Source organism: Gigantopelta aegis, chromosome 14, assembly GCF_016097555.1.
Source record: "Gigantopelta aegis isolate Gae_Host chromosome 14, Gae_host_genome, whole genome shotgun sequence".
NCBI lineage: Eukaryota > Metazoa > Mollusca > Gastropoda > Neomphalida > Peltospiridae > Gigantopelta > Gigantopelta aegis.
This window is the reverse complement of record NC_054712.1, coordinates 47709982-47770929: the sequence shown is the minus strand read 5'-3', so window position 1 is coordinate 47770929 and position 60948 is coordinate 47709982. Positions and strand designations below refer to the sequence as shown.

Here is a 60948-nt window from a genome sequence, read left to right as displayed (position 1 = left end):
ATATTATGGTGAAGGATGTTATTCACAGTTTGTCCGTGATGAAAATTTATGTACAAAACAAATTGTTTATTATTCGAAATAAGTATGTTTTGCTACATTGGATTTTGTGTTATTTTTATACCGCACTCATTAATACTAGCATACTATGTCAGTATGTGTTTTGTAGAAATCAAGGGAGGGAGGGAGGGGACGGCGAAAGTGAGTGGGAGAGAAATATGTTCTCGCACCGATTTACAGTGCACAATACCACAGAGGCGTATCAAGGATTTTGTAAAGAAGGGGAATTTGTTGGGGGGTTTTTTTTTTTTTGGGGGGGGGGGGGGGGGGGGGGGGTCACAAAATACTAAAAGGCCAAGTTTGAGTTTGCCGTATGCAAATTAGCCAAGATACCAAAGGAGCGAGATTTGTAGGAGTGGTTTTCTGGGGTATGCTTCCCGGAACATTTTAAAATAAAGATGCTCAGAGACACCTTTTCAGGGCAGTTTAATGTTAATAATTATGAATTTACGAGAGGAAAAAAGATCATTAAAAAGGTCGATTCAAACAGCCAGTTTCTTGTGTGTGTGTGTGTGTGTGTGTGTGTGTGTGTGAGAGAGAGAGAGAGAGAGAGAGAGAGAGAGACAGACAGAGAGAGAGAGAGAGAGAGACACACGCACACGCAGAGAGAGAGACGCGTACAGTACCCACCCATTTCTAGACAATAGAATAATTGGTGCCAATATTCACTAAAATGCTGGGTATGAAACGGGACAAAGAAACAAACTTCATTTGTGAAACTAATAAACTACTTTATTACATGTGGATTAAAAAGAAAGGGACGTACAAAGAAAATCTAATATCGAAAAAAATAATATATTGCATAGAGTACTTAACGTAAATACATGATAAATATTTACATGTACATGCAATAATATGTAAAAAAAAAAAAACGATCATGAAACGTACATGAGCATGCAGTGAATAGGTAGCTACCTGAAATGATAAACATGAAGGAAGAAAACTACATTTATATAATACTGTTAAAGGAATACAAATTTATTGCATATAGTATTATACGGTATTTAGTCCACATGAAACGGCTAAAACAGAGTTTGTTAAGCACCATGATTTTGTTTTTAAACATTGATTTAAATTCACTCGTGACTAAATGGGTTTTTTTCATTTAAAAATTAACAAACGTTAAAGAAACAAACAAATGTTTAACTTACTTCTGATTTGATAGGCCTATTCTTTTTTGACGTGGCGCTGGTATGGCTACCAAAGACGGCGCCGCGCATCGGCCTATTTATTGACACTTTTATTGATAAACACAATCGAGTTTATGAAGCATCCGTTTTTCGCGCACATTGAAAACTAAATATAAATTATATATATAAACTAGTGTCCAAAAGAAAGTATACACACTAAAAATATTAATAAGTTTCATCGAAATGAGCAATATTTGATAAAACAATACTTAAACATGTACAAACACATCATTTCCGAGAACCAAACGCGAAACAAATTGACACTGTACGCAAATACCGCATTAAATGGAAAAACGACTTTGGGTGATGTAGCACGAAATCCACGTGCAGACTGCTGGTATAAAACAGCTTGTCCGACAGGTCACGAGCACAGCAATCAAAAGCACACCAAAGTTATGCCACGATTAAGCAGTATTGAGATGGAGAGAGCTATTGGAATGGCCCAGCAAGGAGCCACAAACACCGCCATTGCAAGAACGCTCGGCTGCACCCGCGTCACGGTCAGCAGACTGATGCAACGTCTACTACAAACCGGCCACGCGGTAGACAACGAGTCACCACGCCAGGTGAGGATCGTCACATCCGGACCATTCATCTGAGGGACCGCTTCATGACGGCGACGTCAACGGCAGCGACGGCACTGGGACATCGGATCTGTCGACAGACAGTGTATCGCCGATTAAGAAACTTCGGTATTCGAGCACGTCGAGCCTACCGCGGAGTTCACATGACACCTCAACACCGACGTAACCGACTGATATGGGCCAGGCGATATCGACGTTGGCAAGTGCGTAACTGGCGACGCGTGATGTTCACGGATGAGAGTAGGTTCTGCCTGTTCAGGAATGATGGTAGGGCACGAGTATACAGACGATTAGGTGAACGTGTGGCGCCAAATTGTGTTCAACAAGTTCACCCATTTGGAGGCGGTAGCGTCATGGTTTGGGGAGGGATCTGCGGTGATCTGAAAATGAGGCTCGTTATTATTCACGGCAACCTGAATGCTCAAAGATATCATGATGAAATTTTGCGACCCGTTGTGCAGCCATTTATGCAGCAACAACCACATGGCATTGTCTACCAGCACGACAATGCGAGACCTCGTACGGCAAGGCTCACCATCGACTTTCTTAATAACGCCAACATCAATGTTTTACCGTGGCCAGCATGTTCTCCAGACATGAATCCCATTGAGCACTTATGGGACTACCTGGATCGGCAAGTTAGAGGACGGCCAGTGGCACCAATCACCACTCAACTGGAACAATGTCTCCTTCAGGAATGGCAACGCATCACGCCTAACGTCATTCGTCGTCTTACGTCATCAGTGCGTCGACGTGTTATGGCGTGTATTAATGCGCATGGTGGGCATGCACACTATTAATTCGACATTTGATGACATTTTGCTGAAAATTGAATGACATTTTACAGATCATGAAGACTTTTTGAACAATTATCGTACTGTGCATTTTCACAACCTGACCCCCCCCCCCCCCCCCCCCCCCCCCCCGTGTTTGTGGGTCTCAGTCAGGCGCTATTTCCATGTTTGAATGATCTGACATTGTTCACACTAGATGGCAAGAGTCTCATCTAATGAAATATATACACATTGATTTTCTACATGCTTTTGTTTTCATTCCATGGTTTTCCCAAACACAGTGTATACTTTTTTTTGGACATTAGTTTAATATATATATATATATATATATATATATATATATATATATATATATATAATACATACATACATACATACATACACTAGCATTTCTGCATAATTGTAATAAAAAAAGAGTGCGCCATAGCTCTGTTTCAGATCATTTAGCTGCATAATTTAAAATACTTTATTTTTATAGGCCCTTAAAATTATATTTTCAGTCGATCTGTTCATTATCGTTAAAATTGACACCAAAATAACTTTTTGTTTTGGAATCTCGTCATTAATTAATTCACTAATTAATTAATGACGATATCCCAAAAGATTTAATTAATTAATTAATCAATCAATCATTCGTGTATACATTCAGCCAACGCACTCGAGCAATAAAAAAAATACTTGTACACGAATTCCTAAATGCCGATAAACAAACGCGCAAACACGCAATTTGTAATCTTCATACAGGTGAGCCTTTATCTACTAGATTATTAATTAATATAACATGCCCGGTAATGAGTTACAGATGAGCGCATTATTACATAATTACACCCTGTACACAGTGGCAAATAATCAAACGAGTGAACGGAACCACACGTATAATATATGACGTGGAACCTTGGCAGTGAAAAGACATTTTCATGTCACAAATGTTAAACAGAGTTATCGTTCGTTTTGAAACATTTTCAAAGAATCCCATGAACATTTTTAAGTCGGATTTTGACACGGTGAGGGCGAGGCACGAGAAAAATAGGCGCGCTGCTTTTTACGTAAATGCAGCTATCAATAACAATAGATTAGATAAATGCATCAGGTTTCCGCACTACACGCCCAAATCTCGCACATGGTTTACGACCGTTGTTATCTGCCAGTCTCGGAGAAAGTAATTTGGCTTTTGAAATATGCATACGCACTCAGTGATAGGTGTCAGTGAGCAAAGTGTGTTTAACAACTGCAACCAGGTGCCCGGTTCTTTCTTGTCCGGGAGCATCGCTCAGCCTCGGTAAAATTTCAAAAATAAAGTACTGAGAAGCAATTTCTTTCAGTAGATTTCACTTTGGAAATTATGCCCCAAACAATAATTTGGTAACTACGAGTGGCAGGTTTTCTCTGATCTTAACACAATTTAGAAATGCAAACCATTTTGTTATCAGTAGTAAACACGATTACTCGAGTTCTTGCTATTGTTACCCCCCCCCCCCCCCCCCCTCATATTTTAACAATTTACTCCTTTATATAAACCTTTTTTTTTTTCTTTTTTTTTTTTTTTACATATCTGAGCAATGCAGCTTACAAATAGATATCTTTTTGTTTTTCCAATATCATAATACAGTTTACAAATACATAACATCATGTTTTCCCCTTATCTTAACATAATTTACAAATACCATTTTGTTTCATTCAAATCTTAAATGATAAATTTGTATAAACCATTTCGTTTCCACATTTCTCAACACAGTTTACAAATAGATACCTTTTTGTTTTTCCAATACCGTAATACAGCTTACAAATACATAATATCATGTTTTCCCCTTATCTTAACACAATTTACAAATACCATTTTGTTTCATTCAAATCTTAAACAATAATTTAATTAAATTTGTATAAAACGTTTCGTTTTCCACATAGCTCATGAAACGCAGTTTACAAATATATACCTTTTTGTTTTTCCAATACCATAATACAGTTTACAAATACTTTATATGATGTTTCCCCTTATCTTAACACAATTTATAAATATACCATTCTTGTTCTTATCTCGGTTAGAGAGACACTTTAAGATTAACCTTGACACGTAGAACTGGATATTCAAAGGTGATAAATATGAGGTGCCAGAATGTGTAGAAAATAATGGGCTTGAATGGGGCAAAGGGACAACAGTAATCATGTACAACCATGTAACACCAATTTTGTTTCTTCACAATAACACTCTGGTAATTTGAGTGAGACTATTCCAAAAGAGTATACTTTTTCTTTACTTTTCATCTGTTTTCATGGATGTTCATTAGCTTATGTCTTCTGGAACTACAAGCAAACTTTAGGCTTCGGAGCAACTAGACAGAGTAATTTGAGTGAAACTTCCATAAGTTTAGACTTTTTCTTTACTTTTCGGCGGTTTTCCTGAGTTTTCAGCAGCTTATGTCTTAAATATACTGGTTCAGTGTTTATAAAATCAAGGTTCGCTCACATAAACAGTTGTAGTGAAGTCTGCAGACGGGTTAAGTTCTGAATCTGGTTAAATAAAGTAAGATTGCTAGTATAAGCCTGTCTTCATGGTGAGGGTCAAAACTATTTAAATGCTTATATCCATTTAAGACTGAAGTTCAAGTTTAAGTTCTTCAGACATACCCATTCCGAACACAACGTGTGACTCCGCCAGGGGCCAGGCTATAGTTATTATATTACATTATTACAAAATAAGAATATTTCAATAAAATATTGGCCCTTCATGGTTTTAGCATGAATATTTACAATTTAGCAAGAACAAATTTGATTAATTTAAACACATTCAAGAGAGAAATAGGCCCCTACATCTTCTATGTAGCCTAGTAACGGATTTCATCATAACTTAAAACCACCCTGCGTCCCCACCCCATCACCACTCACTCCCTGACAATTACCCTCCCCACCCCGCTATCCGTTTCAGTTAAATAAGTTACACCACCAACACAATCTCTCCAATCAGATTTCTTATAATTCCTGGATGGATACAACGAAATCACGCGGGATCTCGTCTGGACGAGACTTTATTCTGCTGTGGGTTCCTCCTCCACGCCAATCTTGCCGTCTTCCGCTTCCTTCAGCTTGATGGTCTCGGGTTCGACCGACTCGTCGATTATCCGGATCTTCACTTTCTGCGCCTCGTACTTCTCTTCGTCATAGTCACTGGAGAGGATGCACGCCTTGGCCTTGATGATCGAAGCATTCGTCGCAAACAGAGTCTCGTAGAGGAGCCCCGCGACCAGCCCGCCGGCGAGTGGTCCAACCCAGTAAACCTGTGTAGAAGAAAATAAGAGTAAAACACACGAAAACGAGCTTCGAGACCCATGCACAGCCACAGACTCGGAGATTTAACGTAGTAGTAAAGCAATCGAATAAGAGTAGGGCCTCCACGAGTCCAAAATATTGGACTCTTTAGTACTCGAGGGTCATACTAGACCCGGATCCGAGTACCCGACACTAGATGATAATGAGACTAAGGAATAAAGTAAAATAGCATTATGGATCTTAATTCTAACACTGAATATGGATGCCAAATGATGCCATGGTATTGCATTCCACACGTTCAACTTTTGTTTTCCCTCCATGTCTCATAACCCTATAATTAATGTAACAGGTGGCAAGCATATGGCAAAGTGACGTAAAAACGATAATTAAATGAGTGTTATTCCTTGCACAAGTACTCGAGTCTTGTGAACGTACTCGAGTCTTGCTAGACTCGGCCCATTCGCGAGTACTCGAGTACTCGTGGAGACCCTAAATAAGAGGTGGTGTGTAGGCCTTTACTGGGTTCTGTGCTATCCTGTCTGTGGGAGGGTGCATATAAAAGTTACCGTGCTACTAATGGAAACATGTAGCAGGTAAAAATTGCCAAAGGTATTTTGTTTGGCCTAAAGAAAGGAAACTAACTTTGTATATTGGATTCGCACCCGATACTGGTTCTAACCCAGAATGGTTGTACGAATTGAATTGGATTGGAAATAACTGAACGTACACGTTCAGAGAAAACTGTTGTACATAGCGCACGCCTGTTTTTTGAAACTGACCATACCAATTCCTTCGTCGAAAACAGAAGAGTTGGAGGGACTCGCACACTGAAACCGGCAGGCGCAAGGGAACACGGGTGACCTGATCTGAAGACCAAAAGAGCACACACAAGGGATTTAGTGGAGCGGAATTTGGAATGGTCCCTTCAGGGAGTTATGCCTGATAAGGAACTATGTGCGCAAGAATTTCATAGGATGATCTGGTGCAAAATTTGGAGTGATTATAAGTCGATGTGGGAGCCTTGAACTGTTCACGGTCAGGTCAGATCATAGGGTTTTACGTGCACATTCAGAACAACCTGTTGTAGCGCACGTCTGTCATGAGCGCAAGTGCCGACCTCGGTCGGCTCCTCCCTCCGGGACAGGACTATTCAAGGCCACTACATCGACTTTTAATCACTTACTGACCAGTAACAACTAGCCATTAACCCCTGTCCTGGACAGCCAGCGCAGATAGCCGAGGTATATGTTTAGGACATCGTTTAGGACATCGTCTTTGTACCTGAATTGGATACATAAACCTGAAAATCAAGGGATCAGCCTCCAGCACATTGGAACACCGTTTTACGAAGCGATCTTTGCTTCTATCGAACTTTGTTACTTTTAAAAGGTTGATTTTACGCTACGTATCTTAAAATTTACAGACGCTCGACGAAGCAATCTTAGTACGATTAAGCATAACAAGATATACATGATATACATGTATATACCCCCCCCCCCCCCTCCATAAATCATATTTCAAACTGTATGTCGATTAGGTACTACACGAGTACAACATATTGGATTCGGGCACTCATGAGTACCCGATATTTAAACTGGTTAATAATGAGACTAAGGAATAAAGTAAAGTAGCATTATTCATCTTAATTCCAGCGCTGAACATGAATAGGCCCTACCAAATCATAGCATTGTGTTTAGTAGAGCCTCCACGAGTACAACATATTGGACTCGAGTCTTCGAGGATCAAACTCGACCCGTACTCGAGTACCCGACACATATACTAGATGATAATGAGACTCGGGAATAAAGTAAAGTAGCATTATTCATCTTAATTCCAGCGCTGAACATGGATGCCAAATCATGCCATTGTATTGCATTCCACACATTCGACTTTTGTTTTCCCTTCATGTCTCATAGACCTATAATGTAACCGGCGATAAGCATATGACAAAATGCCTTTTACAAATGTAATTAAATAAGGGTGCTTTTCCTTGCTCGGGTACTCGAGTCCTGTGAACGGACAGTGGCGTAGCCAGGGGGGGGGGGGGGGGGGGGGGGGGGGTGTGATCAGTGGCGTACTCGATATCATTGTTTACTTGGCTGCCACCCCCCCCCCCCCAATACAAAATCCTGCCTACGCCACTGTGAACGGACTCGAGTATTGCTAGACTCTGCCCGTACTCGAGTACTCGAATACTCGTGGAGACCCTAGTGTTCAGTATTTACAATCAATATAATAGACCTTAAGCCCTGAGCAGGTTTTCGCATATATCCGTAATTCACAAACAGAAATAGTAATTTGTAGGACATTTTCCAGCTAATTACACGCAAGTGACTTCATGTATGCATTGAGATGGCGAGTTAATATATTCACATTATATACCAGCGGTTTTGATTGGTTTGAAAACGTGACATCATTAATGCATTTAGAAACCAGTTGATACATTCAATATTGTGACGGACAGATGGGCAGATTAAAAAGAGAAACCAGCGCATGATCATATAATTATTGTATAACTTGTATCGCTGATTAGTTACTGCTGAAATTAATGCCGTACATTGTCCAATGTATTATAGTTTGAAATTTCGTGCTTTTGCATTGTAGGCTACTTGTGGAACTTCCGGTATAACTGGAAGGAAGGAAATGTTTTATTTAACGACGCACTCGTATATACATGTATGCCATACACACATGCCTGTGCCCAAAACCCCCAAAATGACAGTGTCATAAACTAAAGAAGAATGGAATCTCATTTCAATTAAACTTAAAAATATATCATATCCATCATAGATTACTAAAATTATATTATTGGCATGGGTTTTTGGGTTGTTTTTTTGTTGTTGTCTTTTTGTTTGTTTTGTTTTGTTTTATTTTGGTTTTGTTGTTGTTGTTGTTGTTGTTTTTCTGTTAGACAAATAAAGGTGATGGCAATATACCAGTGGTTGTTAGGCTCTTACGTCAATTATTATGTCATGCAATGCAGTGACGTGTATGATCCGTGGATCCGGTCGAGTACTTCAGTGTTTGATGTGATCCTAGTATAGGACAGTATAGAGTAGGACAAAAAACGTATATTTTTGTTGAGGGGGGGGGGGGGGGGGCACATGTCGCCCTCCCCGACTCCACCGGTTCAGATGGGCATGCAAGGGGAGGGTGATAGGGTGCGCATTTCAATGGTATTCTGACATTTTCCGTAAAGTAACGAAAATGGCCGGAAAGGTTACAATGCTATGGCGTGACGTCGACAATGCTTTGGCGTGACATAACAATGCTTTGAGTCATTAATTAATATGCTTATTGATGCCAAAGCGATATTACGTACATTCTTCTGGGTATAGAAATGTGCGAACAGAATCGCTGTTTGACATTTATAATCATATTTATTTGAAATGTGTATAAATGTAAAATATCTGTGCACAGACCTAATACTACTGGATCTAATGACAACGGCTAACTACTGTGCTGTTTGTTGCAATGTTTTTGCAAATGCCGAGTGTTAAATAGTAGGCCTACACGAATAGTGGTAAGTGGTTAATGATTGTTTGTTTGTTTGTTTGTTTGATTGTTTGTTTACCAGGACCGTATAAGTTGGACCTGGGGGTAGGATTTTATATTGAGGGGGACTGGGGGATGTGACTGAGGAAGACTATGCCCTCCCCCCCCCCCCACCCCCCGTCTACACTAATGCATATTAGTAAAACTGTACAAGAAATGTTCACGAGGTTAATTCAGTTCAGTTCAGTTCAGTTTATTGTATTAATTTATTCGTAGGAACTGCTCTTGGGGGAGTTGGAGGTGCGCACCCCTCCAAAGTTCGAAGATTCTCCAAAAATTCCAGTGTTTAGCATATAAATTTATTGCATTTATTTGTTTTTAAAGTGGTGAACTTGTTTAAAATAGTCAGTCTGATAGTTCTGTGGACGATTGCCATATAGGTAATACATGTTACTGTATTTCTGAATACCGTAAGTAACCCTTTTAAGCGTTGGACTACCTCCCTAGAAAAATCATAGATCCTACCCTGCTTGTTTTGACAATTTAAAATTTTAACATTGCTACCACCCGTCTGGCAGCATCACAGCCTCATTGTGACATCTGTACGATTTCTCGTTGGATCCGCCACCGATGATCCACGGAATCGGCTGAGAATTAATATTGTTTGAATATGCTAACGAACTAATGCGTGAGTCTCCGAAATGTTTCAGGTTAAGTATTTCGTCTTACCCAGTGATTGTTCCATTTCCACATCACCATGGCCGGCCCGAAACTTCTGGCTACGTTCATACTGGACCCAGTGTATGGAACCTGCAAAAGAGGACATTGCATAGCTTTATACACAAATACTTACTAAACATAGTTCTTACACACCCGCTGCTGAGGTATGTGTGATATTATACGGCGACATCCCACATATGCTGGGTATGGATTCAAAGGCATCTGATTAGCTGGTCAATGATGGTAATGAACTACATATAAAAGCCAAACACGTATCCAATAGGGACCATGATGCGCGTTGTTATCGGTATATCGATATATATTATTATGATTAAAGGGTAAATAATACGTATTACAATGCAAAACACTCGGTAATTCCCGTATTTCAAGTTCTTGTTCAGCCTGAAACCCCAATATCTTGCATTCGACTAATTTTTATAGATGTTAAAAAAGGATAGGTCTGACATTATTAAATAAGGGGGGGGGGGGGGGGGGGCAGGGTGTGTGTAGCCCAGTAGTAAAGCGCTCGCTCGATGCGCGGTCGGTCTGGGATCGATTCCCGTCGGTGGACCCATTGGGCTATTTCTCGTTCCAGCCAGTGTGCCACGACTGGCATATCAAAGGCCGTGGTATGTGCTATCCTGTCTGTGGGATGGTGCGTATAAAAGATCCCTTGTTGCTAATCGAAAAGAGTATCCCATGAAGTGGCGACAGCGGGTTTCCTCTCTCAATATTTGTGTGTTCCTTAACCATATGTCTGACGCTATATAACTAAATAAAATGTGTCGAGTGCGTCGTTAAATAAAATATTTCCTTCTTTATTAAATAAGCTTTAGCATGCTGAATTGATACATAATATATTTCATACTTTCAATAATAAACATTCAATTTGCATCATTCATTTTCTTTATTTTGTTAGAAACGCAGTTGTGAAAGAATATAATTATGGTATGTATCGTGATACAGAAAACCTTTATCGCCGTATTATCGCCTTATTATCGCCGTGTTATCGCGATACACACATTTCCGTAATACCCATTCCTAGTAGTCAACTCGCTTAAATTGCTCGTTAGATACGTTTTGAAAGGACTCATTGTAAAATAGCTAACTAAGGCCGAAAAAAAGAAAAAGTCGGGCTGGTCAGACCAAAGTTCCAGAATTGATGCGGGGGTGCGGCTTTTTTTTTTTTAAAGCATAGATTGCACAGAAAAGGTGGGTATATATATATATATATATATATATATATATATATATATATATATATATATATATATATATATACACACACAGTTGAATCTCGTTGGCTCGAACCCCATCGGTGCTCGAGAAAGTGTTCGAGCCATCGGGTAGTTCGACCGAACCATTCGGTCAACATCGGATATTTCCGTAACATCAGTTAGAAAGTTGAATTAGATAGGTGTCAGGACGTTTCGGCCCCAGTACATGTTCGGCCCCAAACCGTTTCGGCCCTTAATGCAATATACGGCGATCTAGTATTCGTGTATACAGATATATGCTGTAATTGGTATAGTAACACTTTAGATGGTCACATACACCGGTAATAATATAAATAAAATACAAACTTGTAACATTAATTTGTCGAATAACATTCATTGCATTCATTCACACACACACACACACACACACACGCACACACGCGCGCGCGCATACATACAATAGGCCTACATACATATTATACACCGGGACACGCACACACATACACACATAAACATGTACGTCATCGCGTTCATGTAGAATATCACTGATAAATGATATGGTGATAAAATAAGGAAGCGAAACTTACGTTTAGTATGTTTAGACTTTCATGTTTGTATATTACATTTTAACATTGTTTTACTAACGATTCAAGCGGAAATATAATTAAGTAGAAGAAACGCAAAACAATTTATTGCAATTTATTAAATTGTATTTACACAAAAAAGAAAATCCGTTCATTTTCATTTTTGGATTATCAAAGCTAAACACAGTTTTGGTTGGTTGGCTCTTATTTATTCTTTATCACTTAGGATATTATGTTCAATTAAAAAAAAAAAAATAATAATCACAAAAAGAGAGAAAGAAAGAAAGAAAGAAAACGAGAGAAAGAAATTACAATACTTACGATAAAATTTAATAACAAAACACATGTGACTGAATAATTTGATTTATAAAACAACAATAACCGGGGCCGAAACGACTAGGGTTATGGGGCTGAAACGTCTGGGGCCGAATGTGTAGCCCTAAAACTATTTCGAACTCTGCGTTGTTTCGCCCTTAGTCCTATTCACCCAGGGTTGGTTCGTCCTAAATCTCATTCGTATCGAGTCGTTTCACCCCACAAAATAAATATATTTATTATAGTTTTGAAGTATTTTTTTCTTCTGTTTATTCATTATCAAATATTAGGTAATTTTCTGTCTTTGAATATTAATGCGAAACCAACATACCGTACTCGGCGTTTTAACCTCAGCTGGGTATGTAGTATATTTAATAAGAAACCCACAGCACATCAGTAGTATGCAGTGTGGCTGTTCATAAATTAATTATTAATGTGAATACATTGTCTGTATATTATCTAAGGCCTGTACGTATTTCATGTATGGCTTGAGTAAATGTTACTGGAAATAAACAAAATTATAATATTATTTTTATCTGTAAATATAAACACGCAATGTGTGACATCTAAAAATCAATGGATATAGGACAAACCAATGAATAAATGTACTTTATTAAAGGGACATTCCTGAGTTTTCTCCATTGTAAGATGTTTCCGACTAATAAAATATTTCTACGATTAAAGTTACATATTAAATATATTTTCTTGTTTAGAATATCAGTGTCTGCATATTCAATGTGTTTCTGGTCGTCTTGATATTTGTAAGAAGCCCAAACTGGATTTTGTCTTCAAATAATTTCGTACGTACGAAAAAATAATATTTTAGGAAATAAAATGAAATTTAACCTACTACAAATATTGGAACGACCAGAAACACGTTTAATATGCAGCCACTAATATTTTATGCAGAAAAATATATTTGATTACAATCGTTAAAAAAGTCTCTGCTAGTCGATAACGTCTTAAAAATTGCAACAAACTCAGGAATGTCCCTTTAACAAAATAAAAATTAGTGCGAATCGAAACATGGGGCGAAACGACTCGGTTAGAAGTACGAATCAACCCTGTTCAAAATGACTCGGGTGAACTAGTAATAAGGGCGAAACGACCTGTTACAATACTATTTTGGTAACTGCAAACTTAAAAATTTCATCAATGTGTTATATAACAAAATATCAGAGTAAAAGGATTTATTAGAAATTACTCAGATTGTGTGATGCAGAAGCCTTTGTCGGTATTAATTCAATGTGTGGTTGCTGAAGTGATGACAGCTGAGTACCTCTCCCCTGTTTTCATTGAAAACTGGTCTGGTAGACGTGTTCAGAGTAACGCTTCCCGCCGAGGCCAATTGTTTGATTGGTATCACGGTTCATCGAAAAGGCACCGTGACACTAGCTGTACTTGAAATACTTTTACCGATAGTTGATGGCTGAACACACAACGTGACAGGTATGGCAAAGAAAGGATTGCTTGGCTATTGTCGCGATTCTCCGATCTCGTTCCGCCTAAATTATTATAATCCAAAGGCAATTGTTGGTCCTTTTCGGTGGTTTTCCATTTGATATTTGATGTATCACCAGTTCGAGGGAAATATAGCTAATAACACAGACGGGACCGATAATTTAGTTCGAGCGAACGCTTATAGTCGACTCTGAACGTATTCGACCCATCGTCAGTTAATATAAGGGCTTACCGAACAAAAAACTCGGGACTTCGTTTTTGGTTCGAGCGTTGCGGTGTGATCGACCCTTCCGAGATCGAGCCAACGAGATTCTGTATATATATTTTACGTCCTCCTCATCTGCCTTGGTCCATCCTCAGTGGCCATGGTGCCCCTCCTTTGTCTTGGTACCCTAAGTATTCCCTAGACAGTAACACGGGGGTTCTGTACAACCCACAGATTACTCCTACAAAAATCGACATCATACCGCGGGAAATAATATATTTAAAAAATGTTGACGCGCGAGGTAAAAAATCTACACTCGCGCTGACCAGAGACCAGAAATTTATTTTGTTGGGCCTAACATAAGTTATTAAACTATCAAACCTAATTACACCAACAACTGATATATTTTTTAAAACAAACACCACTTTTTAAATATATTCTCAACAAAGAATTAAGCAACTTAAAGGGACATTCCTGAGTTTGCTCAATCTAATTAAAATTAGCTCCACTATTACATGTGGATCTAACACCAGCCAGTTGGAGCTCATGTCCACCAATCAAAACCTTACTTGCAGAATCCTGCCAGTGATTTAAAACTAACAACACTGCGTAGTCCCCAATGTCCAGGTAACATTTCGTCTGTAAATAATAATTTAAATATTGACCAATCACACTTCGCCTTTTATAATGTTATTTGGGAGCATACAAATTCTAAAAATATCGGGCGAGGCTATTTTAGTGGCCGCAGTACAGCGAACCATACCAATACGTACGGGGTGGGTTATCAGTCTTCAATTTTACATTAAAAATTATTTATTTATTTATAAAAAAAAAACTAAATCAGTCTTCAGTTTTACATTACAAATTATTTATTTTATAAAATAAAACATGTTTTAAGGCATTCGTAATTCACACGAAACATGTCGTATACCCTCAGGATAATTCGGAATGTTTTCAAATTATTTTTAAATCACTGGCAGGATTCTGCAAGTAAGGTTTTGATTGGTGGACATGAGCTCCAACTGGCTGGTGTTAGATCCACATGTAATAGTGGAGCTAATTTTAATTAAAATGGAGTTTGCTGCAATTTTTAAGATCTTATCAACTAACAGAGACTTTTTAACCATTGTAATTACATATCAAATATATTTTTCTGCATAAAATATTAGTGGCTGTATATTAAACGTGTTTCTGATCGTTCTAATATTTGTTCTAATATAGGTTAAATTTCATTTTATTTCCTAAAATAATTTTTTACAAAATTCAGTTTGGGCTTCTTACAAATATTAAGATGACCAAAAACACATTGAATATACAGACACTGATATTCTAAACAAGAAAATATATTTAATATGTAAATTTAATCGTAGAAATATTTTATTAGTCGGAAACATCTTACAATGCAGCAAACTCAGGAATGTCCCTTTAAGGGTTTTTTTCCCCATACATCATCTTTCCAATTTTATGTCTACTTCGTGTAAAAATATCAATAACATGGGTGTGCCAAAACACCCCAAAATGTATATATATATTCAGCTCACCAAAGAGGCATAAAATTAAAAACATTCACCCACTTTGTTGGATAAAACAATTCACAGTAGGCCTACAGTATGTATGTATAAATTGTAAATATAATAATACGTTTCGCATACATACATGTGTATACATTTCAGTGCAGGCGGTCCCCCTCCAACCCAACCCACCCCTTTCCTGTCCTGGACGGAGGAGCCGGCCGAGGTCGGCACCTGTGCTCAAGACAGGCGTGCGCTACAACAGCTTGCTTTGAATGTGCACGTTAAACACTCTGACCTGACCTGACCTGACCTGACGTAATATAACTATTTTGGGTAAATTCATAATTAACAATTGCTGAACACATTTTAAAGCCAGTGTTTAAACTAGACCTCAGACATTATTAACACTGGCAAATTTGATTTAAAAATATGTAGCCAAATTAATTAATCAATTAAACAAATTAAGATTCTTTAAAATTAATAGAATTCTTTGATTTTTCTAATCAGCTTTTTGGCGATTCACCAAATTCAAGTTAAAGTCAAGTCGATTTAGGTTAAAACCTGAAAGTATACTTTCCCGCCAAAATTCTCCTCACACTTTCTTTTAACTTGGTTTTTTAGATTGATTTTCGTTTTCTTTGTGTTATTGTGAAATGTCAAATGCGACCATGAACTTTTGGCCTAAAATGTTTCTGTTTGCAATTCCTGGGCAAGTGTAATGTTGGTTCCCTTTGATCTAGGCGCAGTGACAGTCCATATTGGCAATGGGGGTATTTGGACAGTTTAAAAATCAACATGACACAAAGTTTCTTGGTTTCGAACCATTTTACCACGATTCCAAACTTAGTGTAAATTCGCATGTATAAAAAGAAGTTGTCATATTCTATGAAAAACAAGTTATAATTAATAATATTATTGTGTATATACTCATGACACCAAATTTGCATTGTAAATTTGTAGAGGGCAATATAAAATGATTATGTGGGAGAAATTGTGTTATAATTCAAATGTTTTCAAATATATATATATATATATATATATATATATATTGGTGTGTTTGGGGGTGGGGGTGGGGAAGGGGTTGAGAATTGGTAGTCGTTTTTTGTTTTTTGATGGAGATATTTTTGCTTGCAAGGCAAGGGTGCAGACAGGTTTGAATTACGATTTCAAATAAATGAGATACAAGCTGTTTTCAAAATGTGTTTACAGAAAGAAACCACAAAACAACTGAGTTAAAATACACATTGCATAATAAATGTTGATTTATGTATTTGTTAATGATGGGCTCACACTGAGGGTATGCGCGACCGGTGTAGGATGCAGAACAACGACAAAAAAAACTATTGTGGGTGTTTTGTTGGGTTTTTTTAATGACGTTTCTTACATAAAAACTAGACAAATTACAACTGTGTTATCATCCCGCTGTCATATATTGCGCGACTTTATGTCGCCTTTGGATATAAAAGCCCTAAAGTATTAATACGCGGTGATTTATCATTGTTAAATTAATTTACAACACCTACCTGTATAAATAAACGAGAGAGAGAGAGAGAGAGAGAGAGAGAGAGAGAGAGAGAGAGAGAGAGAGAGAGAGAGAGAGAGAGAGAGAGAGAGAGGCAAAGAGAGAGACTGAGGCAGAAAGGGGAAAAAGAGAGAGGCAGAAAGAGAGACAGGCAGAAAGGGAGAGAGGCAGAAAGAGAGACAGACAGAAAGGCTGCGATACCCCCTTAAGCATATTATAGCATCATTTTCTAACGTAAAATACAAACACATCTTCAGAATGACTGAACTCGCAGTCTCGCCTCACCATATTATGGCATCATTTATTATTGTGAAAACACAGCAGGTGACGTACAATATTAATAAAACCGTGTGTTATCGCCAATACAACAGGTGTCGTTCACTACCTCCATATAATACGTCGCCATGTTTGTAATACTTTGTGACACAAAACAGTGGAATAGCGACCTGCTTTTGAATGTTGAAATAATAATTTTTAAAACCCCCAGTAAACTAGTACTAGTACTCTACTAGATGAAATCCGTGTTGGATGGGGTATGGTGACTTTACACTGGGCTTCCCCCTCCAAAATACAACCACCGTGTAGATAGCCTGCTCTCATTAGCCAAGGCTATATACACGGCAGGCGTATATATAACCACTTTTGAGTTAATTGCAAGGATGGTGGCGTCCATTGCCGATGTATTTATTGAATTCATATCTGTACGCAAATATTTAGCACGTTGATGTTCGGTAGGCCACGACCTGAGCGCAAAAAGATCTTTGTGAAATGCGGCATCGGGTAAGTACAAAGAAGACTGTCGGCAGTGCAGATGAATAACGGAAAAACGATCAGAACGATCGGAAACTGTTAAAAAGGTGCATATTATAGATATGACAGAAAATTACGGAAGGATATTAAGAGTGGAGTGCTGTACATTCTAAATTGATAAATAGAGACTAATATATGAGTGGCCGTTAGATACCATTTATCTCACAGCGAGTTGTTTTAAAATGTATCTAACGAGCGAAAGCGATTTTGATACGTTTTTAAACAACGAGTTGTTAGATAAATGGTATCTAACGGACACGAATGTATTATTCTATTTCTTAAATATCCTCCAAAAAAACCACCCAGGTTTTAAGCAAATTTTAACAGTTTTTTCGACTAAAAGTTATTTACAGCCGTTACACTTGTAGCAAACTTACGCGTCACAAACACATGAATGTCAGGTAAACTATACGTCACAGTCTAATCGATTTCCATCGCGTAGTTTTTCATTGGTTGTATGGCATTGGTGACCTGGTCATCATCTAGGAACAGCCAGTCGTATGTCTTGAAATTGTTAATACATGTACATGTGTTAACAACCACGTGTAACCAAAAAATAACGCGTGATGTTCTCACCAACGGGTGTGTAAGAAACAATACAAACATACTCGACAATGCAGCCTTGGTTACAACAAGTTACAACTGAGTAAAACATGAGTTTGTGACTTTGAAATGGTGAAATACCCTCTAAAATTCGACTAAAATTGACTCCATAACTGTTCTTCTCAGACGAATGTGCGTTTTTAAAAATATGAGAAATGCATTTTGTGATATTAAAAACACCAGGATGACCAAAAACACTTCGAATGTACGGAAATGGATAATCTAACCAATAAAATCTAAGTAAAATATGATTTCAGTTATCAAAAACTGCTGTAGGTAGTACTATACCAAATAACTTCCGGCTGGGCCAAAGTTCGAGGTGCACCGAACTTTTGATAGAGAAGTGAACACCACAAGTCCTGTGATTGGTTATAAATGTGAGTGTGTTGGTTGTAAAAAATAATAGTTTCATCTGGGTAAAATAAATGTGCAATTTTATTTCATCTAGTACCAATGTGTCAAGTAGCCTTGTGCTTGAAACATGTATGGGGTACCTATAAAAAAAAGTACTCAAATTTTGTGCGAAACTAGGGTAGTCATAGACGCTACCCGTTATCTCAGAAACGAGCAGCTTGACCCCCATTTTTTTCTGATTCACTTTAAGTGTAAGGGGTGGTAGTATTTATATCCGTGGCGTTTATGTCGGTTGATACGTTGCAGGTAGGAGTTTTAGCCGTATATGTTACTATTGTCGTCTATGGGATTTGATTTGGTAGTATGCACCCTGTAATAGTCAAAAATATTCCTTAGTGTTTAAAAACTAGGGTATGTCCCTTTAATACTTAGTTTTCCTACTTCTATCCGATTAAGGTTCAAGCACGCTGTCCTGGGCACATCTCTCAGCTATCTGTCCAGCACATTGGGTTAATGGTTAGTGAGAGTGAAGTACTAGTAAATGTAGTGGTGTAAACTATTCACTGAATCGTTAAACTCACTCTGGGTAGGAGCTAATTCATTAAAATAAACCTCGGCAAATTGTAATTAACTAGGTGGGAGCATGTACCGGGATGCGAACACAGAACCTACCAATCAAAAAAAAAAAAAAAAAAAAAATCCCAGCAGATGGTTTAACCACTACACCCCCAAGGCCAATGTAGTAACATGGACTTTACACGACACATTTATGTACGACTGCGCCTGATGGTTTCTTTCACAAAAAGCCTTCGACTTAGTTAAAGAAATCCTTATTTCTGATTTATACACAGTAACCTCTCCCCATGCCACATACTGGCTTATTCGCCGTGATTCATTAACTAGCCGATAACATAAATATTCCCATTCCACATAAAAGTGGTGTGGCTTACAATAAAGAATTTATGACCAGGTCACGAGTACAAGAGAAAACCGAGTTCCACGCAATAAAAACCGGAGACCTACGAACCCGCATATCAAACTGTGACAAGTCGTAAGTCGTCATAACAGAAAGGCGACATATTTCACTTTGAAAATACACACCTAGTTATAAATACGAATATACAGATAAACAGTCATATGTCGTTAAGTAGTCCAGTGGTCAGAGGATTCATAACATATGTTCACAGGCTAGAATTTTTTTTAATTTAATGTGGGGGGGGGGGGGGGGGGGGCACCCTCACTGGGGGGGGGGTCAACCGCACTGGCTATGAATCGTGTTATTGAGCGACAGGCAAATTTAAAGGATGGTAGAAAACATAAGCGTACGAGACAGGGGGCGGGGTCAACTGGAGAAAAACCTCAATTTCGAGCATAAATGATAGAGATATTCGGGCAAAATGAGCTAACCTGAGACATTTTACCATGTATTTCCATCATTCTACATTAAAAATCAATTCCAAAAATCCAAGTAAAAATTAATGATTTGCAACCCTATATAGTTGTTTGGTAGTAATGCTAATATGAATAAATATTGTTATCCAGATTCGGGCGTTTTCGTTTAATATGGGCAAAACCCAGGCTGCCCCCTACAAAAATGGGACCCTGTACGCCCATGGTTGAACACATTTAAAAGAGAGGTGTGACTGAGAGTCATGACCAGTGAGGCCACTCCTACCTGTAAAGTAGCAAGGGATCTTTTATATGCAGTTTCTCTCAAACATGACAGCACATATCACAGCTTTTGATGTACCGGTCATGGGGCACTGGTTGGAATGGGAATAAGAATTCCTTTAAATTGAATCTGACATTAGTCGCTAGTGTAAGAGGACCAGGTTAATAGCCATAGCTAACTAGTACTCTACAATCCGTCCAACATGGAACGGGGTTTTTTTTTTCATGCTATGGAATTTAATAAAATTATTTATTTCTGAGCCGATTTTATTCAGGGGGTGGGGGGGGGTGGGGTATTTCCAAAACACTTTTACTTTTCTTCTTACGTCAAATCAAACTGAAACTATTACTTTTTTTTTTTTTTTTTTTTTTTGGTAGGAGGATGGGGCGGACTATAGTTGTCTTGTTGAAATAGGTGAATGCAACAACCGATATATAAAATAAGCTATTTTGTTTTGAAGGATTACGGTAATGAACATCACAGGATCACAGGAGGGTATAAGGACCATGAGGAAGTTATCCCCGCTCTCAACTCGTAATTATTATACGGCAGTCAGTAATGACATACACAGCTTTCTGTGGTATAACGAGTATATGAGCCAAGAACCGTGTTATGCTATTCTGTACGAAGACTTCCTGTTTCCATGACAATGACGCCCATAAACAAGTTTTTGTTCTGGCTTGCGATACTGAAATGAAAGCGGTGTTGTGTGTGATGAAGTGCTCCGCTGCTGACGGGGGCGACATACCAACAGTGATCCGGGTTCTCTCTATCTCCCGATCTGTCGAGTCTGGCAAAATGTGCACTCCGCGAACGCTCGTGAATACAACCACCGTAAATAATGATCACGGGAGCAGACACTCAAGTCTCGGGCGAATGTGCAGGGGGAGGGTTTCCTGTTGAAACAAACTTCTTTTTGCAATATATTTTCTGGAGGGGAAGGGGAGCACAGGTATCCCCAAACATTAACGTCAGACATGTTATAGTAACATTATATAATAAAGAGTACTCTTTATATATGTAACTATAGTACTTGTATTAGGGGTTTCTGTTTAGGGGTACCTGTAGAGGGGAGCATGACTCTACCCCCTATAAACTATGTTGGCCACAGTCTATAGTCCGTTACACGGGAACGCCTTTTTTCATGCTATGGAATTTACGACAAGTTATTTATTTCTGAGTCGATTGTTTTCAAAATTGGATACAAAAACAAAACGCTTTTACTTTCCTTCTTACATCAAACAAAACTGAAATTATTTACAGAAAATAGTTTTATAGAATGATGGGACGGACTATAAGCTTAATAGCTCGAGTCACCTCCAGCCCTCCACTTATATTATTGATATTGATATGTAGGGGAAGGTTAGAGGAAACTCTATGTAAAGTTTTACGTATCAATATCAATAAAGGGTGGACTCGAGCTACAGTCTAAAAGTAAGACCCCTTTCTGAAAAACCCGTCAGTGGGCCCATTGGGCTATTGGGCGGGACGTAGTCCATTGGTACATAGCTCGCTCGATGCGCGGTAGGTCTGGGATCGATTCCCGTCGGTGGGCCCATTGGGTTATTTCTCATTCCAGCCAGTGCACCACTACTGGTACATCAAAGGCCGTGGCATGTGTTATCCTGTCTATGGGATAGTGCATATAAAAGATCCCTTGCTGCTAATCGAAAAGAGTAGCCCATGAAGTGACGACAGCGGGTTTCCTCCATCAATATCTGTGTGGTCCTTAACCATAATATGTCAGACGCCATATAACCGTAAATAAAATGTGTTGAGTGCGTCGTTAAATAAAACATTTACTTCCTTCATTTCCTTCCTTTCTGAAAAATTCCTACACACGCGTCGGAGTCTTTTTAAGGGGCCATTGGCGTAGCCACTATTTTGTTATAGGGGGTACCCGCATTGGGGTGGAGTCAAATACATTGTCGGTGTCAATTAGTCGTGTTATGGCACTTATGCAGCGACAGGGAAATATACAAGGTGATAAAAAGAGGTGAGATTGTGTGTGTGTGTGTGTGTGTGTGTGTGTGTGTGTGTGTGTGTGTGTGTGTGTGTGTGTGTATTATGTGATTGTGTGTGTGTATTATGTGTGTGTGTGTGTGTGTGGTGTTTCATGTCCACGGTTTACGCCAGTGTAAGGGATAGAGAGTACAGATGTTTGTTCATCGACATCGTCGCTTATGTGCGTAGCCTAACAAAATGAATACTGTTTGACCCTTTATCTGCGTTATTCATGGAAGAAGCCACATTGTCAAAACACCCTTTTGACTACCTTGTCCTAAGATACGATTTTTAAAATTTCAATGGTTTTGTCGTTCACATTATTATATATATGTGAAAAACTAAATCAAAAGGTTGGGGGGGGGGGGGGGGGGGGTCACCAATGCACCTCCATGGTTAATTTCTTGATTTAAACCGAACCTGTGAAATAAATAAAACTCGTATAGTCTGTTTTCTCATTGACGATAAAGCCTATTCAGGCGCCAATGCAGGAGTGGGTGTAGAGGGGCAATTCCACCATCTGCTCCAGTATTTGCTTTTAAATACATTGTACATTTTCTGGGGAAGCAGGGTAGCATGTCTCTAACCGCCTATAAACGTCATTCGCAACAGTCTAGAACCCCCACTCCAACCCCCCCCCCCCCCGCGCTAAAATCCCTGTACACGCGTAGCACATTTTGTTGTTTAATAGTCTAGTAAATAGTTCTTCATTAAAAAGGAAATAAATGATTGAAATGCCTTTTCCAATCTTCCTTTGATGATTATGTACAAGTAGGTTGACCTCAGAAGTAATTAAATGACTCGTTATATCCACTCGTTGTATTTCAGAATTAATGTATTTATATAATTTAACTATTCATATACTATATTATTTACTATTTAATGTTCTCCTGTAAACCCTGTCCTGTCTTGTCACATATTATATTATGTAATTATTCATTTTCCCCCATATGCCGTTGCCTAACGGCCTGGGTGTAATAAAGTTCTGTTCTGTTCGGCGTGAAGCTACTTGTCATATTTAATCTTAAATGTTAACAACTGTCAGTGTCTCAATAGAAATTGTATTGAAATTTCTGCAGACGTGAATGATGTGAGCAACCTTCAAACACTCGCGCATGAGCGATTTGGAATTTGTAAACTAGTTTGATAACTATTTTAGGCGTGAAAAGGAGCACTACTAATATGATGGTCTATTTTGAATTAGGTAGATCACCTTTGTACATAAGTAGGAACATCCGTATGGTTAAATATTGGATAAATTTGTTGAATACAGATAACTGTATTTTGAAAGAGTGTTATAACACCCTATATGACGAGTGCATAAGAAAACCACGTTCTGTTAACTGGGTTAGTCAAATAAGAGACCTGCTTCTCACTAATGGTTTTGGTCACATGTGGTATAATCAAATGTAGAAAATCGCAATACATTTATATCACTATTCAAACAGAGAATGACTGATCAATTTATCCAATCTATGTATGCTGTATTCAACAATTCTCCAAAATGTCTGTTATACAAATTTTTTCGTTGTTAATAATTATTGCTTACAACCTTATCTTCAGAAACCTATTGCCTTGAAATACAAATATATTTTGAGTAAATATAGATTATCTTCCCATAAGTCTCTTTATAGAAATGGGCAGATACCACACTATTGACAGGAATAATAGAATGTGTCGTCTATGCAATATGAATGTAGTAGAAGACGAATATCACTTTGTTCTAGTGTGTCCTTTCTTCAGTAACATAAGAGATAAATATATTAAACCTTTTTATTACAATAAACCATCAACATTTAAATTAACGCAACTACTGTCCAGCGACAATTCAAAACAGCTAATTAAATTGTGTAAGTATTTGAAAACTGCTACCACGCATAGAACAGACAACATTGATACATGACATATGTTATTATTGTATATTATTGCTATGCATGCATTACCCATTTACTATAGAATTTTATCGATTGTAACCCGATGCTATATACCATTCCCCGCAGTGTGCACATTATATTATTTTATATATAAATATGTATGTATGCCTACAAAATGTATATTTTTTGGCAAAAATAAAATGTGTGTTTATCCCCACAAAACTAGTTATTTCTCTCGCTATCACTAACACAACTGTCGGTCAATCTTATTTCATACCCTTTTTTTTATTACATACCCATCCAATCGTTTATTATGCGCAATAATATACCACTCGAAACCTGTAATATTCTTGCGGACAATAAGCTCGTGCAATAAATAGGAAACAAACAAAACAAAAAACAAACAAAACAAACAAAACAAACCAACAACAAACAATAAACGTATGCATGTATGTACAGTATATATTTACAGTAGGCCTACATTTAATCAGGTAAAAATATCACATCAATACTTTTATTCGTTTCAATGTGTTTTGTTTCTTCGTGTGTTATTTTTAGTTATTTAATTTCTGTTTTGTTTTTAGGCAGGTCGAAATATATAATGTAGATATGGTGCCATTTATATTCACTGTAAAATATATATGTGTACCCCAGAGGTGTGAATCAAAGACGAGGCTACACGTATAGCTCCAGTGGCGGATCCTGAAAATCCATTTAGGGGTCCCCAGTGACATGAGGTGGGAACTTTGGGGGAGGTTTGGAGGGGGATCGCAAAAAAAGAAAGAAAATTAATATATAATAAAATTATAACTATCGCAAAATTTAAGGGGGCCGGATGTCTCTTGGTCTAGAGTTTTAAACAAGAAAGGAAAGGAATGTTTGTTTAACTTTTTTTAAATAATGTTTGTTTAATAAGATGTAATGGTGGTGACACTTGGTCTAGATAGTGGGTGAGAAGAAAGGAAAGGAATGTTTGTTTAATAAGATGTAATGATGGTGACACTTGGTCTAGATAGTGGGTGAGAAGAAAGGAAAGGAATGTTTGTTTAATAAGATGTAATGATGGTGACATTTGATCTAGATAGTGGGTGAGAAGAAAGGAAAGGAATGTTTGTTTAATAATATGTAATGATAGTGACACTTGGTCTAGATAGTGGGTGAGAAGAAAGGAAAGGAATGTTTGTTTAATAAGATGTAATGATAGTGACACTTGGTCTAGATAGTGGGTGAGAAGAAAGGAAAGGAATGTTTGTTTAATAAGATGTAATGATAGTGACACTTGGTCTAGATAGTGGGTGAGAAGAAAGGAAAGGAATGTTTGTTTAATAAGATGTAATGATAGTGACATTTGATCTAGATAGTGGGTGAGAAGAAAGGAAAGGAATGTTTGTTTAATAAGATGTAATGATAGTGACACTTGGTCTAGATAGTGGGAGAGAAGAAAGGAAAGGAATGTTTGTTTAATAAGATGTAATGATGGTGACACTTGATCTAGATAGTGGGTGAGAAGAAAGAAAAGGAATGTTTGTTTAACAACATCTCAATACATTGTATAATTAACAGCTATTTGGTGTTTAACATAATAATTTATTAACTACGATACGTGTTGTAGAATGTGAGAGAGGAAAGGAAAGGAATGTTTGTTTCGCCGTTAAACGACACCTCTGCTCTCTATTTTAACCAGCCTAAATATGATCTACATTACAAACATAATTGGGCAATTGTGAGCCTACTTATCGTAACTTTATACCAGTAACTTTTGTAACAAACAAATATGAAGTTAAAAAGCAAACATTATCTTGTCAAGCGGCAAAAGCTGCTATTGGTAAAGCCCTTGACATATGACATATCGTCGCTATGGCAATTGCTTGTCGGTGCCGTAGTTGCTTTCGAGCCGTTAAGTGAAACAATTGGTTAGAACCAGGGTGCCCAGAATCACACTTACCTGGGGACCCAGATCCCAGGCTATTGTCAGCGCGACCCTCATTTCAAAAGTACTCTAGCCTAAAATAATCGGGGTGTGGGTGGAGGGCATTAAAGAGGTAACTAATCATGACACAGTAAAATAAGGTTTTTGACTCTTTTCTTGACAAAAAGGACACATTTTCATATTTTTCGAGAAAAAAAAGGTAATTGCATCCCTACCCCACCTCCCTCTGCCAAGTACGGCCCTAACTCTGAGATCCTAGTAGCTACGGCTATATCTTGATATTATTGTTGGCGAGCAGGTGGCTGAACCAGACGAGGTTAACGTAGTTGGTAGCACATCGTGTCATCGCCGAGTAGAGAATATCTGCTTGAAGTGGAGCACGAGTCGCCTGCCAACTCATCTTGTGGACGCTATTCGCGTAGCGGCACTTGTGCGTGAGATTAATCCAAGGGCGGGCCCAGGGAATATGTTAGGGAGGGACCCTGAAAAGACACACCAAATAGCTGCTTGGACCCAGGAAAGCGTGCGTTAACCTTAAATGGATGTAAGGACGGAAATATACTGGAGATGGGAACAAGCCACCAGAGATACCCTCCAAGGTCACTCCAAGTCAACTTGCCCAACTGGTCTAATAATTAATGGTTTTACATATGGGCTGTAGGAACTATATGTGAGGAGGAAGGGTGGGGGGCGGGCATGTTATAATGAATGCAATACAAGCATATTTAGTTTTGGGCTTCAAGTGTGCGTAGTGGCACCCCCACCCCACCCCCGGTTCCTACACAGTATACACGTTGTTGCCAGTATAGCATAATGCGTGATAACGAAACAGACTATAAAACGGAGAACCTAAGTGTACGGAAATATGATCCATTAAGCCGGTCCACAAAAATACATCTTGCATATTTCTACTTATGCATGCATAGTTCGTTTCCGTGGCGTAATTACTATAGCAGATCATATCGTTAACATGCTTCTCGTTGAAGACTACCAGTCTATTTTCAGTGAATCACGCATTGCATCGGACTGAGAGATTACCAGCAGTACTAGCCAACTAATACTTAGTGTTCTCATGGTAGCCGCCTAATCCCTCCTGTTATATCGAGAAATAAAGATGTATCATCACCATTTAAGCAAGCAAAACAAAAAGAAAAAAAGAAAAAAAAAGAAAGAAGAAAAAAAGGTGAATGTTTCTTTCGCGTACTGGTTACGCAACTTCGAAATAACACGAAAGAAAGAACTGTTTTATTTAACGACGCACTCAACACATTTTATTTACGGTTATATGGCGTCAAACATATGGTTATAGACCACACAGATAATGGGAGAGGAAACCCGCTGTCGCCACTTCATGGGCTACTCTTTTCGATTAGCAGCAAGGGATCTTTTATATGCACCATGCCACAGACAGGGTAGTACATACCATGGCATTTGATATATACCAGTCGTGATGCACTGGCTGGAACGAGAAATAACCCAATGGGCCCACCGACGGGAATCGATCCCAGACCTACCGCGCATCGAGCGAGCTCTGTACCACTGGATTACGTCCCGCCCACTCCAAATTACAGGAATGATAAAGCAGTCACCAGAAAACAAGAAATATTTTATTTAACGACGCACTCAACAAACTTTAATGACTGTTAAATGGCGTCAAATATAAGGTTACGGACCACACAGATGAGAGAAGAAACCCGCTGCCGCCACTAACAGCAAGGGATCTTTTATATGGACCATCCCACAGATACGATAGTACATACCACGACTGTTTTTTAGACCACTTGTGGTGCACTGGCTGGAACGAGTAATCGCCCAATGGGCTCACCGACGGAGATCGATCGTAAACCGACCGCGCATCAGACGAGCGCTTTACCACTGGGTTAGTCCTGTGGTACTTGTGTTAAAAACTTACAATTTCTAAATAAAATGTTCATTTCCTGATATTCAGTTCTTTGTTGTCCAAATATTCCAAGAAGCTCTATACAGTATTTTGGTGTGACCATTAAAATTTTGGCGAGCGCTGAAATGTTAATGGTCACACAAAAACACTGAATTGAGCTTAATAAACGCGTTACGGTTATTATCACATTTATGACCCAAGTAAAATAATGTTCACTTCTCACGAGTTTTAGCGAGTAATAAATGAAATTATTTCACAAGGGACAAACATTTGATAATAACTAGTACCGAGTTTGTTATTCTATTTATTACCACACCTAGCTTTCTTCTCTCTAAAAAACTTTTTATTTTTAATATACATATATCATATAAGTTTGTATTTTATTCACTTTCACAGATAATGAGTTCTAGCTAATTATTTTGAGTTTAAAAACTCTATAATTAATTGTATTAAAATAATATCTGGTACAAAATTAAGTTCTGAATGCAGAAAGGTGTAGGCCTTTATGCAAACTCCACTACGTGACGTCATAATGATTGTGTTTGCCAAATCGTATTGACTCAAGGTCGTTGGTTTTTAAGAGCCAAACTACCCACTGGCGTAGGAAGGGGGCGGGGGGCATGTGCCCCCCCCCCCCCCCCCCCCCCACACACACACTTTTCAGATATTGTTCTTTATATTTGCTTTATAATAGTATAAAAGTGTGCCCCTGACGTTTTGGCACCTTCCTACGCCACTGCTAGTACCCAATAATATTGTCCCTTACACCAATGCATGATTGTCATTACATATTTTAATGTATTAACCACAGTGCATAAAACAGCATGTTCAGCACACACACACACACGATCTAAATATTAAATGTGACATTAAAAATTCTGCAAACCTGACGAACGATTGATTCAGTGTGCAGTGAAGTATGTCGCAACACTACTGAACCAAATGTCAGACACACTCCACATGTTCAGGCTCGTCATCGTATTTGCATATTATGCAAACAACGTGCGTTGTACACCAGAGTGAGATCATCTGATAAAATATCCCATTGTGACGCAAGGAACCTAGAAATACTGAAAAGGTCTCTCCCCCCCCCCCCATCGCTGTGTGTGTGTGTGTCTGTCTGTCTGTCTGTCTGTCTGTCTGTCTCTCTCTCTCTCTCTCTCTCTCTCTCTGTATCTCTCTGTGTGTGTCTCTCTGTGTCTCCGTATGTCTCTCTCTCTCAGTGTGCGTCTCTGTGTGTGTCTCTCTCTGTATCTGTCTCTCTGTCTGTCTGTCTGTCTCTCTCTCTCTCTCTCTCTCTCTCTCTCTCTCTCTCTCTCTCTCTCTCTCTCTCTCTCTCTCTCTCTCTCTCAGTACGTGTATTTTAAAAATAGCTAGGCCATTCGGTCTGACAGAATTTTCACTGAAAGACGCATCACTATTAACAGTACTATTGAGATATCCCTGGATAGCGATGACGCTAATAAAACTCTTTTATTCTACAATCAATAATCTCTCTCTCTCTCTCTCTCTCTCTCTCTCTCTCTCTCTCTCTCTCTCTCTCTCTCTCTCTCTCTCTCTCTCTCTCTCTCTCTATATATATATATATATATATATATATAAACTGGCAAGGTGTGAAAACTAGATAAATTACTATATACATAGCTTTTTAGGACGGAACTACTTTCATCCTGGTTATGATCAGAAAAAAAGTCGACCTTTAACCCTACAAACGTAAAAATGCGATGCGATGTTAAAATACATGTATAATAACAATTATAAACAACTTTAATAACAAAATATTTAGCATTATAAAATATAATATTTCAATGAGAACTATTTTGTTTTGGTGTACAGATATTCTAGGTGACCAAGTAGTGAATACGCGTGGATCTACAACTCTGTAAACGTGAAATAAAACGGCTCATTTTATTTATTTTTCTTATTAGGTAGTATGGCAGAGTAAATAAAATAACTGGTTACCGTCTTGAGATGTCGGCTTTATCCTGTACAGGTCGGATGGTGAATGAGTAATCGGTTGTTTTATTTATTGTTAGAGCTCGATTCTCGACTTCCTTCTATCTCATACATGTTTAGGCATGGACTCCCATTTTTGTAGGGTGGCAGGCTGGTTTTTACCCGAATTTAACGAAAACACCCGAATCAGGATAACAACGTTTATTCATATTAGAATGCCTAACAGCTATATAGGGTTACAAACGAATCACTACGCATTTTTACATGGATTACAACTAATTTTGAGGGAAGAATGCATCAGATGAACTAATTTTGCCCGAATATCTCCATCATTTTTGTCCGAATTTAAGGATTTGTTCCAGCACTAGGGAGGTGGTTAATCATATTTGCTATGAATTCCAATAGCTAATAGCCTCGGTGGCGTCGTGGTTAGGCCATCGGTCTATAGGCTAGTAGGTACTGGGTTCGGATCCCAGTCGAGGCATGGGATTTTTAATCCAGATACCGACCTCAAACCCTGAGTGAGTGCTCCGCAAGGCTCAATGGGTAGGTGTAAACCACTTGCATCGACCAGTGATCCATAACTGGTTCAACAAAGGCCATGGTTTGTGCTATCCTGCCTGTGGGAAGCTCAAATAAAATATCCCTTGCTGCCTGTCGTAAAAGAGTAGCCTATGTGGCGACTACGGGTTTCCTCTAAAAAGCAGTATCAGAATGACCATATGTTTGACGTCCAATAGCCGATGATAAGATAAAAAATCAATGTGCTCTAGTGGCGTCGTTAAATAAAACAAACTTTACTTTTACTTTTTTATCAGGGTGTGTGATCTAGGCAGTTGCTCAGTAACAAAAGGTAGAGCGCTCGCCTGAGATTCTTAAGTGGAAGGATCGAATCCCCTCATTGAGCCCATTCTTTGATTTAGTTCCCGCCCCAACCAGTGCCCCATGACCGGTACATCAAAAGCTGTGGTATGTACTGTCCTGTCTGAGGAAAAGTCCATGTAAGACATCCCTTGCCACTAGACGAATGTAGCGTGTTTCCGCTGAAAACCTTTGTCAAAATTACCAAGTGTTTGATATCCAAAAGCCGATGTTTATTAAATCATTGTGCACTAGTGTTGTCATTGAACAAACCAAACTTTTAACTTTATATAACTTTTTGTAAGCATATCAAGTTAAACATAGTTTAAAAAAGGAGAAGAAGAAAAGAAAAATAAATCCCCCCAAAAGCACTGAAATAAAATATATACCTTAAATATATAACTCGGTATCATTTTCTTTTGATAAATTCATGAGCAGAAGTATCACAAACGTGTTTCCTAGGATACAGTTGATTATTTTTCGTTTTATAGTCGATTATGTTGGAATGATGACGCGAAATATTTTGTTTTGTTGCAGTAAGCCGCAATATACATAAAAACATTTGTCAGAAATACATTTCCATCCTTTGAAGTTGATATATACCTGTGACTGTGCTGAAAACTGCAGATTACGGGGTGAAGGTTGATTGAATTGCGTACTATAAATATGTCTAGTTACTTCTGAAAAACACGGCAGTGAGTAAGAGTGATGCGTTTCCGATTACGTCTTGTTTACGCATCACTATGGAAACAAACTGTGTACGCATCACCATAGAAACAAAATAACGATGGCTTAGTGTCAGGAATACCTCACAGAGAAGTAACAGTATTATGCTTGATAGTTAGTCTCGGTCGCTATGACTCTTTATTTCCATCAGTGCATGGTTCACCCGAGACTTCAACATGGCGCCCATTGATATACGCCTAGGGTTCCATTTGATGAGTCGACCGAAGTGAACAAGTTCGTTTGTTTGTTTTGTTTCACGACACCACTAGATCACACTGATTAATTAATCATTGGCCATTGGATGTTAAACATTTGGCAATTCTGACCAGTCATCAGAGAAAACCCGCTACATTTTTATTATTGCAGGAAGAGATCTTTTATATGCATTTTCCCACAGATAGGAAAGCACATACCACGGCCTTTAACAAGTCGTGGTACACTAGTTGGAACAAGAAAAAACTGAGGTGGTTCGATCCTGCGATGCAAGCACTTCAAGCGAGCGCTCAACCGACTGAGCTAAATCCTGCCCCACGACCGAAGTGTTCCGAGTGCGGTTCAAGCACGCTGTGCTGACACACAGACATCAGCTGTGTGGACGCCCGAGAAAGTAAAAGATTACTATTTAGCGAACCATACTTAGCCAAATATACGAGGAGAAGCAGTATTAAAAAAAAGAATCCGAGTACAAAAATGTATATATGTTTCCTCCAACTAGAAAAAAACAAAACAAAAACAACCCCCCCCCCTCCACCACCACCACCACACACAACAACAACCAAAAACCCGCAGAAAAAACCCAAACAAACACACACACACACCCAAACCCCCCCCCCCCCCCCCCAAAAAAAAACAACAACAACAACAAAAAAAACAAACAAACAAACAACCCCACAACAAACCCAACAACAACTAAAAAACACCCACCAAAAACAAAAACAACAAGCTAACGAAACACATTTTTTGTACTTTGTCGAAGCCGGGAGAAATTGCGACAGACTTTTGCATCCACTCGTGGAACCGATCATGGGGTACGATCCCAGTATCTACTACTAGCATGTACCTTGAACCCGATGGCTGAGCTATTTAATGTCGTCCAGACAGGTTATCAGTATGTCAAACATATATGTAATTAACTCACATGGCCACCTCATTTTGTCCCATAACACTCGACTCGTAACCTTGGCACGAAGTTCACCGGTACTCAGTACGTGTTGACAAACGATTACTACTTCGGTTAATTATTAAAATGAAAGGAAACGCGAGCTTTGTCTAAGTATCATTTTTAGGCGTGGCGCGTTCTTAGAGAACCGATCTGAACCGAACACACGCCCTGGTGCTAAGAATATGAACCACATCAAATTACTTCACTCCTACACACGTCATGTGACGTCAGTGGATGTTACAATGTTGAATAATATATTGTGATCGTAAACATACAGCTGTAAACTCATTTTTCAAACAAACCACATCATGTTTGTTTACGTTTATATGTATGTAATTATTAAAAAATGGCTCGGGATTTAGTTCTTTCCGAGGTGCTGATCGAATGACCTCAATGGGCCCATTCCACGATTATTTTTCCCGTTCTAACCAGTATATCAAAGGCTGTGGTATGTGGTATGTTCTATATGTGGGAAAGTACATATAAAAGATTCCTTGCTACAAATGGAAAAATATAGCGGGTTTCCTCTCTAAGACTATATGTCAGAATTACCAAATGATTGACATCCATTAGCCGATGATTAATTAAACAATGTACTCTAGTGATGTCGTTAAACAAAAAAGACTATTCAAAAACTTATTTTATACCGGAAGTAACTTTTCAAAATGATTTTTTTCTTCGTGTACCTTTTCTCGAAGTTCTTTTTGTGCGAGTGCTTGCGTCCGAGTACACGGCATGTGTGCGCGACAGTGTGTGCGTGTGCGTGCGTATATGTGTGACATGGGAGTAGATCATTCATGTTCGTTTATTACTATAGTACTTTTAAATTTCGTATGTATTGAGCGCGCCATGATATATTACTGTGTATTAACATGAATCGGTCGGCCCATTGGGCTATTTCTCGTTCCAGCCGCTGCTCCACAGCTGGTGTAACAAAGGCCGTGGTATGTACTATCCTATCTGTGGGATGATGCATATAAAAGATCCCTTGCTGCTAATCGAAAAGAGTAGCCCATGAAGTGGCGACAGCGGGTTTCCTCTCTTTATATATGTATGGTCCTTAACCATATGTCCAATACCATATAACCGAAAATAAAATGTGTTGAGTGCGTCGTTATATAAAACATTTCCTTCCTATATATATATACAGTTTAGGTATATTTCCATGGACATTATATGCTCAAGAGTCATTGAATTTAACACGAAATAAAATTATCCATCTACATCATTATCTGTTGTAGCTGTTATGTTACCAAGCATTTAAACTATCCAAACGCGCATGCGCAAACCTAAACCAGAAAAGTAGTCCTGACACAATAAATCACCGACCTAATAAACCATATCTCTTGTTGTGACGCGTGTAATTAATACACTAGTCATGTGATTACAGTCTGAAAATGCCACGACATAAACACTGCGGTGACCGACAGTTTAAATGGACAAAGCGTTTAAACATGGTGATCATGTTTCTGTGGTTTCGATTAAAAGCAGTCCACATACCTGGTTGGTTTAATTGTGCTGTTTACATTTTGCAACAGGTGTGTTGCGATCATAACACAACAGAGGCATGCCAAGGAACCCTGGCTCCGTGTACAGCTCGTTTATCTTTCTCTATCAGTCCATCGTACTTTCCTATCTTCAGCATACAGGCATGTCGATATTATTAGTGGTCACCAAAGGAGTGTCAAACAGTAGCATTTTGTGACAAAACAGGCCCGTAGGAACAGAAAGGAGACAAAGGGACACATTCCATTTGCTTTCTTTTGTCCAACCGTTTACTAGTATGTAAACAAAAATAACTCTTTAAACAGATAACAATTACCATCCGAAACAATGCTATTTCGGTTTTCAGATATTTTGAAATCGCTTCGGAGACCATTCAAAAATAAACATTTTGCATGGATACTTGTCCCCACTTTTTCTAAATAACTTTTTATCCCCACAAATAACGTTCTTTAGGCATGCAAATGCTGTTTTCATCAAATTAACTTATATCATAATATATGATTTGGATTAATAGCAAGGTCACTTCTTAATTATAAGGCAGGTGGTTGCTAAGGCAATTTCGGCAGAACATGATTTGTGCACCTGATTATTACTTTGAATAATATATAGTAAAATGGACTCTAGGGATGGTGGTTGTCGCATATTCAACTGTATCTGCATGGTAATAATGAAATATTCTGTTATGTAGGTCTGTTTCGCTGGAAAGTACTCTAGTCAGGCCGGATTTAAACCTTGGGGCCCGGGGAACTTCAGGTTCAGTGGGCTCCTCAACATAGAAATTAAATTACATGACAAATTAAAAAAAAAAAAAAAAAAAAAAAACTAATTTTATAATTATTACATTTTTTTTATTATAAAGGAAGTCCTTAGTCGGGGGGGGGGGGGGGAGGCCCTCTGGCAGGGCGACCCGTTGCAATTGCCCCCTTTGCCCCTTTATAAATCCGGCACTGACTCTAGTATACAGTCAGACCTTCAATAAAGGACATATATATATATAAAGGACACCCCAGCACAAAAATTATATACAACAGATACTTGTTTATAAAGATCCCTTCAGACATTTCTCGTCTGTACCTCTATATTACGGTTATCTGTTGAGCTTTACAAACAGGGAATACTAGGGTGGAGAGAGCTGGTGTTACATCTGGGTTGTTAATTTTCGGTTCACACAGGTTACTAGGTTCATCTAAAACCATCCATCCGATGCCTATCGTTTACAGAAAAACCTGTCGTGAACACATTTCCTGGGAGACTCTACGTATCAAAAGGTAGACTGATTACACAAAATTCCAGATGCATTATGCAGACCTGTAAGTTGAGTTTATCAAGTTACGTAATAACTTCAAGAATCGCACGAGTTCACGAAACCACTTTTGCATGTCCACACCCGATGAAGGCTCAGGCTTGCCTACTCACGATGCAGTATCTGGTTGCCAGTCTATACAGGGCAGCAGGAGGAAGAATCGTTTTATTTGTTTGACCATATGGCATCAAATGGGAGTGAACCCGCAGACCCCTTCTTAATAATTCCCTTCAAAGAGCAACGACAAACAGTAAAAAGTCAATAATATAAGAAAGCATAAAATAAAATAAAAGAAAGCAAAATAAAAGAAAAGAAAGCAAAGTAAAAGAAAGCAAAGCAAAACAAAAACCGGCCTCGGTGGTGCAGTGGTTAAGCCATCGGACTACAGGCTGGTAGGTACAGGGTTCGCAGCCCGATACCGGCCTCGGTGGTGCAGTGGTTAAGCCATCGGACTACAGGCTGGTAGGTACAGGGTTCGCAGCCCGGTACCGGCCTCGGTGGTGCAGTGGTTAAGCCATCGGACTACAGGCTGGTAGGTACAGGGTTCGCAGCCCGATACCGGCCTCGGTGGTGCAGTGGTTAAGCCATCGGACTACAGGCTGGTAGGTACAGGGTTCGCAGCCCGGTACCGGCCTCGGTGGAGCAGTGGTTAAGCCATCGGACTACAGGCTGGTAGGTACAGGGTTCGCAGCCCGGTACCGGCCTCGGTGGAGCAGTGGTTAAGCCATCGGACTACAGGCTGGTAGGTACAGGGTTCGCAGCCCGGTACCGGCTCCAACCCAGAGCGAGTTCTTAAGGGCTCAATGGGTAGGTGTAAGGCCACTACACCCTCTTCTCTCTCACTAAACCACTAACCAACTAACAACTAAACCCACTGTCCTGGACAGACAGCCCAGATAGCTGAGGTGTGTGCCCAGGACAGCGTGTTTGAACCTTAATTGGATATAAGCACGAAAATAAGTTGAAATGAAATGCAAAACAAAATAAGATAAGTAAATAGATGAATAGATTAATATAAATAAAAATAAATAAATAAATAAAACCTATCACACAAAAGCAGACGTGAGCTACATGTGCAACAGAGCAATGATACAGACACTTGTCTGTAAAACTGCAGACAAGTGTTGAAGTATGTAAAACAGGTTTAGTCAGATGTCTTCAGAACGCTGTATCATCGCAGCGCCTGTCGTCGGTTTGTTTACATTGATGTAACCCGAGATGAGCTTAATCCCGTGAACCCGCTCCACTAATCTACATATTTACAGTCGGACATCTCACAGCAGTCGGTCGTAAACAACGCAACCATTGTGTGCGGGATTTCAACGAACGCGGCAAGTTACTGGGAAACTATAGTCCGTCCCATCCTCCTACACATTTTTTTTATTTTTTATTATTTTATTTTTTTTATTTAAAAAAAAAAAAAATTAAGTTTTGTTTGAAGTAGGGAGACAAGTAAAGTTGAATTGTTTTTTTTTTGGAAATAACAAAAGCAATAAGTACTCTTTTTATGTCCAATTTAGAAAACAATCGGCTCAGAAAAACAAACAAACTTGTAGTCAATTCTATAGCATGAAAAAAGGCGTTCCCTGTGGAACGGACTATAGTGCTGGCAGACTGCGTCATTAAAAGTACACCATCCGTAATGAGACCAGTCACTGATAGAAAGGATCCGCTCAGAAAGAGAAATATAATGAAATGTTTGTTTAACGACTCCCCGGTGCTACCGAATTAATCAGCGGTTACTGGTTGTTTTAACTTTCTGGAACTGCCACGCCTTGATTAGAAAATGTGGGAAGAAATGAGATATGGCGACATCAATGATCACTATTATTATTATTATTATTATTATTATTAGACCTAAAAAATGTGTTTCCGGGAACATGCTGAATTTTTTTTTATAGGTAGAGTGGTACATTTTTTTTTTTTTTTTTTTTTACCTATATATTAATTTTGTAAATCGAAAAAAAAATCAAAAAAAAATCAACGCCCCTAAAAACCCCATAACCAAAACCAAAACAAAACAAAACATACATTGGAAAATAAATTAAGGTTGTCTTTTTTTCTAGGTAGAGTCGTGTTCCCGGAAACATATTTGTTTTTACGCCTAATGCTAGTTTCAGACTGTCAACTGTCACGACGGAGTTGGCCACCTCGACAGTTGCGTTGTAATTCCCCCCACTCCCGACCTGAGACTGCTGCGCTCAGATTAACATCTACTCGGTCGTAGAAGTTGTATACGACAAGAATCGAGTTGTAAGAATGCCCAGACTAGCAACTGGATAGCCGTAGACAATCTGATTAAAATTAGCTCTACTGGTCTCACCAGTAGATCTAACAGCATTGCGTGGACTCCCATGTCCAGGTGACATTTCATCTATAAATAACAATTTAAATATCGACCAATTACACTTCGCCTTTTATAGCGTTATTCGGGAGCATACAAATTCAAAAAATATCGGACGAGACTATTTATGTAACAGGCGAATTTGTTGGTCTATTTCAACAATAAAAAACAGGGGGAAAAGTGCAGTAATAAACCCTGGATTGTATACTATTATAAACAGATTTTATGGCTATACCATCACAGGTTGGGTTTTTTTTTCGTCTTGAAACGAATTTTATATAAAATTTTATATTGAAATTAGTTTCCGGCATACTTCGTAATTCACCCGAATCATTTCGTATACCCTCGGCATAATCCCGAATGTTTTCAAATTCTTTTCAAATCACTGGCATGATTTTGCAAGTAAGGTTTTGACTGGTCGAATGACAGGTCAACTGGACATGACCTCCAACGGGCTGCTGTTAGATCCACATGTAATAGTGGAGCTAATTTTAATTAGATTGAGTCGTAGAAGTCGTGAGATCGGCGAGTTCGCCAACTCCGTCGTGACAGTTGGTAGTCTGAACTCTAGCGTTAGTTAGCTTTCACTTGGATGGCTTCCATCATTATATTACTCTGCCTTCCCCCACCCATCCCCACATACATTTCGATAAATATTAAAATATTTAGACGCCGAAGCATCATCAAAGCGGCATAGATAAAAACATATTCCAATCGTTGTTTCTTTGTTGTTGTCAAAATGGACGAAAGAAATTTGGCTCAATGTAGTATTTAGCACGCATGTAACTAGTGCTGTCTTGTCGACTAAACACAGACACGATAGACCCCCTTGCTGCTAACGGCAAATAGAAACCCAAACGACAGGGAGCTGGTTTCTTCTCTGCCAAACTACCAAACATTTGACACCTAAATCTAGTTTCCAGTGATTTGCCAAATTTACCGAGGTGTCGTTACGTCAACACTCCTTTCCCTGGACCAAATTGCTGAGAGTGTTTTACAGTGCTCCGAGGTCCTATCACCTCTATAATAACGGAGTGCGATATGGTACAAGTTTCAGATCAAAGACGCGGAAACCAGCCATCCGCCCGTTGTCGTAAATCAGAAATAGAACCCATTTCTGGCATACAGAATGCCGGTAAAACACAGATCTTAGTAACGGTTACACGTGGCTGCAGCCGGTGGTGTGTACGATACTAAATATATATACCAGCAGACCGATATTACACCTCTTAACTGACGGTCCTGTGTAGAATAAAACGTACCATTGAGAATTCTCGTATAAACGGTTTATAAACGTTTACATCACTGTAAATTGGAACTCGAGGCAGGTGCAGGGTCAATAAAATACCAGAGGGTTAACTTCAGCCGTAAAGGAACAAATAGAAACTTCAATCTCTCAACAAAATGCTATATTTTAGGGGGTTTGACAGGCCACATGACCCTCTAAACACACTTGTATCAAATATCACGTCACACAATCGTCATACGCCTTTGTTTAAAGTAATGGCCTTTTTCTTCTTCTGTATGTAGGAAAACAAATAGGTAAACGGTTTCGGGACAAATATATATTATAAATAAAACATAATTTATGGACAGAACAATAATATCCCCAAAACTATCTGAATCCCCGAGTGATCGTTCAGGATTTGGGAATCTTGTTTCTAAATTGACTGGTTCATTAGAGAGAGAGAGAGAGAGAGAGAGAGAGAGAGAGAGAGAGAGAGAGAGAGAGAGAGAGAGAGAGAGAGAGAGAGAGAGACAGAGAGAGAGAGAGAGACTGCCTCTAACATACCCATATACCACTAAGGTTTCAGGCATGTCTGTCACGGGCCACGTCTCTGGAAAGCCAGTGGCCTGGTCCGGGACAGAATACTAATGGACAATTTGAAATATTAAGTCAAAAAAGCGGAAAGGGGACTTTAATCATTTTAATTATAAATTTCAAAGCGCATGTCCAAAAATTAAAAATGTAAATTTACCATAATATAGTCCTAAACTGGTTCATTAAAGCAGCTGTATCTTATTGTGTCGTATAAATGCGCTGTGAACCAAGTATTCCGTTTTCATTGTTAAATCACTCTAATAAAGAAAACAACAACTATCAGTCAATCAACCATTTGACTCGTGCTTACATCCACTGAAGGTTCAAACACGACTGTCGTGGGCACATTGTCCGAGATTCCCCGGTGGATGTGTCCGAGACAGGAACAGCAACTAAATCTAAACTCCAACCGTCCGAGTGGGCCTCTACTAGATCCGGACCTGGGTTCTCTACATGAAGTCGGTACTATTTCAAACCAACCGTCCGAGTGGGCCTCTACTAGACCCGGACCTGGGTTCTCTACATGAAGTCGGTACTATTTCAAACCAACCGTCCGAGTGGGCCTCTACTAGATCCGGACCTGGGTTCTCTACATGAAGTCGGTACTATTTCAAACCAACCGTCCGAGTGGGCCTCTACTAGACCCGGACCTGGGTTCTCTACATGAAGTCGGTACTATTTCAAACCAACCGTCCGAGTGGGCCTCTACTAGACCCGGACCTGGGTTCTCTACATGAAGTCGGTACTATTCAAACCAACCTTCCGAGTGGGCCTCTACTAGACCCGGACCTGGGTTCTCTACATGAAGTCGGTACTATTTCAAACCAACCGTCCGAGTGGGCCTCTACTAGACCCGGACCTGGGTTCTCTACATGAAGTCGGTACTATTTCAAACCAACCGTCCGAGTGGGCCTCTACTAGATCCGGACCTGGGTTCTCTACATGAAGTCGGTACTATTTCAAAACAACCGTCCGAGTGGGCCTCTACTAGACCCGGACCTGGGTTCTCTACATGAAGTCGGTACTATTTCAAACCAACCGTCCGAGTGGGCCTCTACTAGACCCGGACCTGGGTTCTCTACATGAAGTCGGTACTATTTCAAACCAACCGTCCGAGTGGGCCTCTACTAGACCCGGACCTGGGTTCTCTACATGAAGTCGGTACTATTTCAAACCAACCGTCCGAGTGGGCCTCTACTAGACCCGGACCTGGGTTCTCTACATGAAGTCGGTACTATTCAAACCAACCGTCCGAGTGGGCCTCTACTAGACCCGGACCTGGGTTCTCTACATGAAGTCGGTACTATTCAAACCAACCGTCCGAGTGGGCCTCTACTAGACCCGGACCTGGGTTCTGTACTTGGAAGTCGGTACTATATATTTCAAATGTAGGTTACTAACGGCATTAAAAGCCTGCTCCTGTTTGGTTTGTTTGCGTCATGGCGGCGAGAAAGACGCAGCGATCGTCAGACAAACGTTTATAAGATCTTTTATTTCCTACTCACGATTTAATGGCAATCTCTGGCCACACCTGCAATCTTGTATTCTCTTATAATAACAGACGCAGTTAAAGGTGCATCTTGAGCTGTTCATAATAACTACATTCCATTTGCATGTTACAACTGTAGGCCCTAATTTAATGTATTCAGGCGAGTTAGTAGGAATTTTAGCGGCGGGTGGGGTGGGGGGTGGGTGGGGGTGAGGGGAGGGGTCTAGAGAGTGGCGAGTAAAGTTTAGGGGGGGGGGAGAGTTTTGCTGCCCTGGAAAATATATTGAAAAAAGAGAACATTTGCTTCAGCAAGAAAGGTTTTTTTTAATACATTTGTTTTTATTGATTTATTGTATTGCATTATTACTGTTAGGTATATACATATAGAGATACACAGATGTTTAATATATGTACATTTTATTATGGATTGAATCCTGTGTGTTTTTGTATCGTGTGCATCATAGCGGCGTAGCGTGGGTTGCCAGCGCCCGGGGCAAGGCAAGCATTCCCCCCCTCTAACCAGTGGACTGTTAGCACTCCCCGAGTCCCTTCCACCAGTCCAGAATTTTGCGCCCGGGGCGACCACCCCGGTGGCCCCGCCCACGCTACGCCACTGTTACAGTGCATGTATTCTTCATTTTAACTTAAAGCAATAATAATAATAATAATAATAATAATAATAATAAATGGAAATGGAACGCTGTATATGTAGGCCCTACTGTGTTTCTAGATATTCATGACATTTTTTGTGTAGCCTACAAAAACGCTGAGAACTGAATACCAGTAGCGACTATTAATTTAAAAAAAAAAAAATCGGTATGTTTTCGTAAGTGATGTTTATAGGGGAACAGAACGCCTTTTCTTTCTTTTTTTATTAAAAAAAACAGAACGCCTTTTCTAACATGACAAAAATAGTGTGCCAATTTCTGTTCAGTGTAACATCTATTTCACGTATAATATTACAGTATTATTTCTTTTGTGTACGCCTTTCCAACCTGCTAACCAGGTCATCCAAATTAACCGTACTAGCTCGATACTCAATCAGATTAAAATTAGCACCAGTAGAGCTAACAGCATTGCGTGGACTCCCATGTCCAGATGACATTTCATCTATAAATAACAATTAAAATATCGACCAATTACACTTCGCCTTTTATAACATTATTCGGGAGCATACAAATTCTAAAAATAGGCGAACTTGTTGGTCTGTTTCAACATTGAAAAAACAGGAGGGAAAATGCAGTAATGAACTCTGGATTGTATACTAGTATAAACAGATTTTATGGCTATACCATCACGTGCTTTTTTTTCGTCTTGAAACGAATTTTATATATTGAAATTAGTTTCCGGCATCCTTCGTAATTCACCCGAATCATTTCGTATACCCTCGGCATAATCCCGAAAGTTTTCAAATTCTTTTCAAATCACTGGCATGATTTTGCAAGTAAGGTTTTGATTGGTCGAATGAAAGGTCAACTGGACAGGAGCTCCAACGGGCTGCTGTTAGATCCACATGTAATAGTGGAGCTAATTTTAATTAGATTGCTCGATACCTATTACACCTATACTGACATTACACCCACAGAGGACACGTTGTCCACAGTAGTGTTTCAATGATCGATTATAATCGATAATTGATCAGTTTGGCTCTACCGATGTGATTATCGATTATAAAAAATCACCTTAACCATATGTCTGACACCATACAACCGCAAAGGCCGTGGTATGTGTTATCCTGTCTGTGGGATGGTGCATATAAAAGATCCCTTGCTGCTAATCGAAAAGAGTAGCCCATGAAGTGGCGAGAGCGGGTTTCCTCTCTCATTATCTATGTGGTCCTTAACCATATGTTTGACGCTATATAACCGTAAATAAAATGTGCTGAGTGCGTCGTTAAATAAAAAAAAAAAGAGAAAAGAAAAGAAAGAAAGATCAATTATAATCGACAATTGATCAGTTTGGCTCTAATCGATGTGATGATCGATTATGAAAAATCACCGTAGCCATATATCTGACGCCATATAACCGTAAATAAAATGTGTTGAGTGCGTCGTTAAATAAAATCATTTCCTTCCTTCCCCTCAATCGATTGTGTGGTAAAATGTTAACTGTAATTGTTCCTCCAGTGGGTTCGGATCCCAGTCGAGGCATGGGATTTTTAATCCAGATACCGACTCCAAACCCTGAGTGAGTGCTCCGCAAGGCTCAATGCGTAGGTGTAAACCACTTGCACCGACCAGTGATCCACAACTGGTTCAACAAAGGCCATGGTTTGTGCTATCCTGCCTGTGGGAAGCGCAAATAAAAGATCCCTTGCTGCCTGTCGTAAAAGAGTAGCCTATGTGGCGACAGCGGGTTTCCTCTAAAAAACAGTGTCAGAATGACCATATGTTTGACGTCCAATAGCCGATGATAAGATAAAAAAAATCAATGTGCTCTAGTGGCGTCGTTAAATAAAACAAACTTTACTTTTTGTTCCTCCAGTTTAGATAATGGAATTGATGTAAATATGATGGGGCTAGTGTTTGTTTTTATGTGTACATAAAGAAAACTGGTATTAAATACAGCGAAACCTCTCAAAACAGGACCCTCTATAAACCGGAATTCCTTCAAAACAGGACCCTCTATAAACCGGAATCCCTCAAAACAGGACCTTCTATAAACCGGAATTCCCTCAAAACAGGACCCTCTATAAACCGGAATTCCCTCAAAACAGGACCATCTATAAACCGGAATTCCCTCAAAACCGTACGTTGTTCATTGTCCCTTTTTACATATCTGTGCAGAAAAGAACCTCTCTAAACTGGATACCTCTAATAACCGGACATTTTACTTGGTCCCACGGGTGTCCGGTTTAGAGGAGTTTCACTATAGCCCTCCAATCAAAAATGTTTTCTCTTTTTTGCTGTATTATTTTGTTTAATCATACATACATACATACATACATACCAAAATAAATATTACACAAGAAACCCCTCTAAACCAAAACACCCACACTACCAGTGGCGTTGCGGGGTGGGGTGGGGGTGGGTGGGGGGGGGGGGGGGCACGGGGGCAATGCCCCCCCCCCAATCAATGATGTTTTCTCTTTTTTTTTACTGTATTGTTTTTTTAATTATACATACATACATGGTGTGGGTTGCCCCCACCCCTCACAATAGTGGGTTCCTCCCCAATATAAAATCCTGGCTACGACAGTACGACCAAGCAAAAAGTCATGTTTTAAGAGGTATCCAATTTTGAGAGGTTCTGATATTTAAAACGGGACCGTGAAAAACGACAAATTTTGACGGACTTCCGGTTTACCGAGAGTTCGGTTGTGAATGTTATTTTAAAATATTTCTCTTCTGTATTTCTATTTTTAGCACGTGTATAGCCACCATATCAAACTTGCACAACAACAGATATTATGTACTTAACGTGTATGGGCTATTATGCGCATATTTTATTTTATGTATTTAGTACCGTCAAGTGCCGCAATAGGTCGAACAGTGGGAACCGCTTTTCCAATGTAACGAAAGCCGACCAATTCCCAGCGGTAGGTAGAGAAAGCAGGACATGAAAGATGTAATCGTTGTGGTTTAACAGTTTAATACGGGTCGTGATATTACGCCGAGCTTAATAATATCCTGTTTCCTGTGCATAAACTTTGAGAACGAGCTCGTAACAAATGCGGTTTTACGTCCAATTAGATTACGGATGCCGAGAGTTTTTGTAAGTGGCTGTGGGAAGTAGTACGACTCGAATTGTCTTGATATGCTCACACCCAAGGAGAAAAAAACAACTTCCAATCCAGCAAAACATACTCTAGTGGAGGGATCAAATTCTCTAGGAGGGAGGGGGGGGGGGGTAAGATTTGTTTATCTATTTATAAGACCCCCCCCCCCCAAAAAAAAAAACACCTAAAAAAAACCCCCAGAGACCGAACCCTAGGGCGGGCATGCTCGAAACCTTCGTGGTATATGAGCATGCTAAAGTGTAACGCACGCACTCAAAAAACCTTTTATCTTTAACCTCAAGTGGGGGGCACAAGCACGCCGTCTTTGGTCGTCAGTTCCTACGTGCCTGCAAACACGTTTAAAGCACCAACATCCGCTTACTTATCTGGAACTGAACATATTTAGCTACTGATGCAAAACACCAATAACGACGAAGACGACGACGACAACGACCAAAATAAAACAAAAGAAGCCAACCCCCCAAAAAAAAAATCCAACAACAACAAACCACCCCACCAATCAAAACCCCCACCCCACCCCCAACTACACTATTAATAACATCCCAATTCCACATGAACATTTCAACGTCAAGGAAAAGTGGGAGCAGCCGTTTTAAAATGTAGTATCTATAGATTATATGTTCATACCTACCTAAACGGTAGGACGCTGATGAATGATAGTACGTATATGAACGTGACCAGGCCATGGATTCAGAAAACAAAACAAAACCCCACAACGTTTAGCCAGTCGCATCAGAAAACAACAACAACAACAATTTATGACAACCAAAAAAGCCAAACCACCAGCACTACCACAACAACAACAGACTGTTACACTGTTGTTGTTTTTTTGCTCTTCACGTTAAACCACATACCCACATCAAGGACCGATCAAATCGCAGACCTGCTGTAAATTCGAATCGTTTCCCAGAAATATCACTGTTCACATTTTGGTCAGCTTTAGCGACCTCGTCATTGGTCAACGGAAGATCGAACGGGTAGAACGGTGAATGGAATGAAGGACGGACGGACAGACAAACAGACATACAGGCAATGCCCCCCCCCCCCCCCCCCCCCCCCCAATCAATGATGTTTTTTTTTTTTTTTTACTGTATTGTTTTTTTAATTATACATACATACATGGTGTGGGTTGCCCCCACCCCTCACAATAGTGGGTTCCTCCCCAATATAAAATCCTGGCTACGACAGTACGACCAAGCAAAAAGTCATGTTTTAAGAGGTATCCAATTTTGAGAGGTTCTGATATTTAAAACGGGACCGTGAAAAACGACAAATTTTGATGGACTTCCGGTTTACCGAGAGTTCGGTTGTGAATGTTATTTTAAAATATTTCTCTTCTGTATTTCTATTTTTAGCACGTGTATAGCCACCATATCAAACTTGCACAACAACAGATATTATGTACTTAACGTGTATGGGCTATTATGCGCATATTTTATTTTATGTATTTAGTACCGTCAAGTGCCGCAATAGGTCGAACAGTGGGAACCGCTTTTCCAATGTAACGAAAGCCGACCAATTCCCAGCGGTAGGTAGAGAAAGCAGGACATGAAAGATGTAATCGTTGTGGTTTAACAGTTTAATACGGGTCGTGATATTACGCCGAGCTTAATAATATCCTGTTTCCTGTGCATAAACTTTGAGAACGAGCTCGTAACAAATGCGGTTTTACGTCCAATTAGATTACGGATGCCGAGAGTTTTTGTAAGTGGCTGTGGGAAGTAGTACGACTCGAATTGTCTTGATATGCTCACACCCAAGGAGAAAAAAACAACTTCCAATCCAGCAAAACATACTCTAGTGGAGGGATCAAATTCTCTAGGAGGGAGGGGGGGGGGGGTAAGATTTGTTTATCTATTTATAAGACCCCCCCCCCCCCCCAAAAAAAAAAAAAAAACACCTAAAAAAAAACCCCAGAGACCGAACCCTAGGGCGGGCATGCTCGAAACCTTCGTGGTATATGAGCATGCTAAAGTGTAACGCACGCACTCAAAAAACCTTTTATCTTTAACCTCAAGTGGGGGGCACAAGCACGCCGTCTTTGGTCGTCAGTTCCTACGTGCCTGCAAACACGTTTAAAGCACCAACATCCGCTTACTTATTTGGAACTGAACATATTTAGCTACTGATGCAAAACACCAATAACGACGAAGACGACGACGACAACGACCAAAATAAAACAAAAGAAGCCAACCCCCCCAAAAAAAATCCAACAACAACAAACCACCCCACCAATCAAAACCCCCACCCCACCCCCAACTACACTATTAATAACATCCCAATTCCACATGAACATTTCAACGTCAAGGAAAAGTGGGAGCAGCCGTTTTAAAATGTAGTATCTATAGATTATATGTTCATACCTACCTAAACGGTAGGACGCTGATGAATGATAGTACGTATATGAACGTGACCAGGCCATGGATTCAGAAAACAAAACAAAACCCCACAACGTTTAGCCAGTCGCATCAGAAAACAACAACAACAACAATTTATGACAACCAAAAAAGCCAAACCACCAGCACTACCACAACAACAACAGACTGTTACACTGTTGTTGTTTTTTTGCTCTTCACGTTAAACCACATACCCACATCAAGGACCGATCAAATCGCAGACCTGCTGTAAATTCGAATCGTTTCCCAGAAATATCACTGTTCACATTTTGGTCAGCTTTAGCGACCTCGTCATTGGTCAACGGAAGATCGAACGGGTAGAACGGTGAATGGAATGAAGGACGGACGGACAGACAAACAGACATACAGACATATGTGTGTGTGTGTGTGTGTGTATATATATATATATATATATATATATAGAGAGAGAGAGAGAGAGAGAGAGAGAGAGAGAGAGAGAGAGAGAGAGAGAGAGAGAGAGAGAGAGAGAGAGAGAGAGAGATATAGATATAGACAGATAGATAGGTAGATAGGTAGATGGGTAGATGGAATATAATATTGAACACAACTCAACTGATTATGTATAAGACCTGACTAGTCCCAACATTACATAATGGTCTTAATCGGTTCATGCGTTAATTACATTAAATTTGTAACATGATCTTAAACACAACAGAAACAGAATGCATTATGGAATACGAATCTAAGTTATTACATTTTAACAAATGAAAACATTATGGAATATGGATCAAAGTTGTCACATTTTAACAAATCAATAACATTATGGAATATGGATCAAAGCAAATAAAAAACATTCATGCACACACACACACACGCACACACGCACGACGTACACGCACTTTTGTAGGTCCTGTCCATTAATCACTGGCTTATGAAACGCTGGAGCTAGGTGCGGGGATAGGGGTAAGTATGAGAGGGGAGCTCTGTGAAAAGCTGGAGTTAGGTGCGGAGATGAGAGGGAAAGGGTGAAAGCGTTAAGTCCAAAATTGGTTCACTGGAGTGGGTAGGAGGCTGTATAATTTTGTTTTTAAATCAGTTTTAAATTTAAAATAACAGCGCTAGGAAAAACATAATAAAGAAATAATTTTAATTTTATGGGAAAACTTCAAATGAATAGAAAAGGTTTATGTTGTACTCACGGCAAACAGATGGCACATGGTGACAGACAGACCGATAGACAGTGGCGTGGATCCATTGAGATCTTTACGTCTGGAATCGACAGAAGCGAACACGGTGAACACCAGGACAAAGGTGATGAAGATCTCCACCCCTAGACCCATCCCCGGGTCCACCCCTTCCGCTAGCTGCGTCATCCCTAGGGTCCCGGCATTGGACTCGGGCGTCACCCCCAGCAACAGCCCCGCTCCGACCACGGCACCCACGAGCTGAAAGATGACGTAGAAGACCATCCGCGCAAGACTGATTTTCCTGGCCGCAAACATTGCCGTCGTCACGGCGGGGTTGATGTGGCCGCCGCTGATGTGACAGATACTCCACACGATGGTGGCGACGCTGAGGCCGAAGCAGAGCGCGATCTGCACCACCGTAGGCTTGGCGTCATCGTTGATGGTGATGCAGGAGCCGCAGCCGACGAACACCAAGAGAAAGGTGCCCAAGAACTCCGCGGCTATGGCCTTCCAGAATCTCAAGGACTGGATGTCGTCAAGGCTGGTCACCATTCTGCTGGATCTTAGACACTGGCCGCTCTCAGACTTTGACATAAGGTATATCTCAGCCGGAGACCACGCGAGCGATAGGCCGGGTGTACTTATATATATATCTATCTATATACAACGTCGGTCTCGTTCACTGGTGATAAACTCCAGTGAGAGAGGGCGGCGCAACGAGACTGCTCAGCGAAAAATAAACCCGGCAACCAGTCGGTAGCTCAATCCAGCGGCCGGGATGACTAGGAGTTAACAGCGTACACAGCGCAAGAAACAGAGTCAAAAGCGAACAGCGGTACGGAACAAGTAACTATCACAGAGACAGAAAATAGATGGGGCAAATCGCGCTTTCTGTGGGGTTGCTTGATAAGTCCTTCCCCCACACCTCCTTATGTGCATGCGTGTTGAAAGAAGCAGGTAAACTCTACGGCTGTAAATACAATCGGAGATGGCGGATTTTGTCGAGGTGACGCGAGGTCGGACTGTTATTTGTTTTTTGCGGTCCCTGTTCTTACGAACTGGAAGCCTGCGTGGACATTGTTCAAAGAATAACCCGCTGTTTACAGGCGGCTTTATTGCAACTTGTTTAATCAAACGGAAAATGTGGAAAATGTACAAAATCCCAATCGCGGACAGATATTTGCTTAGCATGATATTCGTTTCCCGTTTGCTTTGTTTTTTATTTTTTTATTGAGTAAATGGTAAATGACACACTTTGAAAGTTGTCAAAAATGGGTATACTTAGTAGTCAGGAGCATCGATTAGTGCAGGGGAGGGGGATTGCAAGGGATTCAGGGGTGGGGGTGCGAACGAACCCTGTTTTGACAATTGTAGATCTTTTTTGCAGTACTTGATTAAAACAAAGACAACCACCAACTGACAACAAAAAACACACCCATAATTCTCCATTCAAACAAAATTCCAGATTACACCTGTAATAGTTTTCAGTTGAAAAGAGTTGGAATGTCATAACAATGAATAAGAAAGGGATAGAAAATGTTTGTGTTTTTTTAACTGACGTTTAATACATATTTTAAAATGTCAGCATAGTTTATCGTTGTTGAAACACGATAATGCGATTCTTAGGAGTTAAGAGGAGAAACCCGCTGCCGACACTTATGCGGCAGGGATACTTTTTATGTACGTGTATAAGTAAAAAGACCAAGTAAAAGAACCGTCCCATTGATTAACAAATTAAGAATGTATTATTATTAAAATTTTTTTATAGGAATGAAATGAATGAATGTTTAACGACACCCCAGCACGAAAAATACATCGGCTATTGGGTGTCAAACTATGGTAATGCAAACAAATAAAGTGATGATCAACAACAATATAAAAATTCGAGATTTAAATAAAAAACAGTGTAAAGAACTGTGCAAAAATACAAATATCACAGATAGATACTGACTTTTACTTAAAATTTCAATTGTATCAATTGTGCTGTATTGGCCATTCTCAAAGAGAATGTTACACCCCTGCACCACGGTGAGGTTACAGCACGCGCAGGGGAATTTTTTTTTTTTTTTTTGTTTTTTTTTAATACGTTTGTAACTGCGAAAGTGGGATGAAATCTGGTATTCAAGTTGACCGGCCTCGGTGGCGTCGTGGTTAGGCCATCGATCTACAGGCTGGTAGGTACTGGGTTCGGATCCCAGTCGAGGCATGGGGATCCCATTCGGGATACCGACTCCAAACCCTGAGTGAGTGCTCCGCAAGGTTCAGTGGGTGTAAACCACTTGCACCGACCAGTGATCCATAACTGGTTCAGCAAAGGCCATGGTTTGTGCTACCCTGCCTGTGGGAAGCGCAAATAAAAGATCCCTTGCTGCCTGTCGTAAAAGAATAGCCTACGTGGTGACAGCGGGTTTCCTCTAAAAAAAAGCCACTGTCAGAATGACCATATGTTTGACGTCCAATAGCCGATGATAAGATAAAAAAAATCAATGTGCTCTAGTGGCGTCGTTAAATAAAACAAACTTTACTCTTTTTTTTGGTATTCAAGTTATAAGCTGAAGTTGTAATATGAACTAAAGCTTTGATTTTCAAGTACAGTTAGGGTTTTTGTTTGTTTAACGATACTACTAGAGGATGTTTACTTATTAATCATCAGCTATTTAATGTCAAACGTTTGGTAATTTGACGTGTTATCTTAGGAAACCGCTACATTTTCCCCATTAGTAGCAAGGCATAGTTTATATGCACCATCCTCGACAAGATAGCACATACAATGGCCTTTGATATACCAGTCGTGGTACACTGGCTGGAACGAAAAATATCCCAATGGGCCGAGTGATACGGGTCGATCGCAGACTGCCCGCGCGTCAGGCGAGCGCTTTACCACTGGGCTACGTCCCACCCACACATATGGTTAAGAACCACACGGACCCACCAACGGTAATCGATCCTATTCCGACCAAGCATCAGGTGGGGATGAAATAATTACTTAGTTACGATTGAGGTGAACACGTTTAAAAACTTTATATTGTTTAACGACACCACTAGAACACCGATTAATTTATCATCGGCTGTTGGACGTCAGATATCTGGTAAATCTAACAATCGGAAGAAACCCGCTTTATTTTCTATTAGCAGCAAGGAATCTTTTATATGCACGTTCCCATAGAGAACAGCACATACCAAGGTCTTTGATATTCTGCGTCCTGCGTCAAATCGGAACAAAACCATTGACGCATTAAAAAAAAAAATCAGTAATGTAATAGGATATGAATTTACATTGTTATATGTGCATAAAGAAATATATTCACCATCGTATACATCCTGTGAACAAAGGCCGTGGAATTTGCTATCTTGTGAGATGGTGCATATAAAATTTCTTTCTACTAATGGAAAAAATATAGCGGCTTTCCTTTCAATAATAAAGCTCGTTTTTTTTAACGACACCACTTCGGTTAATCAATCATCGGCTATTGGGTGTCAAACATGTGGTAATGACTGTTAGTTAGTCATCAGAGGAAACCCGCTACATTTCCCCTAATGCAGCAAGGGATCTTTTATATGCACTTTTCCACAGACTGTAAAGCACATACCACGGCCTTTGTACAGTTGTGGTGCATTCGCTGGAACAAGAAAAACCCATTCAGCTGAATGGATCCACTGAGATGGTTCGATCCTGCGACGCAAGCACTCGACCGACTGAACTAAATCCCGCCCCGCTTTCAAAGACCATATGGCCTCAGACCACAATTAATTTCGCTATATGTTTCTATATGGCCTTAGTGGCTATAACATTTTTATTAATATCAGAAGGCCCGTGAAGTTTTGTATGTACCTTTGCCTGTATGGGGGACACATACCCTGAAAAGGACAACCCCTGTTGTCCAGCTCTTTCTCCCAGCATATTGGTTTAAACAGACACACCCTCTAAACCAGGCCGGAGTACACCCATTTTACACAAAAAGCACTACTTTTGCATGGGCCGGAATTACCACAAACAAGTCTTCAATGTCAACAAGTTACACATGTTTACAAACTAAATGCTATCCCCTGTCACTTCAGTCAAACAGTTGCCACTTCATAGCTGTCTGCCATGAAATAATCACAGTCAAACAGCAGACTACTTGCGCGGTCAAACTTCCTGATTTTGGACAACCAAATGGGAAGATAACTGTAATCTGAGGCCATATGCCAGTTATCAATTATTTGACATCCATTGCTCTAGTAGCGTCGTTAAACAACTCGATTGCATATTCCTATTACACAGTTGTTCAACTCGCTGTGAAGTTTTAACGACACCACTAGAGCACAGATTTATCAATCATAGACCGATGTGAAACATTTGGCAATTTCGACAGTCCTAGAGGAAAGACTCGCCATCTCCTCTCAACACCCCATTAGTAGCAAGGAATCCAAGGGCTTCAGTGTAAACAAAGTTCTGTACCTCTGCTCTAGACAGTCTGAATGATATTTTGGGACCGTCAAGTCATTTTGTAACAAACTGACAAAATGGGCAATAAAATCACCAATACAAAATATAATAGTACCCATTCTGCAATAAAAATGGGGTACCATTCTGCAATGCATGCCTAAAATGTTACAATATGTCACGGTGTTAATATTTCACGAATTCAACATTGGATGTACGTTGAACTCTGGGTTGGTGAGGATCCTGTAAGAAAAGATGAAGCTACATTCCTGATTTGGAAATCCTATTGAATGTTCTCGGTCTGCCCAGTGCTCAACGGCGTGTGTGTGTGTGTGTATATGTGTGTGTGTGTGTGTGTGTATATATATATATATATATATATATATATATATATATATATATATATATATATATATATAAAGCTATGCATGTACCATTATCATTGAAAAAGACTTGCTGCAATTCAAAAAGCAGCAAGCCATGTGGATGTAGCAATGTGTATTCGGCAATATATTCATAGAAGCTGATTAATACGCCTACGACAATAATTCTGATTTTATGCCAGTAGCTGTCGGGAAAACTTGACAAAGAATTTTGAGCATGGTTACTCAACTGTCATTGTGACGAAGGCATACTACACAGCCAAGCATGACCAAATGGTAACAATCGTTTACCAAAACACTGTAAAACACAAGAAATTTACAAAGGTATTCTGCATGGTCACAAAAAGGATATTTTTTTTAATTAGTTTTTTAAAATTAATCTGAAGACTGTAAAACAGACGTGATATGACGTCACGTGTCGGCCAGATGTGCATCATATATACGTTTCCACGATCATCATCGTTCCCCTGTTGAATCCAACACTGGTTTAGGCGAATGGGTTGCATAGGCATCCATCATGGCCTCCAGACCTGAAGAAATATCAGGAGAAGTATAGTTAACATTTGTATAGCCACTTTTGGTAGTTTTATAAATTCAGAGAGGTGAAACGAACGTATCCCAAGTCTGTGTGCACTCTGGGAAATTTGTCGTAACATAGGCATGTCTGTGCTTCGAGCGACATCTACCGGTGACATCAGAATACTAACTTTCAAAATTATTTCAAGTAATTGGATCACGGGGATTCCCATGGTATTTATCGATATAAAACCTGGTTTTTCACTCTATTTTATAAACACGTGATCTAAGTGTGTTACAGTTTTGTAGATTAACCAAAATTACAATTAATTTTCGCGGGCTGAAACTAGGGCGTGCGACTTTAAGATGGTTTGTCGTAAAACAGCAAAACCAAACTGTCACGTTCAGTGTATTAGGCGACGTTTTACATGTGCCCAAGACGCGCTACCGACAATTTAGATTTTCGACGTGACAGCCTCATTTCATTACTTACACCGACAGATGCTCAATTAAATCAAAGTGCGATATTTTTTTTTTTTAAACTTGTAAGTTATTTTAAGCAGTTGCCCAATTGCTAAACTGTCTGCCAAATATACAATTCTCCCCTCCCCTCCATATCTTATAGCTTAAAATCCGAGAGGTATCTGGCTTTTTTAATTTTATTCCTGTGTGACATTCCTCGAATAAAGTTGTGGCCCACGATTTTCGCAAGAGTATATCTGTAAAATACAATATGCGAAGGCTACTAGTAATTCCGATTGTGAATTTTTTTTTAAAATAAACGAAAACTAAACCAATCAATTCAATATAGACTAGATTAATTCCTATTTTTTCAAGATTTGGTTTGTTTAATCAGAATAAGGCACGAGTTCGACCCGTACCCCCTTTCAATGATTAAGATTAGTTTTAATGTTAGCGCAAGGGTTAGTCTTTAGAGCCTTGATATAGAGGGGGCGATCGATCCTACGACGGACATATCACACGTCAGTGGACATTTCTATTAGACCTACGTACACTCCAGCCGGGGAAGGGGGCAGGAAGTAATTACAATACTAAAGATGCTTTAATATAGGTGTTTGCCTATCAGTCATTTTAACCACTTTATTTTTTTTAACTGTACAAACATTACAAACGGTCATCCCGATAAAGTCGATAAAGTCGATAAAGCGCTCATTCCAGACAGTCACCCCCACCCCCTTCCCCCCTCCATCACTATATTTTTACTACCACCGTTCCTCCACAAAAGGGCGGTTCTAGCTAAGTCGGTTCTAGCTAAGTCGGTAAAGCGCTCATTCCAGACAAGACAGGAAATGGGTGGGAAAGGGGAAGGCGGGAATCTCGCTTACGACTTTAGCGCTAAAGGAGCACTGAAGACCGGTTGTTGTAGCCGAGATAAACGAGGCGAAAGAAGCGGCGGTAAATTTTTATATAATTTTTTGTGCGTTATGGTTTGGGTCCCCTCTGTGCCGCTCCTGTCTCTGTCTCTCTTCCTCCGTTGCCTCCTATTCCTTGGCCGCTGGTTTGGGTTGGGCCCCGTACACCAAATGACGTAGGCCCTATCCTCGGCGTAAGATACCCATAATTCTGTTATATCTCCGAACAACAGGGTCATCGCCTCCAGGGGTGGGGTGTGTGTGTGTGTGTGTGTGTGATCAACAGTGCAGGTTAAGACATCGAGCTTCTTAACGGCTATATTTCTCGTTCAAGCCAGCGCACCACGACTGGTATATCAAAGGCCGTGGTATGTGCTATTGTGTTTGTGGGATTGTGCATATAAAAGATCCCTTGCTGCATTAGGAAAAGTTTAGCGGGTTTCCTCTGATGACTACGTGTAAACATCACCAAATGTTTGACATCCAATAGCCGATGATTAATTAATCAATTTGCTCCAGTGGTGTCGTTAAACAAAACAAACTTCATTTCTCAACAGCTAAATGAAGCGTGCGAGACATCTTCTGCTATCAACGACTGGAGTGGGAATGATGACGCTGTTCCACTTCCTATGGACGGCTGTAGTGGGAATGATGATGCTGTTCCACCTCCTATCGACGGCTGGAGTGGGAATGATGACGCTGTTCCACCTCCTATCGACGGCTGGAGTGGGAATGATGCTGCTGTACCATCTCATATCGACGGCTGGAGTGGGAATGATGATCCTGTTCCACCTCATATCGACGGCTGGAGTGGGAATGATGCTGCTGTTCAACCTCCTATGGACGGCTGGAGTGGGAATGATGCTGTTGTTCAACCTCCTATGGACGGCTGTAGTGGGAATGATGATCCTGTACCACCTCATATCGACGGCTGGAGTGGGAATGATGCTGCTGTTCCACTTCCTATCGACGGCTGGAGTGGGAATGATGCTGCTGTACCACCTCATATCGACGGCTGTAGTGCGAATGATGACGCTGTTCAACCTCCCATCGACGGCTGGAGTAGGAATGATGCTGCTGTTCAACCTCCTATCGACGGCTGGAGTGGGAATGATGCTGCTGTTCAACCTCCTATGGACGGCTGTAGTGGGAATGATGACGCTGTTCAACCTCCTATGGACGGCTGTAGTGGGAATGATGATCCTGTACCACCTCATATCGACGGCTGGAGTGGGAGTGATGATCCTGTTCAACCTCCGTCATTTAGACTTATCTTCGTGGATCGAACCACCTCGATGGATCCATTCAACTTATTGGATTTTTTTCTCTCGTTCCAACAAGTGCACCACAACTGGTCAAAGGCCGTGGTATGTGCTCTCCTGTTTGTGGGAAAGTGCATATAAAAGATCCCTTGCTGCTAACGGAAACAAATGTAGCGGGCTTCCTCTAATGACTACGAGTCATAAACAAACGTTTAATATTCAATAGCCAATTATTAATTAATCAATGTTTTCTAGTGGTGTCGTTAAACAAAACAAAGGTTTACTGGATTTACGTAAACTACAATGCAGCAATGACCTGATCTGGCATGATGATTCATGGAGTCACGTGTTGATGACGTGCGATTAACAAGAACTGCACGTGTTTGTGATTTACACCGTCACTTTTGACACTGGCTGTAATAACCTACAAAGATTCTATTAAAGTGACAGTGTATCATTTTAATAATTTAATATATTTTTTATCTCAATCCTTAAAACGTGTGTATTTCGTTCACAGTGGTCGGAAACGGCATTTTCAGTGGAATATACTGTTTATAGATTATAAACAAGGCAAAAAGGATGTGGGAAAACAATTACATACGATTTAAGGCAATCTATGCCTTGATCATACCACAGTTATACTGTGTGATGTGGGAAAACAATTACATACGATTTAAGGCAATCTATGCCTTGATCATACCACAGTTATACTCTCAGTGACTTTAAAGGTACATTATCACAGTTGCCAGTTTCATATTTTGCTAGTTTTACATTCATTTGTCATAAATAATTATACATTAGTCTATCCGATATAAATATTATTAGCATAATTCAGTGTATAATATTGAAAATGTAATGTGTTTCCACTCGGCGTAAACAATAAACATGTCAGCACCCACAGTGAAAATGGTAACTGATTTTAGGTTTGAACGCATCGCGATGTGTGTGCGGCAGTCGACTGGACACCGATGCGGAAAGATCCCTACAAGAGATAGAGCTTCAACCAAGTTCAAAGATGGCGGTCGGCAGTGCAGACCAACCGAGGAGAAGCGACCAGAACGATCGGAAGCTGTTGGGATAATATTTATATTATAGATATGGTCCAGGCTATGCGTTAACTGTGACGTCACGGGTTTAACCTGTAGGCCACCCTCATAGATTTTAGAAATACATGCATGTATTGTTAAAATACTAATAAATGAAATTATTTGGTTGTAAATGTTTATGCGAATGTCGATCGTAATAATTTAAAAAATTTAGTAGAAAAACTAACTAATAATCTTGGCAAATGCTGCAATGATACATTCTCTTTTGGTAGTACTAAACCAAATAACATCCGGCTGGGTCAAAGTTCGAGGTGTACCTAACTTTTGATAGTGCAGTTAATATCACAAGTTCTGCCATTGGTGATAAATGTGACAGTGTTTGATGTGATAAAATGTTGGTCCATCCGGATAGTAAATTCCTTTACCAGCTACCATTGTGCTTGAAGACATGTGCAGGATCCTACTAAAAAATAGCATGACAATTTTTATGCCTAACTAGGTTAGTCAAAGACGATACACGTTATCTCTGAAATGAGCAGCTTAACCCCTGTTTTTTTCTGATTTACTTTAAGGGTGAGGGGTGGTAGTATTTATATGCATGGTGTATATGTCGAATGATACACTGCATGTAGGAGTTTTAGCCACATGCTACTATTGTCGTCTATGGGATTTGATTTGGTGGTATGCATGGACCCTTTATGCGTTTCTCTAGATCTCGTTAAAACAGACACCATAATATATCAGTCATGGCAGAAAGCATCATTTTCACATCATACGATTTCCTTAAAATTTTAACTGGATTCGTAGCAGATAATTAAAGGAGGTGATAGTTTATAATGCAGGTCCAGACTACCAACTGCCAGCACAAAGTTGGCCAACTTTCTAATCTCAGACTTCTACGACTGTCCATTTGCTAGTCTGAGCGCTCCTACAACTCGATTTTCGTCACGGTATAACCCGTCGTAAGTTGGGAGCAGGGGTAAATACAACGCGGATTTAAAGGGAGAGTAAACTCAAATAAGAGCCTTATGTGTTGGAAAGATGTATACCCGGACCAATAACACATACAGACACTTTAAAGCTGTGTCCTAACTGGCCGCAAGTATATACTCGCGAGCGATGCGAGCGATTATTTTAGAAATCATTGATTTGAATCGCCGTATCCTAACCGCACGCGTACGGAACGACGGATAAATGTGTCGCATCGCACGGCAATTGAAATCAATGCTTTCTAAATAATCGCTCGCATCGCTTGGGGCCAGTTAGGATACAGCTTAAAGCTGTATCCTAACCGGACGCGTGCGACGCGAGCGATGCGAACGACACGAACGACGCGACAATATTTCTATCCTAACCAGACGCGACCATAACGACAGTCTTCTTTTTAAAATTGTTATCAACAGATGAAACCGCCAAGCAAAAGTTGTTTGATTAGTTAATATATGTTTGTCGCTCGTGTCGCACGACGAAAAATAGAAACAATTCCTATCGGTATTGTGTCGCGCGCTCGACTACACCAGTCTGTCGCGCCGTACGCGTGCGGTTAGGATGCAGCAATTGAAATCAATGGTTTCTAAAAAAAATCGTCCGGTTAGGATGCAGCTTAAGAAATGAAAAACGCGTAATTTTAGAGTTAATAAAAAACCGTGATTATTCCTGCTAACTGGGGACAGCCATTTCTTTTGTTGTCGGTGCTTCCGGAATTATAGCTTGGGGCGAAGTGATGTCAGCTCCGACCAACTCCTGTATGCACAGTGTAAACAAAGGCAGTCATTTACAACAAGGCGTTTCGCATTTATCACCTAACTTGTAAAACAACATAAATTACTTGAATTGACTAAAGTGTTGATTTCTGCCTGTGGAATATTGTTCCATTCCTGAATGAGCGCTTGACGAAGTTCGTTGACGTTAGCGGGTGGGTTGGGACGACGCCTCAATCGTCTGTCCAGACTATCCCAGACATGCTCGATGGGGTTGAGATCAGGACTTTTAGCGGGCCAGTCATCAATGAAATCAATATTATTTGTCCTAAGAAAATTTACAGTGTCTCTAGTTGTATGAGAGGTGGCATTATCGTGCTGAAAAATCGAGATGTTGGCGTTGTTATGGAACAGAGGAATGACGTGATGAGCAAGAATGGCTGCCCATGACACAACCCCCACCCCCGAAACGATCTCGTTCAAGAACACAACATTCAGCATAGCGTTCATTTCTCCTACGGTAGACGCGCACCCTACCATCACCACGTTGTAAAGAAAATCTGGGATTCATCCGAAAAAAGAGCGGTATTCCAGCGTCGCCGTATCCAACGAGTGTGTACACGTGCCCAATTAAGATAATTTAGACGATGACGTTGCGTTAAAACGCATCCGACGTAAGGACGTCGTGCATGTAAACCGTTCTCCCGCAGACGATTACGAACAGTTTGCCCACTGATTCGGTTATTATCAAGCCCAGGTGTGTTAGCAGCAGTATCAGTGGCAGTTTGGAATCGATTGCGCAAATGCGTGTTCATGATATAGCGGTCTTGACCACGCGTTGTAACACGCGGACGTCCACGACGTGGCAAGTCGTTGGTGCTTCCTGTCGTTCGAAATTATACGCGAAGATTTCGTATCGCTCGACTAGAACTCCCAACATGCCTTGCAACGTCTTCTGTCGACATGCCAGCATCAAGCATGCCAATCGCCCGTTCGCGTAAATTATTGGGTATTCTTGACATACTAAAAATGCTACAATGTAAAAAACATTAATTTAAAAAAAATATCTGAAGCATTTTCGTTCACTTGACGACAATATCAGTAAGACAAGTAAAACAAATTGACCGAATACTACACGGGAACATGTCGAACCATGCATGCACGTGCAAATTGAATTTCACGTTGTCGACGATTATCAGTGCAAAAATAATCGATAAAATTCATGAATCCTGATAATACAGCTCAAGGCTAATACTACCTATATAATTTCATTACACAATGAATTCTTTAACACAACAAATACTATATGTACAAATCGGGAAGTTTCTTTTTGTTCAGTGTATACAATATAAACTTGAATTATGGAGCCTGGGCAATGTATGCAGGTTTTTTCTAATACCACGAATGTCTTCTAGCCTTGTGCATTAAAAGTGTGGGGTATATTTTCGGTTTGGGTTGTATCAAATGGGGCATAAAGTTTCTAAATTAATACTTGGCGTTTTATAGTAGGTATTTATATGTAAGTTATATTGCAAAATAAGAATGAACGCTCATTGTTGTATACGTTATTTTGTTTTAGCTGGCGGCAGCTGTGCAGATGGTACCCCGAGTATTGTCATCACAAACACCGAAGAGGATATGAATCGTCCGCAGAGGATTGGCCAAGTCTGAAGATGAGGGACTCGGAAGAATGACTATAGTTGGTGGGTGGTTTCAAAACG

The 60948-nt window shown here is 39.8% G+C and overlaps 2 protein-coding genes across 2 annotated transcripts; one reads left to right on the top strand and one right to left on the bottom strand.

Moving 5' to 3' along the window:
* Positions 1-1014: 1014 nt before the first annotated feature.
* LOC121389475 (aquaporin-5-like) lies at positions 1015-49396 on the bottom strand. The gene is made up of 3 exons (XM_041521122.1): positions 48534-49396; positions 10114-10194; positions 1015-5897 (listed from the first exon to the last, which is right to left on the bottom strand). The coding sequence occupies exons 1-3, from the start codon at positions 49113-49115 to the stop codon at positions 5649-5651; spliced, it is 912 nt and encodes a 303-aa protein (XP_041377056.1). The 5' UTR covers positions 49116-49396; the 3' UTR covers positions 1015-5648.
* Positions 49397-55848: 6452 nt separating this feature from the next.
* On the top strand, positions 55849-57562 carry LOC121389313 (inverted formin-2-like). Its single transcript, XM_041520909.1, has 2 exons — positions 55849-56449; positions 57405-57562. Exons 1-2 carry the CDS (start codon positions 55849-55851, stop codon positions 57560-57562), a joined length of 759 nt encoding a protein of 252 aa, XP_041376843.1.
* Positions 57563-60948: the final 3386 nt, after the last annotated feature.

Excerpts from the sequence above, each read along its gene's own strand:
- LOC121389475 (XM_041521122.1), bottom strand. The coding sequence starts at position 49,115 with ATGTCAAAGTCTGAGAGCGGCCAGTGTCTAAGATCCAGCAGAATGGTG. Across the intron at positions 10,195-48,533 it reads CCATGTGCCATCTGTTTGCC|GTTCCATACACTGGGTCCAG; the intron begins GTGAGTACAACA and ends CCTCTTTTGCAG. Across the intron at positions 5,898-10,113 it reads GGAAATGGAACAATCACTGG|GTTTACTGGGTTGGACCACT; the intron begins GTAAGACGAAAT and ends TCTTCTACACAG.
- LOC121389313 (XM_041520909.1), top strand. The coding sequence starts at position 55,849 with ATGGACGGCTGTAGTGGGAATGATGATGCTGTTCCACCTCCTATCGAC. Across the intron at positions 56,450-57,404 it reads ACCTCATATCGACGGCTGGA|GTTTGAACGCATCGCGATGT; the intron begins GTGGGAGTGATG and ends AACTGATTTTAG.